The sequence below is a fragment of the Opisthocomus hoazin genome, chromosome 4 (assembly GCF_030867145.1).
Source record: "Opisthocomus hoazin isolate bOpiHoa1 chromosome 4, bOpiHoa1.hap1, whole genome shotgun sequence".
NCBI classification, from domain to species: domain Eukaryota; kingdom Metazoa; phylum Chordata; class Aves; order Opisthocomiformes; family Opisthocomidae; genus Opisthocomus; species Opisthocomus hoazin.
In genome coordinates, this window is record NC_134417.1 from 75,838,528 (window position 1) to 75,910,616 (window position 72,089).

At 42.8% G+C, this 72,089-nt stretch overlaps 2 protein-coding genes across 3 annotated transcripts in view; one reads left to right on the top strand and one right to left on the bottom strand.

Annotated features, from left to right (window-relative positions):
- Positions 1–5,522: 5,522 nt before the first annotated feature.
- On the bottom strand, positions 5,523–27,079 carry LOC142361190 (uncharacterized). The gene is made up of 4 exons (XM_075419561.1): positions 27,033–27,079; positions 17,183–17,721; positions 15,781–15,847; positions 5,523–11,031 (listed from the first exon to the last, which is right to left on the bottom strand). The coding sequence occupies exons 2-4, from the start codon at positions 17,642–17,644 to the stop codon at positions 9,512–9,514; spliced, it is 2,049 nt and encodes a 682-aa protein (XP_075275676.1). The 5' UTR covers positions 17,645–17,721; positions 27,033–27,079; the 3' UTR covers positions 5,523–9,511.
- An 18,846-nt stretch (positions 27,080–45,925) lies between these two features.
- APBB1IP (amyloid beta precursor protein binding family B member 1 interacting protein) overlaps positions 45,926–72,089 on the top strand; it is a 75,085-nt gene continuing 48,921 nt past the window's right edge. For both annotated transcript variants that reach the window (XM_075419562.1, XM_075419563.1), the window contains exons 1-4: positions 45,926–45,999; positions 65,681–65,752; positions 69,020–69,107; positions 70,905–71,191. In XM_075419562.1, coding sequence (XP_075275677.1) covers positions 65,681–65,752; positions 69,020–69,107; positions 70,905–71,191 — 447 coding nt within the window. In that variant the 5' untranslated portion in view covers positions 45,926–45,999. The remainder of the gene's footprint in view (positions 46,000–65,680; positions 65,753–69,019; positions 69,108–70,904; positions 71,192–72,089) is intronic.

The window sequence follows — 72,089 nt, forward strand, 5'->3', positions numbered from 1 at the left end:
CCGTTGTGTCCGTAGGCAAAGCTACAAAAAGTGCTGTAACACTTCGTTGCCTTTTAGCAAACAACAGCGTCGAGCCAACAGAGCAAGGGTCACAGACCAGTCATTGAGCATCACACGCCCCCCACATTTGCCTTCTGTAAATAAAATGCTAGCATTTACAGCTCATGTCCTCCAGATCCTAACCATCAGCCACATTTATTGTGCACCTAAGTATTCCTGCTACTTTTAGGACTAAGACTTATACATTTACATATGCCAATAATTTTTATACAAACAAACTTCTTGCAGCATCAAGGTCTGCCTTTAATATTTTCTTCTTCACATAAAGTTTATTTGAAGGGACTTTGCTAAGGGACATTTCATGTGAAACAACTGTCCAGCTCCTGTTACCAGGTATCAAGGATTGTTCCATCTATTTTGCCCACTGGAACTCTTACTGTTTGTAAATCCAACTCAGACCCTGATAATGTCACCAGATTTAGACCAGATGAGCCGTGTGGAGCAGAGCAGGTCAGTAGTAAAAAAATTTTAATCCAGTTGTGCAAATTCATGGCCCTAAGAGGAACTAGAAAGAAAATGGCTTCTGGCATAACTTCAAAAAAGCCATAAACTGTTCTACATGATGTAGCTGCCATAATCCCAGAGACCCTATCTAAATAAGTGGGGTTGGAAAACAGGCATCGTTATGGTAGTATTTACCAAAATAGCTTTTGGAAAAGGTATTTCTAACCACAAGCTAAAACATCCATTTTCCCCAACCATGTATTGCAAATCTTGAAGAACTTGTATTTCTTATTAGTCAGAATATTAACATTAGTATTAGGACGTTTGGAGTATCAACCATAATTAAACTAGCTGAAGTATTTGGATTACCTGGAAGTTAAACATTATCAGTTCTGAAATAGATTTTATCAGTAGCACTTCAATAGTATTGTAGGTATTTATCAACATCTTATACATAGAATAGGAAACACCTTGCTTTGTGGTTTGGCCTCTGGAAATCGAGTGCCAGGAAAACCAGATATGTTTTCTATATAGAGTCTGGGGACAATTGAAAAGGTAAGAAAAGAGAGGTATTCCCTCTTCTCCCAGGGTACAAGTGAATTCTCAAGTGCGTGTGCACACACACGGACCTGAAGGGACATCAATGTTTCAACATCCTTACCTAGACCAAGGGATGGTACCAAGAGGTGTGAAATGCTGCAAGAGCACTGTTATGGAAACATGTCATCTCTAGGTATGAAAAGCAAAACTATGGGAAACTGCTGGTGAATTTATATAATTCCAGAAGTGGGAACCTCTGCTGAGAACAGGGCCTATGGGCGAACGGTGCACCAAAGTCCACTTTGAATCCTACCCCAAGCTATGGAATAGCAGAGAAATGGCTGCGTGCTTTGTCACGGTAGCAGGCGCATTGTAGGCTCTGACCTTTATGGCTTACTTTACCAAATGTCATTTCCATAAAAGTTACTGCTCTTCGGAGTAGAGTTGTATGATGTTGATGGATAACCTAAAACTGTGCACTTCGTTTTTCCCTATTTCACTTTGGGCTCTGGCTTACTTATTCTGGCTATGAAATGGTTCTTCAAGGCTCACAGCAGGCTGGCAGGATCAGGCTTGTCAAAACGCACTCAAAGCTCGCAGCATGAAGCACAGTGACACTGTGCAAAAGGAAAGCAGGCTGTTTGCTGCCTTGGCTTGAGATATATGAGTAACAGGGAGAAAAGCTGGGCAGAGAAAAATACATATTTGTTCTCAGCATTATAAGAGTTTGTACCTCCTTTTTTAACTAAAGAAAGGAACTCCTGAGGACTGTCAAAACACAGAATATGAAAAACCAAGGGTTTTCATGCTTTAGGTATCTTGTGCTCTTCACAAATCCTGCTGTTATGACTCCCACCATTCCTGCAGAATGCCACTGCCCTGGTCTTCCAAGGGTGTAGGCAGGTCCAAACGGGACAAACCATCTCTGGTTATGCACATGTTTACCCCCTCTCAGGGGTTTGCGGTGCCTAAGTGTATGTGGTGCTTCACAGATGAGTATGAGAGGGAAATCTACAGCCGACAAAATGATGATTCAAACCACAGTGACACACCAAAACATGGGAGAGCAGAAGTACCGGTGCACATCGGTGGTGAAGATGTGGGAACAGTGGATTTTCAGCCTCACAGCTAACCATAAAAGAAGGGTGGAAGGCAGAATGGCTGAAATCAGAGGAAAAAAACCTTCATGGCTGATCCAAAACAAATATTTGCAGCTTCCCTGGGAAGACAGCTGTCACTGCACCCCTCTAGTAATGCCAAAACTTGGGGGAAAGCTTGACCACCTTGGGACAAGGACTTCAGGAGGCTGAAGCAGCTGAGGATAACTGCTGCCTCAGCCAAAATCATGGGGCTCACATCTCTTGGGACACTTGCAGTGTTGGACACTATTTCCCAAGGATTGATCAGATGTGTTCGAAATGTATTATGTTTGTGTGGCATATGGGGGGAAAAATATCCTCAAAGAGGTTTTAGCAAGAATCAAGCCTGTATTAAGTCATTGACATGGCAGTAGTTTGAAGCAAAGGTTTAAACAAATCTAGGTACGTGTTCAAGAAAAAGTACTGAGCATTTTCAGACATAAAGGCATCTTAAGCAATTTGTCTTATCTACTTGGCATAAAGCACACGTTTTCATTCTCCTCTCCTCATAAACCAACAAATGTACTTCTTCACCAAACAGCATATCTTACAGTATATACTAAATCTTTTTACTTTTTTGACCTTCTGAGTAGAGTATGAGGCTTTTATTTGAATTTGATTCAAAGCATCTCCAGCTTTTTACTCAAGACACCTGCATTTAATCTACAAATATTCTCAGAAGTTTTTTACACTCTGCAAGAGAAGGCTGCAGTCATGCAATTCAGATGTGATTACCAGTCTAAATCACTCACCAGGTCACATTGGCTTTGAAAGTCCACATCTATCATAGCCACTCCTGAATTGATTTCAACTTAATGATTTAAAACAACGAAGCAAGTCAGGAAAAACTAATTGTGACAAAACCATTCTGTCAACATCCCACATGTACAGAGGTCCTGAAGACACTTAGTACATGCCTACATTATTGACTGCAATATAATAGAAAAATACCCAAAGGAGACTTAAATGAGCAACATTAGATACCATTAACAGTCAAGTGATGATAACATGGGGCTCAGAGAAGGCTCATTTATCTAATGAGAAGCAGTTCTCAACATAAACATTGTTAAGAGGTAATGACAAAAACTAAGGTTTGCATGCCAAAACCCACAAGTACTTCCAGAGGTTTCCCAATATAAGTTGGCACTTAATTAACCCAATTACCCAACTTAATGTTCCAGCTCAGCAAAATACTTAAGCATATTCAGGATACTCCAATACTACCGAAGCTTACAGAAGTTGGTGGGTGGGAAAGGCTTTGATGAAGAGAGAGAAATAAAGCCAAATGCGATAGACATTATTTTCAGTTGAACTAATTTTCAGTTACAACTGGTTGAAAAAACAAGAATTTATTTCAGAAAGTTCTGAAGAAAAGTAGTATAAATTCCCATACATTAGATTACCTAAACACTGGAGACTGCTTTTTCCTTCTCCCAGTTTTCTCCCCTTCTATCTCCATTCCTCCCACCTTCACTGTCTTATTTTCCTTTCTTTCCTCTACCTTTCCAGTGGAAAAACGACAAAGTGGAAAGTGGGCGAAATTATTTTCATAAAGAAGGTGTAGAAACTTTCGAAAATCCTTTTTCAACAATTCTTCTTCTAGAGAAAATGCTATTTAACCCAAGGACATATATATATTTTAACATGACAGGCTTTTACTTCAGGCTTCTGCTAAAGCCAGGCATTAGCACCCTTCTAGCAATGAAATTACATCGAGCCTTTTAAGGCTACTTTCAAGAGATGCCATTTAACAGGATTGTACTAGACCGTCTGGAGAGAAGTTCGTTTCTCTTCTGAAGAGCCTCTAAATAAAAGACGCAATCCTGCAGGTCTCAACACGCCTGCAGAGCTCCGAGGAAGGACTGAATAAAGCTACACAAACTACAGCTGGCCAAGAAACTCTGTTTTAGCAATGACCACTGAATTATTTAATGCAAATGAGTTTCTTGAATCCCTCTTTTTCAGGCATTTGCCTTTTATACTTTGAGAGCCAGACTGTGAAAGACATGTATCTGTGTGGAGATGCTGAAGTCCAGCATATTGGCAACACAGCTAATCCGAGGCCCGCTCACGGCCTGGTTCTGTCCGGCAGCCCCAGCACAGCTGCACAGGCACTGCCGCTCCCACAGCTGGCGTCTGCTGAGCCTTACCTTAAGGCAAACCCTCCAAGCAGAGGAAGGGGCACCAGGCTTGGTTACACAGCGTGCTTCCGGACACGTATGTATGGATGTTGTACAAGTGAACATCAGACACCTGACAACGTTAGGTGAACCTGAGCGAGCCATTGCACACGGTGGTCAAAGATCAAGGTGGCTTGGGGTGTTATGGAAAGGGAATAAACCATATCAGCTGCTGAAGGCCAGATGAGAAGGGGCAGTTTTGGATCCAGCCTGGAGGAGGATGGGTCTCTTTTCACCAGTATTTCACAAATATTTCTTTTCTCCCTCCTCTGAATTTCATCCTTGGCCAATTTAGGCAATGTTAATGAAATCTGTAATCCCCTTCTTACAGGAATTGTTTATCTGAGCCCTTCAAATCAGTATAAATACAATTGGTGGAAAACACATCATGTAAAAGTTCTCTTTTTTTTGTTCTTAATGGAAAAGGCTGAAATAAATACCAATTTTGTCTCAAATTGGTTTTGAGAGGAATCTGTTTCAAAATTATTTCTAAACGGACATCATTTGACAGCATCTCTCTTTCATTCAGCTCTAATAAATAATAATGTATCCAAAAAGAAGAAAAAGTTGTATAATTCAAAATAATCATAAAGAGTCTCTACTGGGAACACAGGAGCTTTCACTATCACAGACCCCGACAAAAGCATAGCTGTGCTACTGCAAAGGTCTGAGCAGGACCCCCCACAACACTCCCAAAGCTCCCACATCTGACAGCGAGCCCATGAAGCACCAAGGCTTCTTCTTTTAAAAAATGTATTCTCCTTTTTCTTCTCTGTATTATTAGGGTGGTAGCAATGGCCAAGATAAACTGTATTGCTCTTTTGACAAAAGTATTTATTAGTGTAGCAGCATCAGATGCAATTTTCATCTTCTCAGATCTACAGATACGACAGTGGGCACAGAAAAAGGATTAGACTAGCTGATCGCTAAAAATGTGTACTGTTGCTGTTCTTGCTTAACACCACTTCAGCAAACACAGGTAACTAGTTCAGATAACGTCTGTGAAAGCCTGGCCCCAAAAGAGTCAGTGGTAAAAATCGCAACAGCCACAACTAGCCTTCCTCAGAACAGAACATTAACACCAATGAAGACTTATTGTTTTATTTATTTCAGTAAAGTTCTCTTAAAACATATTACAATATAATATTAACAGAGGCAAGTGTCTAAACAGTATTTTTAAAACAAAGTAATATTTCAAAGTAGGAAATTTCATAAAAAAGCATCACTTGAGACTAGTGTAGTTTTCACAGTGTAGTGCCATCTGCAGAGACCACAGAACAGAGGAAGTATCCACAATATTAAAATAGAGTTAACATTCTGCCCAGTTCTGCTTCATAAAAAGCATTAAAAAATTGTATAGGTAATAAAATAGATTCAGGTAAAATTTTTGAATTTGCAAAATGTTTCACAATACAAAACGACACAGGTTTTTTGTAAGCCAGATCCTTTTTCCTCTTGTATGAGCAGCATTATACAACTTTAATTATCTTCCTCATGTAACGATCATGTTTTCTACAACAACCTTGTTGCCCATTATCTGCATAACATAAATTAATAACGACCTGCCTTCCTGGATGTATTAACTTCAACTCTTTCTGTACAGCTAAAGTCTGCCAGCTTCATACCTACTCTGTTACTGTATGAATACCTCCATGGGAAATGCTCTCTGGCAGAAAGGATTGGAGAGACTGTCTCCAGCTGTTGTAACCATATTCATGAAAGCGGCATCAAAAGACACAAAAGAAAAGTTTTTAAATTAATTCCGCACTTCACAGTATTATGTTGTGCTACTAATAGAAAAAAAAAATATGAAAAAATGAATTTTAAAAAGTTCAAAAGTTGCAAATGTGATTAATAAGATATACCGTCAATTAAACATGCAATTTATTACAGCAAATGGGATAAGTGCCACAAAATTAGCATTCGTTGTATATTGTCTGATTCCTCTTGAACTTTATCTTATTTAGGATCATAGTGCACCACTTAATGCTGCATGGTATGAGGCAATATATATCACTTTCATAGATGCAAAGGCTATATACTATGTTGTTAATTAGATTATCATAAATCCACACCGATTCCAACACACTCACTCCAAATTCATGTTACTATAACCAAGGTCAGCGAGTGGCCTGAACTATTGATTCAGGCTTGCTTTTTTTTTCCGAAAGCAAGAGATGCAAAAGAGGCTCAAACGATCAGCCTTTTCTTGCTCAAAATAAGGCTAAGCTTGCTGTAAGTTGCAATTAGTACTATGTATTTAATGAGACTTTTTTTTTTTAATCATGTGAATATGTTATGACAGCTGACATTAGCAAAACAGTATTAGATGTATTATCACCACCAGGTGGGTGCAAAATACTGCATTTCTGCCATTGTGTATCTAAAAATCTACTCTGAATTTAAGGGCAATTATGGGCACTCTCCTCAGAATCCTCAGCGATTTACTACACTGATGAATCCATACTCTGAAATCTCTCTTAACCGTGATAATGCTCACTTGTACCTCCCTGGTAGTTTCTGCATCCTTTAATAATGGCGCATTTAAATGCAAGTACCACCAACATCGGCATAATACAGGATTTGAGCATCACTCGCTTCCATATTCAAGCAATTCCACTGACATCACATTCTCACTCAAATAAAGCATACTCATACAAATCATGCCATTAGATTTGCTATATGCTATATATAAAGTAAATGCTTATTATATTCAATTAACAACTGCACTTTGCTAAAGATGTATCAGATTATGTCTAACATCAGATTCTCGTATGTGCTGCACAGGTTTAAATCGAGAACAGCTCTTAAGTTGTCATTATACTGGGGACTGGCAGCCTTTAACACAACTGCATAGCGCAAAACAGCAAAAAACGGAGGTTTGTCTGTGACAAAGTGACCTTCTTAACTTCCTCTAAAACAAAACCATAAGAATATCAATTCAACACTGCGTTCCCCTGAAGCCTTACCTTAGAAATAGCCAGGTCTGCTCTCTGCAGAACTCCTGCTTCTGCAAGGAAGCAGCCCTTCATCCCTCTCCTCATAAAATCACCTCTTTGTAGAGAGGAGTTAAGTTTGAGAAGATATGATGGCCTTGATATCACCTAGATATCATTTTGCTCATTTGCCTCACTGAACAGAGGGATATGTCAGAAAAGTTGAACTCCTGTGGCATCTCATCTTTGTTCAGTCTCAGTAAACGTCCAGAGTGAAGTACCCAGAAAAAGTGCTCTGCTCCTGCGCAATGCAGCTCTTCTGTATGTAATAGGCATGATTGCTCTCATTCCAAAAGTCTTCCTCTACCACTACAAATATCCTCTGCAACAATAACAGCATTTCGCAAATGTTGAACACCTTTAATACTAGCTTTAGTCTATCCTCCCTTACATCCTTGCGAGAACGAATGAGCCTGGCTACACATAGGCAACGAGACCTCTGTCACAGGCTTCTGGCACACCAGGATGGAACTTACTGCGGTTTGCATACTGAAACTGGCTTCAGCACAACAGCCAGCGAGGTATCTTGCGATGGACTGCTTAAGACTTTGCAGTCGAAAGTAAGAAAACCTCCTGTTCTCTGTTTGGAGCTGGAGAGCAATTTTGAGTATAAACTTCAAGAAAAAAGGATGAGTGAAAGACAACTGCAAGTGTTAAGAACACAGTTATAAAGTTACAAGTAAAAATAGAACCACCAGATAAAAGTCTTGCATGTGGGTTCATGTTTCCACAGAAAATCATAGGAGACTATACAGCAAAAAAGCTGCGTGACAAACTCTAAATCAGGGGAAGAGCACAGGAAAGTGTATCTATTTCAGATATACATACTCAGGCAGGCACCTACATTAAGTTACATCGTGCATAATATTCCTTCCTTCAGTAAAGTAGATGTAAAGCAGCCTGCAAGTACCTTATTAATGTCCCTCTTCTGTAATTACATATGTGACACATACATCTGTTCTTTAGTAGGGATGGTGAAAGAAGGCTGGAAAGAGTTGAGCTATGTGACAGGGCACGCCATTAAGTCCTAACAAAAGGAATGAGAAAGGAGAGCATTTGCAGAGGAGAAAAGAGGAAATGAGAGAAAACACTCTACATAGATTAGAAAAAGAAAGAACAGTCTGATACTAGAGTTAGAAGAAGACAAAAATCACTGTCGCTGAATATATCATTTCTTTTAGAATTAACTGAGGGATTTAACAACAACAACAAAAAAAAACAAAAACAGAAAAAGCAAAACCCACTATTTAAATTAAGTACCTGTTCAGCAAAACAAGTATGTTTGTGCATGGTGTTCCTTTTTGGTGAGAAAAATATTTTCTCATTTATAAGAAACTAAATAAAAATTTGTTTAATTTCCAAAAGTCTCAATTGCAAGACATTCTTTCAATACTCATTTCTTTTCTCCTATATATTACTTTTAGAATAGAACTTCTTCCTTCTCATCCTGCAACTTTTCAGTGGCAAAAACTACAAACAGGAAAAAGCCTTCCCAAATTACTTTAATGCAGATTATTTCCCAATGAAATCAGAACAGTCACGAGTTCTAATGGTTTTGTTGAGAGCAATCATTATATTTTGTAAAACCCATATTCCATTTTTGACCCATGTCCCTTCTATAATATTAAGCATGTATACTCCAGTGTCACCACAGTATAACCTCTAGTTTGAGGCATGTTCTCTCCATTTCTAGAAAGCACAACATTTTATCAGATGTAGACAAATTAGCCTCAAAGTGCATTTAGTCTTTATATTAGCCTGCTGCAGTGAAGAAACTGAGAACAGGTGCCCATTATTTGGCTATGCTGCTATCAGTTGCAGTCCTGAAAGGTATGTATTTACCCTCACCTGCAATTTATTGTGGTTGTTAAGAGATTGCTTTATTAAAAATAAGAGAGTTTGACCTGAATTCAAAGTTCCCCTGCCTGAAGATGTTATAAGAAGTAAAATCTTGGAACACCGAAAGCTCTCTTTCTTTAAATCCTGGTCATTCAATTAAGATTATATTCAAATATTCCTAAAATTGAGAGCATTTTAGTGGGACAATCTGCTCATGTCAACACAGTGTAAGGTGTCAAATACGTACAGCATCAGAGTAGAATGGAAATGCAATTTTAAACCCCAGTTCTGTGCTGCCTTCACTGTACAGAAATTAAGATGAAATCCATAAAATAGATATAGTGGTTCCATGTTCATGAGTGATCTGATTGATCCTTCCACGCACACAGTCAAGAGAAACTGATATCAGTGTTCCGTTACGTACTTCAAAAGATGCACGGAGGGACACACTGGTCCATATGCTTCCCTCTGGCATCTGACCTCCAATCTGCTGAGCAATTGCTGTGGGTTGCATGTGATCCATGGTCAACCGGTTGAGAGTCATTTTGAGCACATTGCATGAGTGAATTAGCTTTAAGTTAAATGCAAGGCTGGCAACTCCCTTTTCAGTAAAAATGAAATACTTCTGAGCAAGCTGTCCAGAAGAAACCAGCTGTATCTGTTTCTCACTGGATGAGACCTGGGTGAAATCCAGTAATTTGTTTCTCACAGCTCCAGTAGGCAGACCTGTAACAGAAACTGTGGCTGATATGGCAGTAGAAACTGCTGAAGGGATCCAGATGAGGCTGAACATACTAATTCCAGAACTATCTCCAAAATACCGAACATTACACTGTGCGGGAGAAAGTATCTCAAAGCTAATCAGATCTCCAGCACCAACTTTTGTGGCCCCAGAAGCAGATACTGATGTGTCTCTGTAATTTACCCCAGATTTAAATACATTCATTAATTCTCTGTTGGTACCATTCCTATTGATATAAGAAATTAAGGAGAAGCCCTCCCGGACACATGTATGACCCATGGAATACAATGCTTGGTGGAACACAAATTTGACAACACCGGTTTCAGTGAACTTTATAGCTCTGCCATCATGAGACAAACTTAGCATGTAGGGGTCAGAAACAGACATTATTTTAAAGGTAGGTCGATAGCTGGTTTGGTAATGCATTGCTGTTGACATCTGTGCACTGAGTGCCACAGCACCCGTGTCATGGGACAACCAAAACAAACTGAGTGGGGTATTAAGATCATAAATATATAAGTCTTTACTTTGATTGCAGAATTGATTGGGGCTCCTCAAATACACAGAAAGAGTTTGGCTGGGCTCCACTTCAGCAGCACTGCTTAAACTAGTGCTCTGGAAATATTTTCCTTCTGGCTGTTCAATGCGAACACCGCTCAGTTCGTAGCCCTCCTCACTGCCATTTAGCTTTAAGGAAAGTTGCAAAAAATTCCTGCAGCTGTGCTTTACTGCAAAATTTAGGTCAGTCCACAACAGACCATGTTGCCTGAATACCAGGCTGTTATCTTCAACGGATAGGATTTCACAGGGAAGCTTTCCCTTTATCTTCAAGTGCAAGCCAGAGTAGACCTGAGAGATGCCAGATTTTACAGAGGGTAGAATGATGCTTGCAGCCCAAGACTCTGAGAACTTGTTTTCACTGGCTGCTGAACAAACCGTATCACTGACAGTGGAACAAGGCATGGCCACCATTCCATCTTCACATTTTAAACACGCCTGGCATTCCTGCATTTCCTTATTAAAGAAATACTCCTCTCCACACAGGCCCAAAGCTGCATCTTTCTCAGCAATTCCAAGGCATCGGAAACCACCTGTTCACAGGAAATGGACAATTTTTATTGATAAATCTAAGAACTCTATAGCTCCACATATCAAGTATTTTTGATAGCACATCTCATCATAACAAAGAAAACACAAGACAACTATGGAGTTCAATCACTATGTGCTATTTAAGGATCCTTGATAGCAAACAGAGGAAATAATAGGGGTAACTCACCTTGTCCAAGTTGAATCCAGTGGTTTAGAGTGGGAAACGAGCAAGATAGGACTGCACTGGGGCAAGTCTAACCAAACCCTGCAGTGGATGAGGTACAATGATATTGCTGGAAGGGCACTCTCTCCCTTACCCTAGGTGAAAAGCGTGGTGACTAACTGGTGCACTGAGCAGCAAACACATTTTCAACTAACGGAGACTCCCCCTGTACAAGGACAAATGTGCGCTGTCTGCCCAGCCGTGTTATGGGGTAGCACTGCCGCAGCTGTGATTGCTAAAGCAGTGCTTTTCAACCCAGGGGACATGGACCCTGAGCATTCTGCGTACAGTTTTAAAAGAACCTGCAAGCAACAAATAGGAAAAACAAAATAGTAAACAGCAGGCTTAAAATCATTATGCTGAAGTGCACACATTCAAAAGGTGGAAAACCACTGCTCTAAGACACAGGACAGCAGCAGTTATGAAAGTCCAAAGTTAAAATAAAACACTGCTGCAAGCAGTAAAGAGGATATCTAGAAGTGCCATTTGAAATTACTTTATTTGACATAAAGCAATTTTGTGCTGTTAAATGGTACACCATGACCTCAGTGGATCAAAGAATGCACACCCAAAGAGCAGGTTTTAAAAGCAGCCTGTAATTTTCTCTGGCAATTTTCCAAAAGCACCAGCAGCTGCCAACGCCTCCAGCTGTCGTGAACGGTGCCCAAAACCTTTGTGCGTGGACCCTTCTGGATCTAAATCAACACACAAGATCTGAGGCACCCTAAAGTATAACCACTTGCAGTTTGTGCCTCAAAGCTTAAACACCAATGCACTCGCTTCTGCTTTTTTACCACCGTAATCAAAATTCAATAATCATCTTTCTTACAGCTATTCTTAAATATCCTTTACTATCTGAATACTGTCTCATACATTTGCTTCATTACTCAGCTGGAAAGTTGCTACACCTGGGTTGGGAACTGCTCTGAGACTGGGACTACAAGCAGTTGACATGGGCCCCAAAAAGCTGTTTTTCTCCATTGCTAACCCCAGGGTGGAGCTGGCTGTGCAGACTGCTGATGCAGGCAGAAAAGCACACCACACGTACTGCAAACTGCAAGACAGAGCAGTATACACGCACCTGGCCCACAAGGGAGGTCAGAATATCGGCTAAAATTCACTTCTGATACTACATTACTCAGCAGAGAACACCAGACACCATGTTCATTTATACAGGCTTCATATAGTCACCCTTTTATCTCTTTGTCTATTTATGTTTCTCCACTTATGATTCTTATGATTCTCCACTAACGCTGATATGTAGTACTACACAATTTATGATGTGAGAACATTCTTTCTGAGACTAGGCATCATTTTCTCAAAAGAGCTCACTGCAGAACAGTAAGATTCTTCCATTTGAATAAAGTCAAGAGAAACTTCACACTGATCCCCCTGGAAGCGTCTGGCTTTTTTTACGAGAAACAAAAGCCAAATAAGTAAGATCCAGACAAACTTTCCTTCTGAAATCAGTTTTAACCATGGTGCAATTGCTCACGTGACACTTCTTAACCAGTTCTACTTCCCCTATCAATGCCTCCCCCATCACTGAGAAATACTGCATGAGCTGCTATTGAGTACACAAATACAGCTGGTTCGCACAGCAGAGAAGATCTGTAGTAGCGCCTAGGAATACTTATTATGCTATTTACTACTTTAAAATATTTTAGTGTATATTTGTTTTTTTACAAATATCCAGTTTTACCAATACATGTGGTGACTACTCTCCACAATTTGCTGTCTAGTCTTTTATGGGTGAAATCTGCAGCAGGAGTTCCCCCATGTGTACTTCAAATAGGTGACTTCAAAGCAGCACACAGGCTGCTTTATACTGTGGACACAGTGGCAAGAGCAGCATCCTAACCTTTGCCCAGAAGAGGTCAAGCAGCAAATGACAGTCAAACATCAGAAAGCCAGCAGGGCGGCATGCTGTGATTGCTTCCTACTTCTCTTTAGTGCCTGACAACCTCTCCCACTTCTTCCTGGCTCCTGCTCTGGGCACTGCTGCATGTAGTTTAACAGGGAGCAGCCCAGCTGTACTCAAGCTGGTTCTGTGAAACTGGGTATCTCTGCAGCACATTCACCAGCTGCTCATGGAGGCCAGGAAATTGCAAGGCAACTAGAGTAAGCCATGCATTATTTTTCTGCTGTTACTACTGATAACTGGATGATGCAAAGGTGACATTCAAGTAGATTTAGTATGGGAATCCACCTCTTTTTAAACCTTCTACGTCAAATTTGGATTATCAGAAATCAACATGGCTAATTACAAATCAGAGCTACATGTCTGGGTTCTCGTTCCACTTCCCCCTACACCCTACAGCAAGTTCTACAGTAAGGCCTCTTTAGCTTGCATGGCATTCTGGGGAGAGTGCCTTTGGTTGACTCCGCTTGGCGGGTTCACACCAAAGACAACAGTCTGACCACTCTCCCGTGATTGTCTGAGAAGGAAATGATGCACTGGACTCTATTTTCACTTATTAGGTACCTCCAACTGTCATTGCTCCTTGATGGCTAGCCTTTAATCAGATAACCTAACCACTGTCATCCCAGATAAAAGCAAGAAAAAGCAGGAGGTGAAAGTATGATGTAGAGGAAGGCGGAAAGGTGAAGAAAGAAAGGCTCCTAGTTGCATGTTTCTTTATTGTTGTTTGCTCTGTCTCCCTTCACACTGCACAGTGAACATGAGTTGCTACAGATGCAACAACCTTTGCGTGCAGCTGAGGAAACCACATACAACATCTGGAACTCATATGTCAGATCACATCCCCATCTCCCCTACACTACCCAAAACAGACATTCAGTTGCAGCCTCCCTTTGGACAAGTTAATTGCACTGGTATAAGACAATGAACTATCACGAACAGACAGGCTGAAAGTAGTAGTCCTCTCTAATAAAAAATAAAAAGAACACGCTCTCTTCCACAACAGATGGGGACGATGTTGACAGGATATTCATTCCTGATCCAGGTGACGGGAAATAGTTTGCTTTCACATCTTTACAAGCCACCGTTAAAACTGGGAGAGAAGGAATCAAGGGAAGAGTCCCTTCCTTTCAAACACATTGCTACCGCATTTCTGTGGTCTGACACACCGCCACCGTCCGTCTGTTTCTTGGCAATATTCTGCTCTCGCTTACTTTCCTCCTGCATCGTATAGACCCACTCTTGGTCTGCGTCCCCACCACCACTAAACCCACTGGATAAATTCCTCACAGCCTTCCCTCTTCCAAGCCACAGGCTAGAGCAACGCCCGACAACTACCACATTGGCTGTTCTCTGTTCCTAGGGCTGGGGCTTTCTAGGCTTCCTTCCACAAAACTACCAACTCATCCAAACCCAGTCTCTTACTAAAGAGACAAAGCCTTATACCTTTCCAATGCTGTCTCAGATTCTGTGCCCTAAGCTGTCTTGCCTGTTAACTGCTCACCACTAAGGCTGTCTAAATGTGTCTTGCCTCTTTTTTGTAAGACTGGTGGTACCTCCTCTACAGCATTTGCCACAGAAGACAACACTAAGGGCTTTCTCCAGCTTCCTGTGGTGTTTGTAGTAATACCACCCAATCCACCACAGTTCCTGCCCAGAGCAAGTAAGGACAATATAAGTGACCCCATGTCCTCTTTTAACCCTTTCCTAGGACCAATTCCATCCCACTTTTTTGTCCACCGGGGTCAGGGCAAAAATAGTACAAAATCACTAATAATCAACTGAAAAAGAGCACTTGACCCTCAGAGAGGCCACACTCTTTTTACAAGTAAGAAGTGTAGAGGAGGAAAACCACAAAAACTAATGAAGCCCTCCCTTGGTTACTTGACTGGGAGCCCTCACGTAGAGGTCACAACTGGTGAAATGCCCTGTTTGATCACAGAGTTCAAGTTTTTTTGGCTGACCAAAAATTAAACAAGTAGAAAGAAACCTAGTGCTGGATACAATCTGCTCAGTATGTCTATTAATTTTGCTCTTCTGTGTCTGACTGCCATAAGAAGTAATGAAGGAGAAGACTGTAGTGCAGAACTCCAGTCAAATCTGTTCTTAAATGTGTGAAAAATTCCCCCAAGCACCTGAAAATGATGGAAAGTGTTGATCATTACTCAGTATTTGACAATATTGTTGCTAAATAAGAGTAAGATTGATGGAGGGAGGCCTTATAAGAACCTTCATTAGATCAAATCAAATACCTGTCCTGGTGCAGCAGAAGGAAAATGACAACTATTTTTCTCCATTAGGAATAATATCTTTGATTTTGACCCCATTTGCACCAGCATAAACAAGAAGAAAGTCAGGTCATAAGTGAAAATTAAAACCAAAGCATATAAAACCCCACAAAAATAAAGTCAAAGGGACCATCCAATGCTCCTAGTGGATATTACATCCTAAAGAGTCCACTGTCCACAACTTACGTCTGTTTTTCAACCTCTTTGATTCCAGCAAGCTGAGCATGTTATTATTCATAAACACACAGGCCTGAGTACTTATCTATCTCTTTGGCCTGTTCCTGAAGTCATTCTTTAGTTATCAGAGAATATAACTTACCCGGAGTATTCAGGCATTTTATTCTCTCACCACAAATGCTTGGAGATTCAGTGCATTCATCTCTGTCCTGTAAATCACAAGAATCATATTGAAACACTTTAACACAACAACTTAAATTTGAAACAGGCACTTCTTCAGGCTCTGTGACACCCATCTGCCAGGAAAAGGCATATGTGGGAATGGAAAGCGGGCTGATCTCATAAGCATGTTGGAGCAACACAACTTGTTTTGGATTTGTCACCTGTTTTAACAAGGTATCCAAAAGGACCGTGTGGCGTCCACAAAAAGCTAGTACTTTGCAGATGATCAGCTATATGGATTGGTTGCACAACCAACGCTTGTTACAATGCATGATCTGTAAGACTGTACCACATCCCCGGGAACAATCCATCACTGATTGGTCTTAAGGACATTGTAACAACTGAGACAGTGTTAGGAAAGGCTCTTAAATGCATTTAGTCTGGGAGGAAGGTGTTAACTGAAAAACACACAATAAAGGTAAATGATAAAGTAGTATTTCCTGTCAACAAGCCCTCCTGTCACCCTACAGCAGGCAGAGGGGAAAGACTAACAGGCTACATTTGCATTTAAACACTAGCAGTAAAGAAAACTGAGACTAGCAGAGAGGGAACAGGACAGGCTCCTCCAGGTTCTCCTCTCAGTACGTTGGGCTTCGGTGACCATAAGCTTAGGCTTATAAATTCAGGCCCATGTTAAGCTAAGAATTAGGGGCAACACTTGGCAAATGAGACACTGCTTTAATATCAAGTTCCTCACGTACCTTAGGACTTCTAAATGAGAGAAAGTGACCAAAGACCCATCTTATTTTAATTACATGCCAGTTTTGTATTGCATAATAAAAATATTTTATAACAAAATGTATTAAATAATAAAAGCATCCATGGTCTATATTTTTATATGTTTGTATGTTATGTTTAAGCTGGAACTGTTTTTTACATTTTTTTTAACTGGCAACTTTTGTCTCCAAATTTAGAAGTATCTGACCTCTAGTTTTGCTTACTAAAGCTTTCCTCTGCTTTTCAGAGATGTCTAGAAGTTCCTGTAGAGTGGACTGGGATTAAATAAACAAATTTAGCATGCATTAGTATACATGTTTTTTCCCATCATGAAAAGAACAGAAGTCCTGCCAGATGTCAGGTTTGGGAAAGCGTCACACCCAACAGGCACAAACTAGTGCCCCATTTAGAGCAGTAAATGGTAAAGAGAAAACCCACAAAAAACTTCAGGCAGACTTTGAAGCGCCACAGACCCATTTGGTAAAGCACATGCTTCAAAGCAGATCTCTCCAGCTATCTAAGTAGTTATTTCCAGAACATTATCCCAGTATGTCCCACACAATACTTCATAAGCAATAACCGAAAGATACAGGACTATATTTCACCTGGCAGATCCGATCAGAGTTTGCAGAACACTCAGCCATTTGGAAAAATCCAGCAGGACACAATGTGCATTTTTCACATTGTGAAGGTGTCTTTTGGAAGTTGCAAAATTCATCACTTTCACAAAGGCCGCAGTCCAGCAAAGACTCCCCAACATTAATCACTTTTGCATCCACTTCCACTTTATGCACAGAGTACGACTTCTGGAGATGATTTCTGACCTGGTTCTGAAGTCCTTGAAGATGACTTTCAAAATAATTTTGAATATCTTCTTGCAAACTCTGAAATGACATTTGTTTCACTGTATCAAAAAGCATGCCATACTGGACTTTGACCAGATCCATTTGTTCATACATTTTCCTTTGCTGTTCAAGAATCTCCTGTTGCTGGCTAACCAATATGTGCTGCTGTTCAGCAAGTTTTTGCTGCAAATCGACAATGGTCTGCTGTTCGCTTTTCAGCATTTCAGTAAATTTCTCATGCCCTTTTGCAAGGTGCAGCTGCAGTATTAGGGCATCTTCAGATGGAACTTCATTTTCTCCTGAAATACAAATGATCGATTATCATGCAAGAAAACTAGTTTGCCAGCTTGCTGTATTATCTCTTCAAGACATTCTAATTTCAATAAGTTAATGACAAGTCTCACTAAATTCAAGCCATGATTATAAGGCCAGTTCCTTTACTATCCTTATAGCCCCTTCATGGGACCACAAGGTCTTCCATTTCATAAGCAACAACTTTTATGGTTGCAGACATTTAAAAAGTCATAATCAAGCCCCATGCTTCAGGGCATAAATTTATCATCACTTGAGTTTAATAACAGATTAATCATTCCTATGTAAGCGTTCAAATTGAGTGAAGAGTAAATGGTCAATTTTCACTATAGAGGTGATAAAATGAGGTGATAAAACTTGCTGAGAATACTAAGCTATAAGGGCAGTAAAAGTAAGGGTCAGTTGTAAAGAGCTGCAAAAGGAGTCTATGATACTGAGTAGCAGCAATAAAATGGCAAAAAAACTCAAAGGAGATAAAGGTGAAATGAAGCACCCACTGAAAATAAAAATCTAAGTCTTTTATATCCAATGTTGTGCTTGTAGATTATTATTACTACTTGGAAATGATCTTGAGCTAATATATCAAGATATAGATGCTGGGCTACAGAGCCATGTAATCATCAGTTCAGTGCCCAACAGAGGTCAAAAAGGCAAATAAAATGCTAGGACTGATTAGAAGAGGAATACATTAACAGAAGAGAACATATCAGTACGGCATTATATTCATCAAGAGTAATTTTAATACAGCACGTGGTCCTGGTTCCCCATCTCAAAAAAGGGCATAGAAGAACTCGAAAAGTTCACAAAAGGCCAGCAAGGAAAATCTAACGTATGATACTGTTACAACATGAGAAAGTAGGTAGGACTTTCCAGGCTTGGAAAAAAAAAGAAACCAAACAACTTTGCTATATGACAGGTGTCCGAAAGCAAGCGGATATGGAAACTTCACTCTTTCTTCCAACACAAGAATTAGGGGACATTAAATGAAGGCAGCAGTTTCAATATATGTTAAAAGTTCAACCAGGTCCAGAAAGTGCTGGGCCAATACACAAAATAAAATTAATCTAGGGCTAAAAGATACACAGACATCAATCGGGTTCAGGAAATCTGAGCAACAAACTGTTAGAACTGGGAAAATGTTCTAGGTAAATACCATGCCATGCTTTCCACAGTATCCGCTGCCGGACACTGCCTGAGAGAGAATCCTGAATCCAATATGGTCACTCATCTGCTCTTATGCAGCACTGAATTTTCTTCTTTTAAGTGCACAACATCAAGGATGAGACAATGAAAAAGACCATAGCTAGTTCCTGCTTACGGTTCGCAAAATATCCGTTACTTGTACCCACAGCATAAGGCATATATTAATTTTTATTTTTCCGTATTCACGTAAATATTAAGGTAGTTTGCAGGGTACTGGATTTGAGAAAGACTAGGATCGGGGAAAGGCCACACTCCCCATCCAAGCTGAAAATTCCAGATTTTGAAATACCTGGTAAATTATAACCCCAGATCTCCTTCTGTCTAACACGAACAAGTAGTTCTGTGAAGAGCAGAACCAATGTGATTTGGTTCTCTGTGGATTTGTGTCTTCCATTTGACTGGCTAAATAAGTAGCACTACCTTCACTACCACTCTTCTTCAGAATACAGAGCAACAACCAAGCTGCTTTTGTCCTACCAGCTGAAAGGATTAACAGCTAGAGGCAAACTTTCAGATGCTCATATTCCACTCTCTCCTCTCTTTAATCAGCCCTTACAAAGTCTGTACAACCTCACCTACTTTTAATACCTCTGCCCATTGTCAAATTTGCCTGAAATCAGCCCATAGACTTGACAGATACTGGGCAGCAAGACAGTTACAAGCACGCTGTGATTGTCTATCAAGATTTTTCATCAACCTGCGTAGGGTCCATTTGTGCTTGGGGCTGGAAAGACATTAACAAATTCCTTTTCGCAGAACTTTTCAAAGAAGTCCGGCTGACAACTGAGAATACAGGCAGAAGAGCACAGGTCTTTGACAAGTATTTTGGCTGTACAAGTGACAACACAGTGCAAAAGGGTTAGCCCACGTATCAGCAAGAGTCTTCAAAGCAGATGGAAAGTCTCTGAGGAAAAGGGCGGCCCTTACCTGGCCAAATAAAGCATATGCACCTAAGAAAAACAGCTGATGAAAGCTGGCATATTGAGGCTTTTGGCTACCATGTTGACTACTGTTACTTAATTGTTTCTTGGCAGAGCTCCCTGTAAGTTTTCTGAGAGGGACTTCATCCTCTTGTCCTGCATTAATATGATTTCTTACAAGCTGAGATCACACGTGAGAACAGGGCTCCATGCTAGTACGGCAATACAGTTATTGATAAAAATAATCTAAATGTAGTAAATAATGAGCATAATATTCTTCTAGTAACACAAAAACAAATTCTAAATGCATTCCCCTAGGAAACTGCTAGACAGTACTAACACCCATTGCATTTACTGTCGCATGAGATGCACACATGTCTGCCGTTATCAATAAGCAATAACTTCAAAAAGAGATGATCTTGTCTTTAAACTTGAAATGTTAACAAATCCAGGTTTGTAAGGAACAAATAGTAATGAAAGTAACAGCATCAAACTCCCCCTTTCTAGGCCTTTTGACTTGCTTTCTCAATGAAAAATTAAAAAAGAAATAATCTTCACAGAAGTGAGGAAAAGTCCAACCGCACCACTTAAAAGTCAGTCCAGGGAACTGCCTCTGGGGAACTGCGAAAGGGAATGAATCTTACAGCCAAGGATATATTACCAAACCATTTTTTTTCAAAACCAGTCTCCCTCCAGTTCTCAGTGTCTGAGATTCAGGGACCAATAACAGTAACATTTTGAACTACTCCAGCCATCACAAATTTCGAAACAGAGAGAATACAAACTCTTCTAAGACAGAGTTATTGGGCTCTTCCTGTCCTGGGAATCTGAGCTTTTCTCATACACATGAGCAAAACTATTAGAGCAAAGAAAGGCTAACTAAAGCCCTGATTCAATGAGACAAAGTAGAGCTTATTTTTAAGCACATACTTACAGAGCATTGTCTTCAATCAGTAACTGTCCGACTTCCTGGCAGTAGTAATAGCTATAATTTTAAGTACTGACTGCAGTGAGGCTTACTCACATGATGGACCACCTTTCTATTATCTCTGCCCTGAACAGCCTTACAGAACAGCTACATTCTAGTCAGTCAGTTTAGCTTTGCTCCTTTTGGCTGCCTAAAGCTCAGTTGTTGAGAATATGAGGCCTAAAAAGTCCATTGTGACTTTTTTTCCTCTCATTTTTATCCATTGTGCAGTACTATGACTAAAGTTTTACTTACCGGTACAAGAGGCCCTTCTCTGCACAGTACAGTTGGTGCTACTGGCAGTTCAAAATGCCAGACCAACAGAGAACATGATAAAGCTCTTGCACAAAAGAAAAGGTTCTACTGAAAATAAACTACATTCAACTATGCAGACGGCATATCTTGTTTTCCAAAAGAATTCTGAAGTCTAAAATAGCTCAGATGCAGAGTGCCCTAAATGTGGCCTTGTTTCTCTTCACTAGCTATATAAAGGTAAGGCACGGTGAACACGTCAGATGGGGATGCCTCTATCACAGACGTCTAAAATTATGAGAACAATTCCACTGCAAGTGATGTTCACACATTAGTAGATGCCAGCAATCTGATTTAGGTACCTTTCCATGCTGCCCAGACAAGCATCAAGCAGGTACACCCACTAGCAACACTCAGCTGCTCCCATGACCACAGATGCAATATTACTTTCCTGGCATATACATGCCACAGACAGTCATGGCAAGGTCTGTTTTGTAGACTTCTGCTCTATGCTTCCAGATCAATCCATGGTGCAAACACAGGATCACATACAAACCTCTGCGACATCTCCCTTGCATGTCTGGAAAGTACACGTAATCCTGAGGGCATGCTGCAGGGACAGGGTAGCCACTGCATGAGCAGCAGCAGCTAAATGCAGGCGGTCATCCTACTGTGAGGAAGGGCAGGTGAGACCTCGACTGGGATCGGAGAGCACCGGGCCATCTGATGGAGCCAGTCACTCCTAGTAACCACAGGAGACAGGAGCAGTGGGCTGCAGGCACTGCTCAGCCCACAGGTGCATGCACAGCATTAGAACCTACAACCTTGTTCACCAGGTTTGGCAAGTATGAGATACGGCAGCTGCACATTATTTTGCCCAAATGCAGATGTGTGCAGCTGCAGAGAAGTCTGCCTGAAAGAAAACAACAGAAAGATGGGTGTGACAGGAAAAAAGAAGGATTTAATGGCAATTAATGAGTAAGGAGAGAAACACAGAGGGATACAAAATGATAAGACAACAAAAGCAGGCCCCGTGCATTCCTTCTTTTGGGATGCCAGTCTTTCAGCGGAAGCAAGGCGTGCTCACGGTGCTGCTGAGAAATGGCAGTGACAATCCTGCAGAGGAATGGGCTCATCTGATTTGAAAAGGGAGTACAAGTCTGCACTCCAGCATCTTCACCTGGACAACAGAAGTGGTGGTTCGGCTGCAGTTGGCAGGACCTTTCTGGATAGTAGCTGTGGTGCTGCTGATACTGGCTGAAAAGACAGTGAAGATGTTTGTGTGGTCCCCACAGAAGGGCTGTGCTGGTTCTGGCAGGCAGCTGGTGGACAGTAACAGTCACCTGCCTCATGCAGATGAGCCTGCAAACACAGACACAGTCCTGGGAATCAGCTCGAGTCCCCAGTACTGGCCTGCATCTTTGAGGGCTGGTATCAGGCATGGTCTTCAGCACACATTAAAGTAGACTGCACCTCACACAAATAGGGCTACACAACAGCTTGAACAAAAGATTATTCTGCTCATCAAAACAGAGTCTTCTCCACCAGGTAAACTGGAGGGGAGGTCTCTCTTCGTGAGTGTAGAATCATTGCATATCTACTCATGCCCTGTCACAGAGCTGGTAGTCATAGGCTGGCATGAGCCACCAACCTGTGGCTCGTGAATTAATACAGGCAGAAAAATGGCCTTAGGGTCAGCTGGGCAGTGTATTCCAGCTCCCCTGCTCTCTGAGGAGAGGGTAATGGCACAGAAACACCTCGTGAGGCTGGCCTTAGAGTGACATGCTGAAATGGTAACCAGACAGAAATGTTCCCCTAAAAACAACGGAAAGACAGGAACAGTCACTGACCTGCTTCTTCTTGAATAGATGACTTTTTCTGTTTTCAGCTACAGCACCTTAGTCGTGAAATTGAAGGGCCAGAAAGCCTTGTCTCCATCTTCCACAAGGAACTAACAGTACCTTTAACCTTGATCTAAAAATGCTAGAAACGCCCAAGACGAATTCTCTGCACATGGATGCCAGAGAAACCTCCTCTTTTGGGGTGATTAACTGAGGAAGAATTAGGAGGATGAGTGAGGATGTAGAGGTGGCAGATAACTTGTCATAAACCTGTGTTCTTTCCAACCATGTGACAAGTTCCTGGAGGCTAAAATAAATGTACGATTGCCTGGGCTGAAGGCATACACCTGCACTGTCTGAAAACCGTACAGACATCACCCTGCAGTCATGCAAAAGATGAACTGTGCACAGGCAAAAAAAAAATACTGCAGTATCTTCTTTACCTGCTCATTTAAGTTACATGCCGAGCACACGGGGCAGCCCCACCTCACAAGACACTGCAAAGAGGACTGGGAGCACACGGCAGCCACTCCGAGTACAGCGGCAACTCTGTGCCCTCTGACTAACCCCAGAGACTCCCAGAGCTCAGCTAAGCCTGTCTCCAGCATATTCACGGCTACACACAAGAGATTCCCAGATTTCCCTCAGAGGGACTCTTGCTGGTCCCCACACGCTACTGACCACCATGGCCAGTTCTCCCTAAATATGGTTTTTCCTCATGAAGTTACACCTGTACTGCACATCTGTAAGACAGACTCCTGCCATACCCGCATAATGAGATTTATCCGCAAAACTTCATGGCAGGAAAGCCACCATCTCCACCATACAGACTGGGCACAGCTCTTGAGTGCGCTCTCAGTCTTCCCCAGCAGGGCTCTTTAGAAGACAAGAACTGCAGCATGCTCTTCATGATCCTTACCTGCATTTGCCCTGTCACGTTCACTGCGTGCTGTTTGAGTAGCAGCTCTCCCCAGACAACTGTAAACGCATTACCCCTAATTAGATGTCTGATTATCACATTTTGTTGTTCTGTTTGTTCTAGTAGACAAGCCATGCTGGAATTACTATACAGAACCACGCTCACTTCCAAGACCCACCACTCCAGCTGCAAACAGGGATTGAACAAGGTATTCTCTGCACTAGTGCAGGAAACCCACGGACCTGTGCTCAAAAGCAGGTCTCAGGCAAATGCAGAGAATGTTGACAGGTTGCAGACAGAGTAGAATACCAAATGCTTGCCTGTACGCTGACTTGAAGGAAACCAAAGACTGCCAACATGGCTTATTTTTTTGTTCCCAATGCCACAAACTTGGAATTTCTGCTAGATGTTGCTGAATCCACTATGGTTTTCATCCACTCCCAGGAGAGAAAGCTGCCTTGTGAAGGCCTGGGTCCAGTCTTTGGAACGGGCAAAACCTGTATATATGTCCTTTGTCCAGCCTGGACAGAAGTATGTCTACAGCAAGTCTCATCCACACCAACTGCAGCCATGATTGCTGCAGTGGGCCTGGACGCGGGCTTGTGCCAACCAGTGTCACTCACTGGCCACAAGGCAAAAGCAGTGAGGAGACAACTTCAGAGGGCGCAGTTGTCCTCATCTGAAAACTTGCCCTCAGACACAGAAGCTCATGTGTTATCACAGGTTTGCTCACTGTGTGCTTCCGCGCTGACAGTGCCTTCCACGAGATTATGCGGTTTAGTGGACGGTGCTGTACACTGCTTTCCCTCCAACAGATAGGATGCTTCTCTCTGTCACGCGAAGGAGGTGAATGCACAAACCCATGACTGCCACTGGCCGTAAGGTATAATCCATTCTTGACGTATTCAAGGACTTTGTTAAGGGAAACTTCTAATCACGCTTCTGTTTCTCCAACATTTCTCCCAGCACCAGGCCTGCAAAGAGCATAAAATTGAAAGAGTACGGTGAACTCTTCATGAAGTCTCCAAAATCCCCAGCATCTTAACTCTCTGACCCTTTTGCCTTCCCATACTCTGTTTTCCTCTGACGCAAGTCAGAGGGGACAGAGGACCTAACTCTAAGGCCTAGGAGATGAGGGGTGCATGTAACTCACCATGTTAGCTGGAAGTGCTGATGGTACTGGAGTCTGGGCAGCACACACTGATCCGGGTCTTCTATAGATAGCCAAAGAATAAGAGGATGTTTGGAGAAAGAGGGCATGCTGAGCTGGATGCTCTTTGTAAGACCTTCACAGAGCTACAGGATGTCTGCTTTCAGCACCATCCAAGACGTATAGGTCTTTTCTGTCCATGCAGAACGGCCTTTTTATTTGCCAGGGCTTGTATTACATAGAGATGATTTTGCTGAGGACAAAGAAAATGCAAATATCCAGGGTCCTCTTGCAAAAGTGAGGCATGGCAGTTACAATGATGGTACAAAGAATATGCACAGATGCAGAGAAAATGGAGGGTAACCATACTGACTTCCCTGTTCTCTGTCCACCTTTGGTCACGGTGTATACAGAGGTGCTGCAAGATATCTGGGAGCAGTAACAGGCAAGATGAAGGTAGACAGTGTCACCGCACTAGGCACTGGGGGGATTAAATCTCGCCACTAAGTGCTGGAGTCTGCTTTGGAGGAGATGTCACTTCGCTAAGCAGACGTCAGTAACGAGGCTTGGCATGCGCTCTGCCGTCTGAGGCAGCCACAGCCCTCAGATTAGCCACACGGGTGTCACAAAGTTTAGATGACCTTCTTCATGCTTTCCATAAGCTTTTAAAATCAATGTGAATAAAATAAATCACCCTTCCTCATATATTTTATATCTTTCAGACAGGGCATCAAACCATAACCCCTACTGCTTTGTGGTCATTAAAGATCTGCTGGTGCTTTTCATGTGGATAAATCTATGTATTCTAGGCAATTACACAGCACCTCCTGCTGGCCTGCAAGTAGAATCATAGAATGGTTTGGGTTGGAAGGGACCTTAAAGATCATCTGGTTCCAACCCCCTGCCATCAGCAGTGACATATTCCACTAGACCAGGCTGCTCAGAGCTTCATCCAACCTGGCCTTGAACACTGCCAGGGAGGGGGCAGCTTCTCTGGGCAACCTGTTCCAGTGTTTCATCACCCTCATGGTGAAGAATTTCTTCCTAATATCTAATCTAAATCTGCCCTCTTTTAGTTTAGAGCTGTTCCCCCTTGTCCTATCACTACACACCCTTGTGAAAAGTCCCTCTCCAGCCTTCCTGTAGGCCCCTTCAGGTACTGGAAGGCTGCTGTAAGGTCTCCCCGCAGCCTTCTCTTCTCCAGGCTGAACAGCCCCAAGTCTCTCAGCCTGTCCTCCTGGTAGAGGTACTCCAGCCCTCTGATCATCTTCGTGGCCCTCCTCTGGACCCGCTCCAACACATCCATGTCCTTCCTATGCTGGGGGCTCCAGAGCTGGACGCAGGACTCCAGGTGGGGTCTCACGAGAGAGGAGTAAAGGGGCAGAATCCCCTCCCCAAGTATGAACCATGGACATACCTGGCTTCCGGCGGGGATACTGAACTGACCACAGACCAGAGCTGTGCTCTCCCCAGCTGACAGACAAGTGCTCTGAATGATGTGCAGTATGAGAGGCTCTGCCACTTCTTGTTTTTTCCCCCATGGCTATTCAGCAAGACAGTTTGTCAGCAGCAGCAGCAAGTTTCTTACCCACGGCACCAGTCCGTTCATCCTGGGTGTGGAACGCACACACACCCCCCTGAAGCCTTGCACAAGGTTTTGACAAATTAAAAACCCCAGAAACACCAGACCGTGAAGAGAGAGACAGCTAGAGGTGTTACACGCGATTAAAAACAGTGCTAAAAAAAGTTTTTCCGTGTTTCATCTGCCGTGGGCCTCAGGCGTGCGCGCGGAGGGGAGATACAGGGGAGCAGAGCGGGGAGCCAGGGCAGCAATCCCCCCACGCGCCACGAACACCAGCGCCGGATTTCCCTCCCAACTCCCCCCAAAGGAGGGGTCCGGCGGGCCCGGGCGGGCGGCCTTGTGGCCGGGCTCCCGGCGGCGCCCGAGCCCCTGGGCCCGGCGGTCTCCCGCCAGGCGCGAGGAGACCCGGCACCCTGCGCCCGCGGCCCGTCCCGCCCTCCCGGCCCCCCCGCGGCGCCCCGCACCTGGCTTGACGTCGCAGGTGAGCTGCACCCCCGGGGCGCCGCCGCCCAGCTCGGGGCCGGCGTAGGCGAAGTCGTCCCCCGCGAACTGGGCGGCTCTGTCGCTGGCGCGCAGTAGGGCGGGCTCGGGGCAGCCCTCGGCGGCGGCGGCGGCGGCGCAGCCCGGGCCGCGGGGCCGCGGGCGCAGGCGGGCCGGCAGCCGGCACCCCAGGCCCTGGCAGTCGCGGCGGGTGCCGTTGGCGGCGCAGCCTCCGCCGGGGCAGGGCTCCGGCGCGCCCCCCCTGGCGGCGGGGTGCGGGGCGGCGGGCGGCGCCCTGCCCTGCGGCGGCCGCAGCGGCGCGGCGGCGTGGAGGAAGGAGCGGGAAGGGCGGGCGGCCCTGCCGCCGCAGCGGGCCCCGCGGCAGGGCGGCGGGGGGACCTCACCGCCGCCGGGCTCGGCGCTGCCGCCCCCCGCGCCCAGCAGCGAGAGGCAGACGCCGAGCCAGCAGCGCGCCCACCACATCCGTCTCCCCGGCATCTCCGGCCGCGCCTGCAAGAGAAGAGAGGCCGCGGCGGGTCAGGGCAGCTGCCCGCTCTCTGCGGGGCGGCCCGACCCGCCGCGCCTTCCTCCCGGCCCGGGGCGCGCAGACCCGCGGACAACCCCCCCCCATCCCTCTCCCCCCCGGTTCTGCAGGTCCCGCCAGAGCATCCCAAATCCGGGAACAACTTTTTACACCGCTCGCCCGCCCACCCACCGCCTCCCGCCGCGTCCCGTCCCTCCCCGGCGTAACCTGAGGGAAGGTGCGGGGCAGCGCCCGGAGCAAGTGCGGCCTCGGGGCTGGGCTCCCGGGAGCGGCTGCCCGCAGCGGGGACTGACCTCCTCCGCCAGCCGGAGGGGAATGGAAATGTGCAACATTCCTGGGGCTTCGTTAGCATCAGATTTCCCAAGCGCCTCCCTTTAACTCCTTCGCTCCTCCGGCCCCTCCCGGGCGGAGGAGGGGGCTGCCCCCGGTCTCTGAGGGGCCGTCGGCCTCTTCGCGCTACGCGTTATCCCCGGGCGCCCGGCAGCGACCTGCACACCTCTTAGAAGGTGGGCTTTCCTCCCGGGGGGGGAGCAGCACACCTTTCGGGGGCTGCCAGGCGGCAGCAGGAGCCACCCCGCCGGTCCGATCCCCGCCGCACGCTGCTGCGGGGAGGCGAGGCCGGGTGCGTGTCCGCCGCAGCGCCGACTGCCCCGCCGCGGGCTGGCTCCGGGAAGCTGGCCAGCACGGATACGACAGCCATGGACAGAAAAACAGCTACAGAAAATACTGTTTACTGAGTCATTACCTTCGGCTTCCTTCCATCCACGGGCTCACACACACGTGAACCCCCTCAGAGTATCTTTGCAATGCTCTCACGCGGTCCCTTTGCTACCACTTGTACAGGAAAGAGGAGAAGCAGCACATTGTCCTTTTTTCTCCCTTGCAAATTCTATTGAAACTCATTGGGAATCTCCATTTTTTCAAACAAGACCGGCTGATCTACCGTTTCCCTTGCTACAGAAAACGCATACCAAACACATCACTGACGACTGGCCAGCCATTTTTTGACTACAAGTTATTTTGTTTGAAAACCCCAGCTTGTCAAAACTGAAACGCCGCGCAGCAGCAGCAGTGGCTCCGCATGCAGAGGGGTGGTATCCCCAGCTGAATTCTGCGGGGCTGCTGACCCGCCAGGTTGCAGGGTTCCTGCACGCGACCGGGAAACCTGGCAGCCCTGCCAGACCGAGTCCTGCATGAAACACCCAACAGTTCGCAGACTCTTTGCCCTGACCTTCGAGTGAAGCAGGACTCCAGGGTCAACTACTCCTGAGAGATCCTAGGTTTTCCTATGGTTTCCAATATCTCTACCACAAAAAGAGGTGGAATAAAGGTGGATAAATCTCCAGGATCTGTCCCTCCAGGGAATCCACAGCCCAGCTGTGGTAGCATGGAGCTCTGCATGAGCTAATTTTTCCTTCTGAATTAACACCTCTGTGTTTTCTCAGGTTCGGTGATAGGTTTTGCAGCCAATACATTGCTACCACAGCTGTATTATTTTGGGGACCCATGCCAGGGCATATAAAGCTACCTAAGATGCAAACTCATCTTTGAGCTGTCCTCAGAAACGACATAGAAAAGCTACAGAGTTGTGGCTGATTCCCAGAATAGCTACACCTGCAGGCTAATAGTTCATGAAATGACATGAGACGTGAGATTCTCGGGCACAGCACAAATTGAGAGCAACTCTGCTGAAATTGAGACGTTTATATACTGCTGGGAAAAATAAGAACAGAATTTAACTTCAAATCTGAATCTTAATAACAGTATTTTTGCAGGGGGGGGGAAGCGCCTTTGGCTAGGCAAACATCGTATCAGTGATGGTGCAAATGAGAGTACTGATCCATACCTTCTGACGTTGGAAGTGCCTACTGTGGAATGCAGCAGTGTGAAATATGTCCATCGGTTTGACAAGCGGCATAAACACGTGTATGCTATCCTTGTACGCTAGCCACGTATCCTATCAATCACAACTGAAAAACTGTGTATCAATTAAATAGAGAGGGGAAAAAAAGAAACAAATAATAATTTCTGCTGATGTCTAGTGTATGGCATATAAACTGTATGACACTGTCTACCGGTGCAGAGGTGCCACCGAGTTACCCAGCAAACCTGCCAAAGGTCCAGACTGAATTCGGCAGCTTGTGCGTCAACACGCATAGAGCGGTACCTAGCCTGCTCTCGCTTCCCTTCTCTGCACGGGCGCTGCTTAAGCCGGCGGAGTCCATACTCCACATGTTGGCAAGATGGTTTGGTGCCAGGCATGTATTTTCTCTTTTTTTTTTTTCAGATTGGCTGTGTTCACTGGCACAACAGGAGCGGCTTGGATCAAAGCAGCAGGAAAGGAGACCCCTACGTCTCAACCACGTGCGGTCTGGGGAGGACTTCAGACTTTGCAGCAGCTGAATTTCATACAGAATTGGTCTGGACCCCACTCGGGCGCTGATACCCATGTGGTGGTTGTCCAGAAAAGTCTCCATGGGTTGGGTTCCTCCAGAAGGGACTCCCTCTGCAAGCACCAAACCCGAATGTGAGAGGTGAGGAAGACTGGGGTGACCGCTCCAAAACCGCCGTGCTGCTCCGAACCAGCACGCCAGCCCAGAAAGAACCCCACATCGGCTTGCTCAGCCCCATCTCCCAGCGGACGCAGCAGCTGCAGCGCGTCCGGCGCGGCGGGAGGTGGGGCTTTGCCCGTCCCCGAATCCGTCTCGCCGAGGCCGAGGAGACCCTTGGCCGAGCTCAGCGTCTGCCCCGGGCCTGCCGGAGCCCGCCGCGGGCTGAGGGCGCCTCAGGGGCCCCGAGCCCTGCCGGGGCGGCAGCCAGCAGAGGGCAGCAGGAGCCCGCGCCTACCCCCCGGCCCGGCCCGGCCGGGCCAGTCCCCAGCGAGGAAATCGCTTCCCCCGGCCTCCGCCGCCCTCCCCCTGCCGAGCTGCTCCCCGTGGCCGCTGGTTCGGGGTCCCTCGCGGCCGTACAGAGAGATGCAGACCCCGGTACCGGGGTCTGAGGGGCCCCACGCCCTCAGAGGCCGTTTGCTGTGTGCAAACCCGAGTGGCACGTTTTTTGTGCTTGCTTCCTTGTTTCCAGTCGGTTGAGGCAGCTGGGTGCTGTAAAATGTTCTTTTTTTGTGTGCTCTCTGCCTGAGACAGTGTTTTGCAAAAGTCCGGACAATCTGCATGAAGTATGTTTGAGGCTGGACGATATTTTACAATATGGAAAACAAAAAACATCCAAAGCAGTCATACATATACACGTAATTGCTCAATATGGTTATTTTTTGTTAAATCTCTAGTTTAACCATGCAGCAGTTTTGGAAAAATTCCATGCCAGGTGCCATCTAAATCCCATTTCGTTTTGCTGCCTTTCGCAATCTTGTACAACAGCAACGCACCACAATTATTTGGTCCTACAGGCTTTATAGACACGCTTAGCTTCGCAATCTGAATTACTATGACGTCCAGCAGGACTGCTTACAGTGCGTACCTTTGAAGAGATGCATTTTTCTTTAATCAAAACCCAAACCAGAACAAAATAAATATTTTTCTCTGGTTGGTTTCAGTTCTTTATTTTTTACAAATCTTTATTTTCCAGGCTAAAATTCTGCATATTACTGTCATTTTTAGTAAATGTTGGTTTCCAAATAAGATCAAAATAAAATAAATAAAGCAAAGAAAAGAAGATAAAGAAATAGTTATGAACCAGATGATAAGCACGGGAATAGTCTTGAGTTCTTCCCATTAAAGCTACTGGGATTTTTGCATGATCATTAATTAAGAAAGAAAAGGAGAATAAGGAGAAACAAATCTTGCTGCAACACACCTAACTCTCTATCAGCCAGCATTTGAAACACCCTAATTTTGCTCAACACCTTGTATCCTTCACTGGTTTTCAAAGCATTACCAAATTTAAATTCCAAGGTGTTTTCAGTATTTTCAGAACAGCTAAGTTTCCGGTTTAGAAATTCTTTTAAATGTCTACTACAGTCTTTATTTCTCAACTAGCTTTCAAGCAATTCATTCTGTACATTGTAAAAGGATTCCTAACCAAAGTATAGATGAGCTGATTAACAGTACATGCTTAGGGATAGACAAGTTTCTTCTAGAAGAACCGCCACTTACAGTTGCTGATACAGAGTGGATAGAGCTCAAACTTTTATTCCTTCTTTCCTTGAATGATTTTATGTCATGCAAAATAGCATGCAATGATAACCATGATGACTAATTTGCCTGTAACTATACCTTAGAGGACTGCACAACAAGACAGAGGAGAGAGCCATGTCACTGAATTAGTACTGCTCTCTGCTATGTCCTCCATAAAAAGCTGACATAAAATCTTACGAGATAGCCACCCTCCCTTAGATGTCTAAACTGTCATCCCTTTACAGGTAACAGTTTACCATCTAGTTGGTATGGGGAAAGAAATGTAAACTCACAACTGTCCAGAGGGAGAAGATCCAGAAAACCCACTGAATAATGACAATAATAAAACAATAGCCCCACAGATATGCCAGGTTTTCATGTAAACAATAAAAAAGGGAAATAACATAGTTCAAAGTATATACTTAACTGTTGCTAAGTGGCACACAGGAAGAAGTCAAGTTACCTTGGCATACAGGTACTGAGAGTCAGAAAGAAGAATAGTTACTCCGTGTGAGAAGATCAATGCCATAGATCTCAGATGACCAACACTGCCAACCCCCACCTGCACAGAAGCAATAACAACAATCCTGCAGCATAGCTACAAACAAAAGAGGAATTTCCTTTTCTAAGTTCAGGAATGACCTGATTATCCAAATAATTTTAAGGAATTACCTAAAATAATTTTTGTGTAAGTTGGAAAAAAAAAGCACATCAAATTAGGTCGGTAGTACAAATTTAGTCTTTGTAAGTTATACTTCTATGGCTAAAATAGTACAAAGACAGGAAATACAAATGTTTTTCTCCAGCTGCTGAGAAAAAACTAGATCCTTTCTACAATGTAGTTCTTAATTGTACTCTATAGCTGAGCAGGAGAATGCACACACCACATCTTGACACGTTACTGATACCATTTCACTGTTTCCACAACACAGTGTAGTTTTTCTGCACAACGGTGTGCTGTATCATATTGGTGTGCTAATTTGCTCCGCACTGGCTCACAGGGCTGCACACAGCTCTGCAGACATGCTCCGTGTTGCAACTGCTGCCTCCAAGTGAGCTGTATCTGCCCTGTGGATAAACCTTCAGGCTCTCAGACTCTGCCGATTCTAGTATTTTACAGCTGGAGCATACTACGAATACTTCGAAGTTGCTCACAGTTAGAACTGGTCACAGCTCAGAATTTAAATTTTCTGAGAAATCTGACCACCTTGAAATCTTAATTTGTCCCAGTTTAGAATGAAAACTGTTAAAACATTTCCTAGGAAATGGACGTTCCAGTAACAACATCATTTGGGAAACAAAGACCCACAGCATTTCCAAAAAGCTGCAATCTTCTCTAGAGCCATGGAGTCCTGAATCCCAGGAGGACCTTGCATTCCCTGGGTCCCTGAGACAAGGAAGAGGCCACCATACAGGAGTAGATCTGACTGAATGGAAAACTGGCAGCTGACCCGCCTAGCAGAGAACTGTCAAAAATTATCTGTATTCCATTATAAGGCTTGCTGAGGTAAGCTTTCATGAAATGTTTCACTCTCAATGAACCAGCAACTTTTGACAGAAAACATTCCAGAAGAATGGCGTTCCCAAAAAGATGCATTCATAGCTGGATGACACAATGATAAAAACATCTCAGTCTTGGCTACGCTAGCTGATCAGCATTAGTTTGGTCCTACAAGTCTCAGCCTCCTCAAGTAACAATCTTTGGGTCACCTTCTGTTCTCCTAATTGCTAATTGCACTGCTTCAGTAATGCCACATGTGAGCACTAGTAGCGCAGCGCAGAATCCTCCTCAATGTATTCATGCTTGGATAGAGAGAATCTCTTGGACAGAGATTTTTGCATTCTACTCTGAAGGCTTATAGTTAAAATACAGATTACCAGGCTGCCCAGAAATTCTGCTGATCGAACTATCTTAACAAGGAGTCTGTCTTTTTCCGCAGGGTCCCTATATCATAGTAGTGGGAACAGCATGCAAGTGATGAGAAAAGATTTCTCTCGAGCAACTCTAGACTTAAGTTTTGGAAGACCCTATTGTTTTCACAAACCTTCATATAAAAGGTCTTCTACAAAGAGAAGAAGGTGTGCTTGAGGTACACCACGCTAACACACATTTGGGCTACCACGAACTGTGGAGCAGGGTCCCCTGCTGGACATAAATAATATTTTTAAATAAATATCATCTAGTGCAAGAGATACCTAACTGTTCCATACTAACTGCTCTATCTCCTGTATATTGTTTCTAATTGTTAAAGGACAACCTCAAATCTAACCTGTTGCCTCTCTTCTTCATTACAGGAGTAGCAGAAACTATCATTTGCTAGCAAAACTGCCTCAGATTTTCCCATTACGAGATCTGGTTTGAGTTTTTTATACTTTTGCCAGTTTTCAACTGTTTGGACTGATACAGACTCTGGTAGATGTTTGCCTCTGGCAGTGGTCTATGGAAAAAAAAATGTAAAGGACACATAAAAAGCTATATACTGTATGCAAAGAATGTGACAGAAATTAATTTACATCAGCAGTCTTAATTCTGGCATTTCCTAAGTCATGAAAGTTTTATTTTGCAGTCTTAATAAAAGCCTTGGGTTTGTATTTGCTTATGTCTTAAATATTTGGTATAAAATAAATCACTGACAGGTTACCACCTATCAAAACTCCGTGTCCCTGCAAAAGTAAACATATGTAAGTATAGTATAGGTTGAATTAAAATGTACCAACTACTCTTGGAACATCAAAGACCCCTGAGGGAAAAGACATGGTGGTTAAAGATAATATTTTTAAAAGCTAGTAAGAGTGAAAAATGAGGAAAAGGTCCTCGATCCACTCATGTCAATGGTAAAGCACCCAGAGATATAAATGGTGTTAGGAATTCAGGCAGAAAACCAAAGCAGAAAAAACCCTCCAAATCTCAGAAAATCTGAAGCTAGCTGGGTGCAAGGCTGGATTCTTATCTTCAAAAGTCTTCAAATCACAAAATAATGCTTTTCCAAAACAAAAAACATATTTGGCTTAGTACAGAATGTATGTGTAGAGGCTTTGGACTTGTGTTATAATACAGAACAGACTAAGAGATCTAACATTCATTTCCAAAACTTCTGAACCAGGACTTGTCAATATAGAAGGAGGACAAGATGGTCTTGTTTATATTTTACTTTAGTTGATGGATTCTGTTAAGATTAGTCTTCTTGGAAAAAACTTAGCGTTTTGAAAAGCTTTTGGCAACACTCCTTCTTATCAAATTATGTCTAACAGTCAGAAACAATTACTATGTCAAGCACTGGCCAACAATGAAGAAAGGAAATCTAGCCAAGGAAAGCATTAGCTGTGAAATCTTCCAGTGAGCACTCCAGACTAGAGACACAGAAGGTATGAATCTGATAATGTTTCTATTTTGTTTTGGACAAGTGTACCATCACTGTTAAAAATGGAGGCTTGAAATGACAAAATCTGGAGTGTTGTCTATATTTCACTAATGCAGAAAAATTATCACCATTCAGTCTTGAGGCTGCCAAAGAGAACAAAAAAGACCGCTAGCTCCCATATAATTTTTCGGCACACAACTTACAGCAGTGCAATTTAAAAAAAGCCAGGCTGCAGAGTTACAAGAAAGATGGGAATGCATCTCGGTGCCTTTTGCTGTGAGGGTGAAAATGGGAAGAAAACTTCAGTTGTAATAATTGATATGGCCACTTTTTTGCTTTCTTTTAATTCATGAGAATGTTTTCCATACTACCAAGGGCAGAAACAGCACAGGCGTGCATGGAGCATTTATAGGTTGCCAGTTCTTTATCTTAGTTCATCCAAGAACAACTGAGGTTTATCATATTCAGGAAAAAGTTTTTCAGACATAACCAAGGAAAGGGCATTGCCACAAATGGCTTCTGCAAAGACAGGCAGCATTGTAGCAGCTGACAATTTAGATCTGTGCATTTCCATATGCAAGCTTAGAATTTTTTTTTTAAAAAAGGGGGTTATTCTCAGAAAGGTGACTAAATTAAGACTGTTTCAGCTACTAAATACTGTGGACTTGATCCTCATTTACCCCGTGTGAAGGAGCTTTACTACAGATGTAGATCAGGTGCTCTGTGTGTTTTCCAACCTGTTATAAAACCCCTTGGAACAAATATCCCAGATTAGCTTATCTTAGTGCCTTTCTATCAGTAAGAAGAATTCAGTTTTCTCCTTAAGAGACAACTACTCTTGCTGTGTAAGAGAAAAGCAAATTAGCTTCCTTGGCTCCTGGTGCAGAATTCTGCACAGTAACTAACAAGGTTCTTCTCAATAATGCTCCAGTGTCTGGTGGTCTCTCAAACACCCTTTGTAAACAGTTTACATTGATCTTTGCTCCAAGCTGTGAGATGTTTATGGATCTTTTTTCAGTATGGCTATTTGCCCACCATCAAGACCCAAGACCTTATTTTGGTAATCCTAAAAATAGGCTAGGATCAATTACAAAGACTTTTCCTCAACAATGTAGTTCTAAAATAAATCTAAAGCCTAAGATTTTGGCAAAAAAATACATTAACAGTCAAACTGGAAATGTTTCAAACACTGATTGATCAAGACCCAGCTGAGTTTATTCTACTCAAGATAGATTTTCATCAGATAGTCCAAGAAGAGTGTTTGTTTTGGCCTCTGTTTCTAGAAATAATATTAACCTGGCAAAAATGTTGTTTCTATAAAGAAAAAGGCTGTTGAGCAGGCTAAATATATGTGTCTTTCTTCTCGTGTACTACACTAGTTTCACTTACATCCTGTGTTTGCTCAGTATTTTCAGGAGCTGTGTTAGAGTTTCTGTGCTATGGTTAAATCATCTATTTAGCTCTCTGAGGTACTTACCTGGCCAGAGTTTCTGAGAAGGTCACAGTCCAATGCAGGTATGTTCAGAACACATCTGAGATCTAAAGAAGTGTTCCCTCCTCATTCTTCACCCATAAGCATATGATTCATAGACAGTTAAGGTGCATTTAGGCACAGTCACATTATTAACTGAACCCAAATATTTTTCACAATCTGAGGTAACATTTAGCTCTTTTGACATTTTTAGGTGGCTTTAAATGCCTTTAGAAACCTGGTTACAAATGTCCAGTGGCGAACTTGTAAAACCAACTCAGGTCTTCCAAACCCTTGTTTAGCTCCTTCAACTCACTCTCCATTGCTTTATTACCAGTCTTCTATGCTTTAACAGAAAGAATAGGCTTCCTTACCCTCTAGAAATGTTTCAGGCAGATACACTGGAGACTGTGAGACCCAGACCTACTAGAGTAGAAGCAGCCCATAAGAAAGATTAAACCTATAGGAATTTTAAATTTTAGTTGAAGAGGATTACACTTTTCATTTCATATGACCTGTATAGAGGAAAAGTGGTATATAGTGTTGTCAAGCAAGACTATCTTCACTTTATAAGATAAGAACATATTCACAAAGTTGTAAATATTTAAGATTTTTTTCTGGAGTATGTTCACATAAATGAGACATTCCTTATGTATCTTTGTATCATAAGGCAAGGAATTCTTTCTGCATAGGAAAGGAAAACTGAATACAGAAAAAATTTATGGTTTAAGATACTGCATTAGTCTCTTAAAGGCCTCTTACTGTTACAACACTTTACCACCAGAGCAAAGTGTAATTTGCTTTTCACAGTCTTCACAAGTAACAAATCAAGTGCATGCCACGTATGTGACATGCCAGTCGCTGAATTTACTTGGAATGCGCATTTATACGTTCCAGGTTCTCTTGCAATGTATGCTTTTCAACTGTTCTCTTTATTCAGCTGTCAACTCAAGCTCAAGTTGAGACAATGAAGAGACTTAAGAAAATATTTGCTTCCACATGCTTTCCTTCCATGGGAAACTGGGCATCATCTTTGACTCAGACATATATCCAGGTCCTCCTACATCAGCTGTGTCTAGAGATCACTGATTATCTCTTTGCAGCACTAAAATAGGTGCCCTCTTTCCATACGTCAAAGCTTGAAGCAAGGCTCTTGTTTCATATCTTATCCTTGGTCTCCAGATGTGGTCTTTCCCTTCTCATTTATTCTTTCTTGCTCTGAAGATTACTTTCTAGGCCCAATGCTTTTATTGTATCGCTTAGTCTCTGCGTTTCTTAACTTGCACTGGCTTCCCACTTCTATCAAACACAAGTTGCTGATCTTCACTCTAAAGTCCCCCTATGGACTCTTCACATTCCACACCACCTCTCTCACTATAGACTCAACATCTCTCCTTTGCCTATTTATTGAAATTTACAAGAGCCTTCACATTTTATTTTTCACACCCGAAACTTCTAAAAAGCCTCTTCAAAAGTTTTTTTGCAATCCAGGGACAGTGTAGTACTACTGCTACCAGTACTTAGAAAGGTCTCTGTCAGCTAGGCATAATCTGAACACTGCTGCAAAATGAGCAAAAATAATACTGAAAAGTGAAACGTGAAGAGTACACAAACAACTTGAACTATGTTCAGGGAAAGCCCAAGAGATGAGAAGTCTTATTGAGGCAAAAAGGGAGCAGAAACAGAAACCTTAACATGAGTAAGAAAGTACAGAGTATAAACACCAAACATGGTGGACTGAACAGGAGTATGGGACAAGCACTTCCTTAATTGCTTTGCTGAAATACAGCCATAAACCAGAACACCCTTTTCCAGAAAATCCTGGACAAAATTGGTTAAGAGCTTGAAGTTATTTGTTAAGTCTATTTGAGAAAATAATCTGCTTACTTTCAGAGAAACAACATCAGCCAAGAGATCTTTCATGCTTATATTTTTAGAGCAGAAGAAACAGTTTTCTCAAAGGCAAGCTACATTATTTGAAATACTTTCTGCAAAAATTTTACCCAAAAACCAAAGCCACATCCTGCCTTAATGTGTCCTGCAAGAAACTCTTGTAATTGCCACTGACATAGCTAGTACATAGGAACCCTCATCCCCAGGAACATGAAAGACTAGTAAAGCACATGATTCTAGCTGGAATACGTAAGTTGTATAATGATTTTAACTGCTGTTTCTGGGTCAAAGTTTGCTTTACCTTCTTCTCATAGAAAGCTCTGTGGTGGTCAGCAGATGGTTGTGTCACTAGGCAAGAATACAAATGTTTGACAATTGGACACTCAAACTATCATATGAGGAAAATATGACAGTATTTAAAATATTATTTATAATCATATTCTAAAAAGAATACAAATTGTACATTGCAACTGGGCAGTGTAGAAACTTGAGTTATTAAATGGAAGAGGAAGTGAGAATTCACTTCCTCCTACTAAAATTAAAAAAAAAAAGCTACCAAAGGAAGCACAATGCTATTGTCAAGTTCCTCTTTTACACATTATTTATTCTATTAAATTCAAATAAAGCTCATATTTGACTTGTGTTTTATAGAAAATATATGGTCAACATCATCTGGAAAACTGTCAGCTTACCACGTCTATCTCAGGAAATCATTCATTGTCTTATGCTCTTGTGAATCATGCGAGATGCTAGTCTTGAGTAAAAGTGATGCAACTGGCCACAGGTGTGGTGATGTCATTTCTTTGCACAGTGGAAGGAGAGTCTCACGTTGACTTTTACTTGACTCACAAACTCTTGCTTGGTGGCTCACAGCACCAACTATAGGACATGGAGAGCTGTAGAAGGAGAGAGAATAGAAAGGTCAAGGTCTCCAAATTCCTAATAGTAACATTAAGAGCTCAGCTGTACATTACCCAAGGAGGGTACGTACTACCCTTCAGACAATCTACAATTTTACGGAGGCAAATTTTTATGGACTCAAGTGAAATAAAAAAGTTCCCTGCCAATTTTATACTTATTTATCAGCAGCCATGTAAACCATCAAGCATGAGCTGAGACCACCACTGCAGTGTTTTAAGCTCCAGCAAGTAGCTTTTCTTTTAGCATTCACCACACAAGATTGTGGTAGGGTAGGGTGGAAAGTGATGAATATTTATTTGCTTAACAATTGTCCCATATCTTATACAAATCTAGCATAATGTTCTGAGGTGGCCAAGACAGGACAAAGCTATCATGGTATGACAAAGCCCTTAGCCTCAGATTTTTGTATTACATGTACCTTTTCTGTAGACTTAACTTGCACTGCTATGACATGTCTTGGTCTAGCTCACTGGGACATACCAGAAAGGATTGCCTGTGTACCCAAATACCATCAGTTAATTTCATATGCACGGGCTAATTTCATACACACCTCACTTCAAGGTGGGGCAAGAAGATGGAAGTCTGTCAGTTTTCCCCATCTGCTTCCATATTTTGTTCAAGGACTTGAGGCAAGTTCAGCTTCCTCCTTTGGCCCCTTATAAGCAGTAAAGGCCACACACCTGAAACCTATTCGGCAGGAATTATGAGGATCCTCTGCTGTAGAAAAAAGTAGATCTGAAGACTATTCCTGAAGGTTTCCATCAGTTCCTTACAGACAGTGCTTACACTGATGGGAACAAGTGATTGTGCAAAACCTCCACTTCTCACTGCTTCACATTAGAAAAGAAAATACAGCTAGCTGACAGTCCTACTTTCCTCATACTATCCCTCGCCTTATACACACAACTCACCAAATGCTATACACTATACATATGCTCTGACAGACATATTTACAGTAAACAGCAGAGAACTTTGCAGCCTCATACGGACATGCAGCTACAGAAAATGAAATGCACGTGCAAAAAGATGCAACCTAGCATTTGGTCTTGAAAACTACCCACTGAGATGGAAAGATGAGTAAATACATACTCATATTTTGGGCATACATTCTGACAAGCGAAAACTACTGCCAGTTATTTCCATAAAGCTTTCTGTAAAACACTGTGAAAATTATGGAGAGTGGGGAGTGAAATTATGGAGAGTGGGGAGTGGGGGGGGGGTGGGGGGTGATACAGGCTTATTTTGAACCCTGAATAACAGAAAAAAAACACCAAATAAAACTATGAAGTTGTTTTCAACTACTATTATATAGTCACAATAAGACCGCTAAGTGTTTCAAAGGCTTTCCATGGGCCTCCAGGCAATGGGATAAATTTTAATATTCTTGTGAATGTCACCAAACAGTCAACAGGGAGCAAGTAAAGGAGAAAGTTTAACACTGGTGTGATCAGAGGACCAAATTCAGAGCTCTCTCTCACATGAGTTAACACGGTTGACCTTTGGATGGAAAAAACTTCAAATGAACATTCTACCTGCATTAATCATTCTTACAACATTTTAACAATCAGGAAAAAAAGCGCATAGGGAAAGAAATCACAGAGGAAAGAAGTAAGGAAAGGGGTGAACAACTTGAAACGAGTAAAATACATCATCAATATATTTCTATTGATTGAGCCAGGTAATTCTGTTTTCTTTTGCCTTCAAATGCTTTTTATATTCACTTCCATGAGAAGCTTCAAAACCTTGCTCACACCATGCTTAGTTTGTCATACATATGAAATCTAACACATGACATTAATAAAATCAGATGTCCAGTTTAAAATGATGCTTCTCATTATGCCGACTTTTGTATACATTGCTCTGAGCAATAGCTAAAAGCCTATCTTGAAAAGCTGAAGAAATAATGTTAATAATAAATGCTGACATTTTCAAATGAAGACCCTTAGGTTACAATTTTCCTGTTAATAGCAAGTAGCATTCTGAATAAGTTAGATGAGATTTCAATATTCCATTTCAAAACATTTACAGGTTTCCTTTCAGGGGTGCAGACAATTTCATTTTATCATAAGATTAATAATGCTAATAGTCAAGATAAGTAGCTAGCCTTATCCTACCTCAGCTACAATTTGTGTTAGATGCTCAACTCTCACAGTGAAGAAGTAGGCTGACTTGAACAGATGTTCTCAAAGAACAGAACGGGATATATATCTGCTATGTATAAACAGTCACAAGAAATATGGATGTACACAGAGTGGTATTCATATGTGAGAGGTGGAAAACTTAGGCTCTGATCTAAAACTCATGGAATCCAGGGAAAAAGGCTCCCTCAGGCATCTCTGGCTTTTAAATCAAGGCCTTTGAAATTTCAACAGTGTAAAGCCTGGACATGTAAATTGTTACCTGAACGTATTCTGTACGTAGAAACGGAAGCCGTTGACTAACCTGAGGCCCTACCATACACAGAGAAAAAAAGTGGAAATCCATCTTCAAATCATCATAGCAGGCAGAACTAAGTTTTTCATGAACTTTTCAGAAGTACTTCTGTTCTAATTTCCTGCAGTTAAAAGTGTGAGTTTGCTAGCTTCACTGCTGACATTTTCAGACAGACTTCGAACCTCTTCTTCAGCTTCTCATCCAGGTTGAAGTTTGGTTTTGCTTTTGGTTTTCCACTGTAGGAACCAATGCAAATAAGCTTTCCTACGAATAGTTATGGATAAAGAATTATATTCTCAGTTCTGAACTGCTGAAAGATGCCATCAAAATGATGGAAGGACAGATGGGCAGAAAGAAATTGATCTGGCCATAAACCTGCTCTTTAGTGTGTTGAGTTTTAGCTTCTCATTTGTCTAATTTTAAAGAATTATACGTGATGTGTTCGTTAATTCAAGAAAAAATCAAGAAGCTTGTGCTTCTGTATTCAATGTAGTTGCACTTAAATTTGGTTTTCTGTGTTTCAAAAGCTATTTTTGGTAATTTCTTCCATATAAACTCTCAAAGGAGAGTTTCCAACTTTCTCATAGGAAGTTTTATATTTTACAGGTCTTCCACAGTATTGCACAATCACCAAGGAGTAAAATAACCCACAGTCTTAAATAGAATTGATTCTTGTTGGAAGAAGGTAAGACCCATAATTGCTACTCACTTATCCCTGCTTTCAGCCTTATTATCGAGGAAGATGCAAACAGAGATAAAAGTTTTTCCAGAATGCCCTGGTATTGCAGTCTGATGCAGTGCTGTGATTCACTTCACACTAATTGCAACCTCTGTAAGGTTTCTGAAAAAAAAAGTGTCTTAGTGAAAGAAATTATCTGATGTACCCCAGAGGATCATCCAGTTACTATACCGAAGATTTTCACAGTGTCTGCAGAGTACTACTTGAAGAGGATACTCCATCCATTAGATATCACTTGCCATAAACTAATACTTCTTTATCCTATTTTGTAGTTTCCATCTATGCCTTTGCCCTCGATGATCAAAACCTTCATTCTTCCATCATTCTGCAAGTTGCTTTGTTTAAATAACGACAAAACAAACAAACCTTTCAAGTGCATTTCATGTGTTTTGCTATGACAAGAGATCTAATTAATACGCTGATTAATATTTATTCTCCTTTTTTTTACTGTTGGCCAGGGGCACAATGGCCTGGCAATATTTTACATACCTGCAGCCTTTCCATTCATAACACTGAGGGCTATGGGCTGATCCTGCATCACCTGGGCAGGTAAGATCCTAGTCAACGCAGTGTCACATTTACGCTGTAGAGAAAATTAAGGTCAGTCTCTAAAGTCATGTCATTATCAGTGTATGAAGTGATGCCAGTGAAACTTCAGGGAGTGCATATATGGTGAAACATTGATTTTTTCCAGTGAAGTGCTGGTTTCTTGACACTGGAAATATTTCTGTTTGTTCTCTTTCAAAAACAGATGTTCTGCTTTAGCTCTAAATTATCCGCTGCTGTATAGAAACTTACATTTCAATTAAATGCAATCCAGAAGACTGTGGAGGTTAATAATGCTCCCTGCCCTCTCCATCCTCCCCCCCCCCCCCCCCAGCTGGGGGTGTATAATGACAGCATATCTACCCAGTGATCTACACTCCCATGATAAGAAAAGGAAAAGAACCATTTGTAAGTGCATGCGTTAGATCTTGAGTCATGCAACTGCTGTGAAACACACAATTGTAACCTGGGTGGGGCATGCATCTCTTCTTTCCGTTAGAAAATGAAAAGCTTTTGCAGAAGAGCAGAGTGGAGGGCTGGAATTCAGGGGAATGATTCTGCTGCACATTCATTTTAGCTGAGAGAGGAGAAAACAAATTAGGAAGCATTACGTATTTCCACCTGCTCTTGCCACAAACTTTGCCTCTCTCTAACATGAGGACACACACTGCTAATCAAGTCCATATCTGTCCCAGCACTTCCCTCATCACATTTCTTCCTGCTGAATACACGATGGCCTCCACCCATCCCACTGGAGCACGATGCTCGTGCTCCTGAATGCAGACCAAAAACTTTTCAGATAGCATTCAAGATTTTCTGGGATTTCTATCATTTTCTCCTTGCTTTCTAGAGATGTGCCATTTTCATCTCCACTGCCCCTCTTGGAGAGAATGCTGCCTGTCTATTACAGCCAGGTACAAGGAGAGCTGAAAAATACTGCCATCCAACCTGCTCAGCCTTATTTCAGCATACTCGGAGAGGACAGGAACAAGTCTAGAAACAGAAAACAAAGGCTTATTTGTACAAGCAGAATAGATATTTCTTACGTTATTATAACTAATACCTTGGTCTTCTATTTCAACAACAGCAAAGTAAGTGTGAAACCAGTAGTGGAATCCGGGTGTGGCCACGTTACTGATAAGTCACATAACACTTTTTGACAACAAAATGAATAATCGAGTATTATTTTTTTAATACATGCAAAGTGTTCACTGCAAAATGCTGATCTGAAAATTGACTTCAGGATAATTTTAAAAAAATTGTTTAATCTTTTGAAATTACCTCTTTCCTTGGCACCATAAAGATCCCAAAAGCCAAAAGGAGCAACTGCAAAGAAAGTTGGCAAAGACAATATGCAGTATCCATGGAATCTCATATTCCCAAGCTGCTGAACTAATAACTGTTTCTTAACTATGTGAATGATTTTTCAAATGCTAAGAAAATTGCCAAATTTAGATGTATTTTCACATGCCTGGCCACAGACACAGTTCTGAATTCAACAGTCTCTGGTAAATTTTAGCCAGCTTCTCAATGAAATACCTTGGGTTTTTTTTTAAATAACATGAGCAAAACAATGCGCTATTCCTTAAGTACGTTCCTAAATATGGCTGAGCTGTCTCAGATGGAATTTTTCAAAGCAATTACCCCTTAAAGCATTGAAACATATTTGCTGTGCAAAACATGGTGGTAATTTAAAACACTGCGATCCTTCTACTATAATTATTTTATCTCCAGCAGTGTTGGAGGAACAAAATGTGTGCTTTCTTGGCTGCTTTGGAGCAAAACCTGGTGTTTTAATATAAATTGCCTGTAAACACAAGGTTAAGCTAAACTACATGACGACTTTTCTAAACTAAAGTAACAGAGGTAGGAGATGGTGGCATCTTCACGTTCGTTCACTGGACTTCACTGTCTGTCAGTGCCTTACACAGCTAAGAAAAATTTAGCTAAAAGCATTGATTTGGTAAAGTTATGGGCAATGAAAATAGGATTGTAAATCAAGAGAGGGGTCTATTTGCATGCAGCCTGCAGCACTTAGAATCTCATCTTTTTAACTTGATGACATTAAGCCCGCTAAGGCCGCACTGAATTTTGTAACTGAAATTTGCCTTTTTAATTTCAGATCAAAACCCCTGAAATTTTATATTTTTTCCCTCTTTATGTAATTTAACATGTTATAAAATTATTTCTACTCAGTGAATAAAATCTAAGCACACTTCAAAGGAGCACTCTGCAACGCTACGAAATGGCACAAAAATGCCAGAAAAGCAATTCGCTGCCTTGCCGCAGCATTATTTAAAAGAGATGTAGAGCCACTAAAAGGAGCGGGGGCAGAAACACGCTTCTGCCCGAAACCCAGGCAGCGCGGCCCAGCCGAAAGCCGCCCGGCCCAGCCGAGGGGACCCAGGAGAGGAGCGGAGGGGCAGGGCTGGACTGCCCAGGCCCGCCTGGGGCTCCCTCGGCGGGGCCGCTGCCTCCGCACCGGCCACAGCCTCTCCACCTGGGCCTCCAGCCTCTCCGCCCTCACAGGTCGAGCCTTAGGCTCCGTTCTGTGGACAGCCCGGGTGCCCCGAAGGCTCCCCACAGCCCTCGGGTCGGCCTCGGGCGGAGTGGAAGCGGTGGCAGGGAGCGGGGCCGGCTCCTCCTGCCCCCCGCAGAGGGGCCCTCACGACTTTGCGGAGAGACCCGTCCGCCCGCCCGGCCGTCCCGGGACCCGAGGCGGAGGGCGGCGCCGCCTGCACCCCGGGGCGGCTCCTGCGGAGGCGGCCGCCCCGGGACGACGCCCGGCAGCCCGCGGGGCGGCCCCACTTCCCCTCACAGCTCCCGCCGTGCAGGGGTGCCGCAGAGCCGCCCCGCCGCCCCCTGCCTCCTGCTCGCAGCGCCTCCGGCAGCCGGCGGCCCCCGCCACGGTAAGCCGCGTAGGGAGGGACTAGCCGGACCCCCAAGGGCTCCCAGCGCCAGCCCCGGGACCCCGATGGGGCAGCCGGGTGGGAGCAGAGGCAGCCCCCGCGGGAAGCGCGAGGCGCCGGGCTGCGGCGTGGCGGGGGGCGCGGGGTGTCCTGGCTCGCTGCGGTGAGGAATCGGGCTGGGGAAGAGCTGCGGCGCCTGGAGGGCGGCAGCCCGGAGTGGGCAGAGTGGGTGCCCGCCGAGGGGGGCCCGCCAGCCCCCGCCCCGCCGCCCGGGCAGCCGCCTCTCAGCCCCAGGCCTGGCCCCACGGGGCAGGGAGCCTTCCGACGGCGGACGCGGCCTCGGTGGGCCGAGGCGGGGTAGCGGGGTTTCGTGCTGCCGCGCCGGGTCCCGGCCTTGGCGGTTGTCTTTGGCGGGGTTAACCCGAGTCAGGCCGTCGCTGCGTCCGTGCCCTGAGGAGGCGAGCGGGAGATCGAGCATTCGCAAGGCGGGGTCGCCAGAGCTTCCCTTGCAGCCGTGTGAGGCAGGTGGGATCCCGGGGGACGGACGGTGCCCACCTTTCGGCGGCTGCCTTGGGAGAGCAAAGGCAGGCGCGAGAAAGTGGGCACAAGCAGCCAAAAAATACACCCTGCGAATGTGCTGATCTCTCGGTCTGAACTTGAGCGTGTGGTTACGGCAAAACAGCCAGCACAGACTGCCGGGGAGCGCAGTTTACACCTGGCTGCTGGTGGTGAATTTGGCCACGTGGTTTAGCGAAGAAATGGATGTGTCTTCTGACTTTGAGCAGGTCCTTCCTGCATGATACTACCATCTGAATGCCACAGAGAAGTAACAAAAATACAGCCTTCACAAGCGTGGGGTGGTTTTTCAATCCCTTGTGCGCCAAAAGAGAAGTTATTAAAGCCCCCCTTTGCCATGCTGGGAAGATGTATCCGGAAGGGTCTTTTAGGCAGGGTATCATCTAGTCTGTCTCAACTGTCCTGGAAAATTTGGATGCAGGAATACAGCCTACAAAAAAAAAAAGCAGGGTGCCACTGAACTGGGACAGACAGCTAGACTTTCTGAGGTCCCTTCCTGCCACAGCTTACTGTGATTCTGAGATTAGTGTGGCTCCAGCTTGATTCTGCCCCTCAGAACTTCTGTTTGTAGGATTTTGTCAGTCATTTTTCCTCTTTGGTTCCAGTTCCCCTTTGTGAATTGCATGGCATGCATGTTTTGTCATCTGTAGAATCATAGAATCATAGGTTGGAAAAGACCTCTAAGATCATCAAGTCCAACCATCCACCCAACACCACCATTCCCACTAAACCATATCCTGAAGTGCCACATCTACACGTTTTTAAACACCTCCAGGAAGGGGGACTCCACCACCTCCTTGGGCAGCCTGTTCCAATGCCTCACCACTCTTTCAGTAAAGAAATTTTTCCTAATATCTAATCTAAACCTCCCCTGACACAACTTGAGGCCATTGCCTCTCATCCTTTCGCTAGTTACCTGGGAAAAGAGACCAACACCTGCCTCACTACAACCTCCTTTCAGGTAGTTCTAAAAAATACTTCATTTTACATACAACTCTGTTGATGTTGCTGTTAATTAACTACCCTGCTGCTGCACAACAGTGATGTAAATGTAGTGTTTCCTAGACTCTAGTACATCTGTGTTACTAGAGACAAATAGGTAAGCCCCAGTACTTCAGAGGGTTGCACTAGATGACCTGTTCCACCTGCGTGTGCTCCTACTCAGTTGTCTTCACTAACTTTACCAAGTTTTTTCTAGAACCTTTTGTAAGGAATGTGGATTTAGGTTAAAACTTTGTTTAAAACAGAATGTTTAACTTTTTGCTGAACCTGTTCAGTTCTGTTTCCCCCTGTGGGCTCTCTAAGGAGACTATTACATTTAATTGTACTTCATGCTTTGTGCAAGCACTGCTTAAAAATGGAGATAATTTGGTTTGAAATATGGATTACAAATGTCTTTGGGAGGTTTAATCAATGGAGCATTACAGATAGCTGAGTGATCCTTGTTTTATATTCTCTGAGAATTCTGATCCACCTGGGAGCACACATAACTGGAAAAATGTACTGTCTTTGAAAGGGTACTTTTAATCATTTCCTGTGTCTTCTCTTTCTTCTTTAAATACCTCCTGTGGGTACTACAGACTTCTGGTGTTTGGAGGCAAATATGGCTGAAGGCTCAAAGTAATTATTGAGTAAATTGTGGTTTAATTGTTCATGCTGGAATTTGTGATTATTTGATGTGCAGTATCTTCAAGCAGGGTATGAAGCCTTGGAAGTGCTGGTTTATTTTGTTATTGAATGTATTTATTCTAGCAAAGTTTGATTTTTACAGTTAAAAAGTCTGATTCTCACTATATTTGAGCAGCGTCTACTAGATCACACACTATAGAATCATAGAATCATTAAGGTTGGAAAAGACCTCCAAGATCGAGTCCAACCATCAACCCAACACCACCATGCCTACTAGACCATGTCCTGAAGTGCCACATCTACACATTTTTTGGACACCTCCAGGGATGGGGACTCAACCACTTCCCTGGGCAGCCTGTTCCAATGCCTGACCACTCTTTCAGTAAAGAATTTTTTCCTAATATCCAATCTAAATGTCCCCTGGTGCAACTTGAGGCTGTTTCCTCTCATCCTATTGCTAGTTACTTGGGAGAAGAGACCAACACCCACCTCACTACAACCTCCTTTAAGGTACTTGTAGAGAGCGATAAGGTCTCCCTTCAGCCTCCTCCAGACTAAACAATCCCAGTTCCCTTAGCCACTCCTTATAAGACTTGTTCTTTAGACCCTTCACCAGCCTCGTAGCTATTCTCTGAACACACTTCTGTACTTCTTGTAGTGAGGGTCCCAAAACTGAACACAGTACTCGAGGTGCGGCCTCATCAGTGCTGAGTACAGGGGCACGATGTGCCTGTTTCTGCTGGCCACACTATTCCTGAGACAAACCAGGATGCCGTTGGCCTTCTTGGCCACCTGGGCACACTGCTGGCTCATGTTCAGCCAGTACCCCCAGGTCCTTTTCCGCCGGGCAGCTTTCCAGCCACTCTTCCCCAGGCCTGCAGCGTTGCATGGGGTAGTTGTGACCCAAGTGTGGGACCCGGCATTGAGCCTTGCTGAACCTCATACAATTGGCCTCAGCCCATCAATCCAGCCTGTCCAGATCGCTCTGTAGAGCCCTCCAACCCTTAAGCAGATTGACGCTCCTGCCCAGCTTGGTGTCATCTGCAAGCTTACTGAGGGAGCACTCAATCCCTTCATCCAGATCACGGATAAAGATATTAAACAAGACTGGCCCCAATACTGAGCCCTCGGGAACATCACTTGTGACTGGCTGCCAGCTGGATTTAACTCCATTCACTACCACTCTCTGGGCTTGGCCATTCAGCCAGTTCTTTATCCAGCGAAGTGTACACCCATCCAAACCATGAGCAGCTAGTTTCTCTAGGAGGATGCTGTGAGGAACGATGTCAAAGGCCTTACTAAAGTCCAGGCAGATGACATCCACAGCCTTTCCCTCATCCACTGGGCAGGTCACCTGGTTGTAGAAGGAGGTCAGATTGGTCAAGCAGGACCTGCCTTTCATCTACCCATGCTGGCTGGGCCTGATCCCCTGGTTGTCCTTCACATGCCCGGTGAGCACACTTAGGATGAATCACTCCATCATCTTCCACAGCACCAAGGTCAGGCTGACAGGCCTGTAGTTCCCTGGATCCTCCTTCCAGCCTTTCTTTTAGATGGACGTCACATTGGCAAGCCGATAATTCATGTGCCTATGAATCAGGCTGTAAACTTCATCTTCTTTTAATTTATAAAGCTTTAGAGACTAACACATTTGGGAGGGTAACAATTTGCACAAGAGGGGCAACAGTATGGACGGAGGGGCCCCCTGGATGTTGTACAGCTTAACTCAGTATTGCGGCCCGAGATTTCTTAGGTAGCAAAGAATTTACCCAACCCACTAAGATTTTGCTTTTGCTGTGTTTCACCTTTCCTGTTAGAAGAAATGTCTTACAGCAATGAGAGGAACAAGAGGCAGAAAGCTTTACTTCTCTTGCTCTGCAGTATGTGGTGAAGGTAGAAGTAAGACTTGGGTAACCTTTGGAGGCATCAGCTATTGCATCGATTTGGCCCTACAAAATGTCTGAGAAAACTACCAGTCTGGAGTACTGCTGGAGCTGAGAGGAGGGGTTGCCTTGTTCAAGACATGACTTGTCTTGTTTGCAGATTCATGAACATCTGTCCTTAGAGAAGAAGATCTGGGAATGTGGATTTTCTTGAAAGAGTGTTTGTATTTCAGAGGTGGCTTTACAGGAAGGTAGCTGAATTTTATTTCCCTGCATATCATTCAGATATCAAGACTCTTATCCTTTGCTGCTCTCTCTGAAAACTAGATGTGTTTTTCTTTCCTACAGACCTTTTTTTTTATCTTTCATTTCAGTATGCCTTGACTTGTTATGCTGTAGGCCCATTTGACCTGTTGTGATGATGTCTTCACGTGGTCACGTGCTAATCTGGGGTGAAAGTGAAAATAAGACCTCTTTTTGCCTGCAGCAATATAGAAGCTTTAGCTTGTTTCTTTTGGAATGTCTCTAGTGACAATGGTAACTTGCATCCATATAGACCTTCCAAATGGCTTCTTGGACTTTGGCAGGATCCTCCACACCCACCTTTAGAAATTATCATTTTAGTTAGTCACCTGAAGTTCTGAGTCACCTTTACAGTCAATGGAGAGAGAAAGATACTGCTAAAACTTGGTTCAGCTGCCCAGTTTTAGATAGTTACCATGAATTGTGCTCTATAAAATTGCCTTTCGTTGCCTTCATTGACCACAAAGAGCTGGGGATGACCAGGTCAGATGCAAATGTCATAGAAACTCTCCAAATGTTTTTCCATGATTAGGAGTGATCCATGATACGGTCAAATTGCTCTTGGAAAAGTCAGCATTTTGGGCAGCTTTCCTTATCACCCAACCTATTGGTTCATGGCTACGCTAGATATTAACAGTATAGCTGCCAGTGTCGAAGATAGTATGTTGCACTGTGAAAGAAAGAAGCTAGGATGTCATGTTCTTAAGTTTCTGTAGGAGACTTTTGAGTATCTACATGAGCATACATGAACGTGTGTTCCCTATCACCCCTCATTGTTAATTTATAGTGTTGTGCCTGGGCTGTGAATGAAAAGGAAACACAAATGATTTTGATCTGACTTACAACTTTAATGTGAGAATTCACAAACTAGTTTGATAATGACTGTTTAAAAATTTTAAGTCTGTGATTAGTTTCAAAGCCTTTCTTCCAGTGAAGTGACCTTTTAGATCTGTGGCTAGCTAATTGCTCTTGTAATTTTTGCTACCAGAAGCTACATCAGCCTGCACACAGTACTGTTTCTTCTTGTTGAGCATTGATCTAGCATGCCATGAGTTTTAGGTCAAGTGAATGAGGACTACAGTTATTAGGAGTATTAGGAGTATTTTGGGGAGTAGATGCATTATGAATCCTAGAAGAAAAAGAAGGTTCAGTATATATGAACCAAATTTTTCAATGATACTCTGTTTAGAAAGGCATACAGAGACATTTCTGATAAAAGTTTTGCACTGGATGCATCTCCTCAGTCCATTTCGATTTTTACGTTGACTCTGTGTTTGCTGATAATCTAAAGCAGTGAATGTAAAAGTGTGAAGTGTAACACTAATATCAAAGGATGAAACTCCCTGTGTATCTGCTATCAGTGATGGGCAGACCTTAAATGGCCAATATCACTAACAACGGAAAGTTCTCAGTTGTCCTCAGACAATCCAATAAAAATTTTGGTGAAAATGTTGTCATTCTACCTACATCTATCAAGGAGAGTGGGGACGTATACGGAGCAAATCTGCTTCTGGCAGCATTGCTAGTCCATCAAGCATAGACAGAAGAGCTAGGAGCCAAAATCATAGAGGCACTCACAGGATGCTTTTGCTGATAAAAATTGCAAATAACCTTCCGAGTCACCAGTTTTAGGCAAGATAATGTGTCTGCCTAGAAGGCAGCTCATGAAGAGAGTGGACAGGCTCTACAGAATTGTCACTTACCTGCTGGCATCAGGTACATATGGGCATTGCTCCTCAGTGGCCTGAGTTGATCCATTTTGGTACTCTCACTGCATCTGCAGGTAGCCCAGACAGCAGACACATGATTACTTTTCTTCTGCTTCAGAGCAAGATTTTGATGTACTTTTGAAGACTTTCTAGTACTTTCTAACAGTACTAAAAGACCCTATATTCTCACTTGCTGTGGGAATTTCATTGAAGCACAGAAATAAGAAGGATGTATCAGCCCAAAAAGTGTTTTGAAAGTTGCTTTTTTTTGGTCTCTGCAAATTTTAAAAAATAGTAGTTTAAATAACAGTCAAGTCTACGTTAATGTTCTCTGTGCTTTTTCATGGAGTCTTAGATTTGGAAAATCTGTTGTACATGTGGCTTGGAGGGCCTAAGTTGCTGAGATAACCCTGAGCAAGTGAGAATACATGCTAAAAACAAGAACACAGATAACATTCCCAAATAGTTGTTGTGGTTACAGCTTAATTTTGTACTTTGGTGACCACATCTTCATGCTGAGGGGAAGCTGGCAAACCTAATGTTGGAGAGAGCAAATACAAATGAGCCAGTCGTTTTGGGTGCCAGTCCTAGGAAGAGATTCAGCATAAACTTAACTGCAGTTTTGTCCTATCAGGGTCATGTTCTTCCATGAAATTTAGCAAAGCCTTTCATATCTGTCACTAGATTGACCTCCTTTGTCTCCCCTGTATCATGACGGTGTTGCTACCTCTAACCAGATCAGTTGTTCCATCCCTTCTCCACTTGGTAAGGAAAAAAGAGAGGGAGACAGTGGCATTTCTTTCGCATGGAAACCCTTACAGAAGTGGAAGAATTACACTGGCAGTGTCACAAGGTTCTTCTCTTGCTGCGTTTTCTTCCTATAACTCTTTCCTTTGTGCGGTTGAGGGCTTGCTGGTCTGTGGCAAAGTAGCCACAGCCATACCAATAGAACATCCCATCTGTGGTGACTCCAGGCTTCCACTTTCCTTACAGATGTTCATCTGAAACCCACTACTTATAGCTGTTTGTGATCACTGTGCATTACATAAACTGAAAGAAGCAGCTTTTCTAGCTGGAAAGTAATAATAATACCTGCTTCAGTCAGTAGTAAAGCTCAGAAAAAGGTTTAGAAAAAAAATCTTCATTTAATTTTTCTACCACTCACTATGGTAATGAGCATTGTGCTTCAGTGAAATACCTCTAAATTTGTATTAAAGCATTACTTATTTGATTTTAATACACGAACTATGTATGGAACGAACAGATGAGTTCAGTAAAATTTTTACAGATTTGTTTTCACCCTTTTGCTTCACTCTTATCTGTTAGAGCATTTTATGCTAGTATATTTTCCTCTTTCAGTCTTCCTTTCCCATACCATGTGTGCGCTCCCTTAAACATTTCTGGCAGTAGTAAGAACATGTGATTATAAGAGGTAAGAAGGTGACTTAGAGCTTTTGCCAATGACTAGGGCCTAGGAATAAGTTATTTGTATGGGTAGACAGTTGTGTCTTCCCTTATAGCATACCTTACACTTACATCAATGGCTCATTGTGGGAGGGAGTGAATGTTGGAGAAGATGAGCCATTGATTATTCAGCATAGCAGCTCCTGCACTGAAGTTTTGTACTGTAGCTTTTCATTCCTTTTTTCCTCTTCATAAGTTTGTGCTATTATTTTCATTATTCCACACTTAACATCTCTTGATTCTGTAGGTAGTTGGGGAGGGGAAGGATTTTCCCCCATCATGGATCCCTGTAGGCCTTCTTCTCTCATCTGTGGGCTTCCTTGTCTACCATTTTTTGCTCATTAGACAATCTGTTCATGTGGGATCAGCCCACCTTATGGATCATGAAGCTAAATATCAAAATCTTCATTTAGTAGAGAGCCACAAGACTCACTTCCCATAGCTCAGTGACCTGAGGATAAGGGAATTCTGGGAATAGTTCAAAAGCAGCAGATGAGAATGAAATGCTTATAGCCCATCTGCTGCTCCATTGCAGGGTGGAGTTAGGCTGAGCATTCTGCTGCACTATAGGTATGTAACATATATATGAAATATAATTGCACTATTCTTGTTTGCTGGCAATTTTTTTAAAGTACAGGACAGTCTCTTGTTTTTGTGTATGTTCTGCACAGCAACGTTGGGTAACTGGAAAAAACAGGAAGGAAAACATTGCACCAACTTCAGCAAACTATTATGGGAAGGAAGGTGGAAATAGAACAAATTTGTGCTACTCAGACTTAAGTTACTCTTTCACTATTTTGCTCTCCCATCAAGGCAGGGAGTGGGAGGAACCTTGAACTAAGATGCATATTTTCTGGTAACTTGTATGTCTGCAGTTATTTATACCTGAGTAGAGCTGAAGCAGACATTTTATCAACACAGGACGGATGAGGCTAGATCAGCTGGTGGTTCATGAGCTGAATTCAGCTCAGAGGACACAGTGTCATCCGCTTTCTGCCTTTCCCAGGAGAAGATAAGTTGGGGGAATGGAGATCTTATTCCTGTGTGCCAGTAATCTGGCACAGCACAGGGTATTGTTTCTTCTACCAATTCATGTGAAGATATAGGTCTTGAAACACGTCTCCTCCTACCATTTCGTTCTACGCAGAGAGTTTGTGCTGCCTGTATGGCTCATTGGGACAAAGTCCCCAAACTGGACCATTCTGCAGTAAATAATTCTGTGACAAAGGAAAAAGAAGATGACTGACTCTGTAGCCGTACAGTATTTCTGTAATGTTCTTAGACCCACAGGCCAGACTAAAGCCCATTGCTGCTGGGAGGTTACTATATAAAGATGAACAGAAGTGGCACTGCTTTCCAGCTCCATAAAAGCAGTTCCCTTTGGGAGGTGACAGGAGGCTACAAAGTGAAGTTCTGGTACCTAGAAATTGCTCCCCAGCTTTCTTCTCCCTAAGTTTGTGCTTTACACTGGGATTTCTTTTTCCCCTTGCATAAGGTGCTTTTAACTTACAGTCCCCACCTGCTTGAGTACATTTGGAATACATTTTCTGGAGCTCAGGATCCAGACTCTGTGTCTGTGCCTGAGAACGATTCTGGAGAGGAGCTTGGTGAAAGAGCCCTTGCACCCAGCCTGCATGCCATATCCTTCTACACTCCTTTTCCGTAGCCATAGCATACACTGCCTGTCACTGGTGAAATGTTCTTCCTGTCCTCTCTCGTCTCAGCAGAGAACCCTTTGCTAACCCCCTCCTCTGGCCTTGAGTAACTTCCTCCTGATGCACTGTGGATAAGCTTTTTGGTAGTCCCTTGTTCCTCTCAGTCTCTCTTAACCGAGTCTCTGGGACCATGAAGTAATCTTGCCATCCCACCTCGCCCTAAGAACAGGACCCACAGCTGGTTATCCCAAACACCATTCGCAGCAAGTGGGATGAAGAAGAGAGTACATGTTTAGGGCAGTGCATGGGAGAGAGGGAGAGGCTGGGGAGAACAGAAGTCATGGATGCTGAGGCAGCATCATCTGAAGGACAGCCTCCAGACCCAGTGTCCTGTGGTGCTTTACAAACATACTAAATCTCTTTCTCTCTCGCCAATGGGGAATGAAGTACTCAAGTATATATCACTGAAAAAGATGGTGGTGTACTTGCACTCAGTTGGTGTACTCATGCAGAGGAGTTCCTGGGGTGTTTAAATTATCATTATCATCTTGGCAAAACAAGGGTAAAATACAACTGCTGTCACCATTGAAGTGCAGCAGTGTAGCTTTCAGGTCTATGTAATCTCTGTCTTTTGGACTAAGAAAACTTCTTCCATATTCAGTCCTAACTGCAGGCTTGTTCCTGTGATACAAGTGAGTTAACTGTGAATTTCCAAAACAGCAAAAAGGGAACAAGCTTTGAAGAGATTTAGTTGTATAAACGGCATCGTTGCCATTTCTGTGAAACAGAAGTAGGATCTATGAGTTTGGGGCACTCTTATTGGAAGATGTTTGTGGCTACATCTGAACGGATGATTCTGGAGTTGGTAACAAGCTTAAATATCAAGCGTGCCTTTAGTCTTGCTAGAGTTGTTATGGGCAGTGTGATACAAGGTAACAAGGCAGCTGGAGTCAAAATCGGTTCCACAGTGCATGTAAAAATGTGTCTGGAGCAATCAGTGGAAAATGCTGTGGAGTGTTTTTTGTGGCATAGTCACCTGAAGATGCTCTAGTGCCCCAGGTTAACATTAGATAAGGACTCTCTCACATTGTTGTATGTGTCTGCCATTTTGGTTTTAACCCAAAGTCAAATGTAACTTAGTTTTAAACTAGGAATGATACTTTGCAACTGTATCAGTCTTCCTGCAGCTCCTGTGTTTTACTGTATCACTGTTATTCCATCATGAGCGGAGTTATGACTTGTCACACTCATCCCTGAGATAAATATGCAATGTAATTTCAGCTCTAGATAAACCTACAGTCATTGGCACACCAAATTTCCCAGAAGAATAGATAGTATGAGTAAGAAACTGCTTTCAGAGTTATCTGTGTGTGCAAGCTTTTTCTTGGAAAATGCCATGCTTATGAATGTTAGGAAAGTGCAGTGCTGGAAGCAGTCTAATTGCTTTTAATCCATTCTTTTAAAAATATGAGTTAGTGTGAAAACAGAAGAGAGTTACCTGATACAGGGTGGTCTTATGTAGGTAGGAAAGAAAAGTCTTTGGAACATGCTAATTGCCAAATAGGATTGTGATTTTGAAAGCTTGGGAGCAGCTGCCATTTCCCCTTTATCACTCCAAAACTTCAGTTTCCTTTCTTAGTACCTACTAGAATTAGTAACTAATTGGATTATTCTTCTAGGCTGAATCTTGCAGAGATAGATCTTCTTTCATATTCTACTTCATAAAAATTGACCTAAATATCTCTTAGCGACTTTTTACTAGACTTGGTGCAATAGGTGGTTAAGGAGCTTCCATCCTGCCTCACTTAGGTAGATAAGAGACATTTGAGTAGTCAGAGTTTTTCTTGACACCTAACTGTAAAATCATTGTAAGAAACCTAGTTAGATCTATTTCAGACCTGCAGGCAGTTTGGCCAGCACGTTGTCTCCAGCAGTGGCTAGCATCACGTGCTTCAGAAGGAGGTACAAGAAATCCTGCGCTGGAACCTGTCTGTCATGAAAGCTTTACTCTGGTTCCAAATTGAAACATGAAGTTCATCATTCTTGGATGAAGCTCTCTGATATACTGACGCTTCTAGCTATAACTGCTTGTAGAGAAAACCAGCTCCTCAGCTTGCTAACTCACCAGTTTTGCTGATAAGTTTCACGATTACACTGTGCACGTTTCCCTGGAACAGTTGTGCAGACTTTTAGTTTCGCTTACTATGCCATTGATTTTGTGTTATAAGCCAGGACAAAATGATGCCTCAGTAACTTTCCTCTAGGTTTTGAAGCACTACTTTCACATCTATTTCCTGTGACAATGAGTTACCCTGTTTCCAGCTTTGCTCTTTATGGTTGGACTTCTGTCACTTTTGGCTCTCTTCCCTAATTCTTCTCTTTTTTTCTGTCTGGTATGGGATGATCTACTTCACATAGTCTGCTGTAGGTAAGGGTGAATCTCAGATTTGAGTGATTTAATCATTGGGCTATTGGTAGGTCCCTTGAAAACATCAAAGATTTCTTCATTCCACTCCAGAAAGCATTTAAGCATAAAGTGTTAGCGGGAGTTACAATGCTGGTAGTGGTCATCTGGATAGTCAAACAGCTTGTGTTCATTTTGGTGGACTTGGTACTCTGACACTTAGATGCTGTAGTGCAGGGACTAGGAGGTGAAGGTGTGCTTTTGTCTTTCTGTGTGACTTGTAAAAGTATACTTTGTGTATTTTTGTCCTTGCTATTGCCATATGTAACAGTTTAAGAATAACAACAATACTTTGAATTTAATGAATGTGTGCAGAAGTGTTCACCAGATCACTAAGTGGACTGGTTCCTAATACTGTTTGTAGCAGGAATCCACTGTATGTCTGTGATACCACGCTGTTCGTCATTCCTTTTTTTTTTGTAGCCCTTAGGTTGATTAAATTGCATCAACTCAACTGAGACTGAGTTGCAGAGATGGTAATCTCATGTGCGATACCGTTGGTGTTTCCTGTTTGGTATTGCACAAGGGCTTTGAGCTTGTTTTCAGATTGCAAGTGCAGAAGCCTTGTTACCATGTGACCAAGACCACTCTTCCTGTTGAAAGGACTGGCTTTCAGTAATTCTCAGAGGTATCATATACTAACAGTTCAAACTCTGCTTAGTATAGTACCATGCCTGGTTTTGTTTTAGCTACACGATATGATTGCCCTGTCAGCTTTCATAGTATTTTTTAATAGTTTCTTTTTAAGTAGGGTGAATTTTGTGCCATTGTTTTCCTACTCGTTCTGTTAGCTTCCTGCCAAGTCATAATGATTCTATCAAACAGTTCCTGCTTCATCTGTCAGTTCATGACACTAAATATCATAGGTGAGGTTCCTAACCAGGTAAGATTGTGTGTGCACCTTGAGACTGAATGCAGGGACTGCTTCTCCACTCTTGCATCTGAGCAAGAAAGTTCTCAGTCAGTATTTTTCTTTGGTGCCCTTGAATACTGGACCAGCCCCATGTTGTTCATGAACAGTGTTGTTCACTGTCAGCAAAGTATATTGCTCATGCAAGAACAACAAGTTGGACCAGGGAGTGTTTCCCATCCGTCTCTGTGGGCTAGCTTTCTTTCTGTGCATCTGCCAAATTTCTCTGGTGTTAGTAGTGAAATAACTGAATTCCAACTTCCTAACCTGTAGCTCAAAAAATGTAGTTATCTACATCTCAATTTCAAAAGAAGGGTATGTATGGAGTAGATATTTAGGAGAGGGAAGAAATTTTGGGGGGGGTCTCTTGCCAAGTTTACAAATACAGTGCACAGGAATTTTGTATTGTCAGCCAGTGCAGCAGGGCTCGTTCTTGTGAAAAGGAAATGGTTGGAGGCCCCTTGGCAGGCGCACCTGAATGGATACAAGTAGGTCTTTGAAAGTGGCAACAAAGCTGTGACAGAGAAAAAGACAGACAACAAAAGGCAGACACTAACAGGTAAGAAGAAGTAGGAACAAATACACAGAAACCATGTTTTTTCATTGGCTGAGCTGAAATACAGAGAAGCTAGAAGTACAAAGAGTACAATAAAATACAAAAGTTTTGTTATTCACGTCAATTTAGATTCGAATTATTTTTACTAGCAAAGAGACTGCTAAATTGGAAATTGAGGAGGTATAAAAGTAACAGGCCTAGCATGTCTGGAGGACTTCTGGTAAATGGTGGGCTGAATAAATGTATTCATGAGTCATAATACAAAGAGTCGATATTTATGTATTATATAAACCTGTGAGAGTCTAACATGCATAAACTAAATAGTGAGACTTGGTGGTTAGAATAGCAAGCTGAAGAGAAAATGCCCCAACTGCTTAGATATACAGTATGAGAAATGTGGGAGTATTTAAGAAAATAAAAGAGGTTTTCATGAGAGCTCAATGAAGGTTTACGAATGTGAAGTTTGGGGGAAATTTAAGACAAGGAATACCTTTGCCTGTATCATAGAATCATAGAATGCTTTGGGACCTTTAGAGGTCATCTAGCCCAACACCTCTGCAGTGAGTAGGGACATCTTCAACTAGACCAGGTTGCTCAGAGCCCTGTCCAACCTGGCCTTGAATGTTTCCAGGGATGGGGCCTCCACTACCTCTCTGGGCAACCTGTTCCAGTGTTTCACCACCCTCATTGTTAAAAATTTCTTCCTTATATCTAGTCTAAATGTACCCTCCCTTAGTTTAAAGCCATTTCTCCTTGTCCTGTTGCAACAAGCCCTACTGAAAATATTTTCCCCACCTTTTCTATGGGCCCGCTTCAGGTACTGGAAGGCTGCTATAAGATCTCCCAGCAGCCTTCTATTCTCCAGGCTGAACAGCCCCAACTCTCTCAGCCTTTCCTCACAGCAGAGGTGTTCCAGCCCTTGGATCATCTTTGTGACCTCCTCTGGACCCGCTCCAAGGGCTCCATGTCCTTTTTGTGCTGGGGACTCCAGAGCTGGACACAGGACTCCAGGTGAGGTCTCACCAGAGCAGAGTAGAGGGGCACAATCACATCCCTTGACCTGCTGGCCACGCTTCTCTTGATGCAGCCCAGGATATGGTTGGCCTTCTGGGCTGCGAGCGCACATTGGTGGCTCATGTCAAGTTTTTCATCCACCAGTACCCTCAAGTCCGTCTCGGCAGGGCTGCTCTCAATCCCTTCATCCCCCAGCCTGTATTGATAGCGAGGGTTGCCCTGACCCATGTGCAGGACCTTGTACTTGGCCTTGTTGAATCTCATGAGGTTCACACAGGCCCATTTCTCAAGCTTGTCCAGGTCCCTCTGGATGGCATTCCATCCTTCTGGTGTGTCAGCTGCACCACTCAGCTTGGTGTCGTCTGCAAACTTGGTGAGGGTGCACTCAATCTCACTAAGTCATTGATGAAAATGTTAAACAGTACCGGTGCCGGTAGGGACCCCTGAGGGACATCACTTGTCACTGGAGTCCATTTGGACATGGAGCTGTTGACCACCACCCTCTGGCTGTCACCTTCCAACCAATTCCTTAGCCACCAAACAGTTCACCCATCAAATCCATATTTCTCCAATTTAGAGAGAGGGATATTGTGAGGGACTGTGTCGAAGGCTTTACAGAAGTCCAGACAGATGACATCCATAGCTCTTCCCTTGTCCACTGATCTATCCACGCCATCATAGAAGGCCACTAGGTTGGTCAGGCAGGACTTGCCCTTGGTGAAGCCATGCTGGCTGTCTTGAATCACCTCCCTGTCCTACATGTGCCTTAGCACAGCTTCTAGGAGGATTTGCTCCATGATCTTTCCAGGCACAGAGGTGAGGCTGACAGGTCAGTAGTTCCCAGGGTCCTGCTTCCTACCATTTTTAAAAATGGGCATAATGTTTCCCTTCTTCCAGTCACCAGGGACTTTGCCTGACTGCCGTGACCTTTCAAATATCATGGAGAGTGGCTTGGCAATGACATCAGCCAATTCCCTCAGGACTCTAGGATGCATCTTCTCAGGTCCCATAGACTTACGTGTGTTCAAGTTCCTCAGGTGGTCCTGAACCTGGTCTTCCCTTACACTGGGAGGGGCTTTGCCCCTCTGGTCCCCATCTTGCAGTCCATCAACTGGGGAGGGGTGAGGAGAGAGGTTGCCAGTGAAGACTGAAGCAAATAAGTTGTTGAGTACCTCGGCCTTCTCCTCATCTGTTGATACGAGCTTGCCATTCTTGTTAATCAGGGAGGGTACACTTTCTTTAACCTTCTTTGGGTATGCTTGGTGTTAACTGCGAAAAGTGGTCTAGAAGACGTCAACTTGAAAATCAGTCACTCTAAAAATAATGAGGTTTCACATGTATGCCTTCCCACAAGCCCCTCCCGAGCATGTTTATTCTTGACAACCGCAATTTCCTCTTTTTATTTTAATTCTGATTTTTTTCTCTGCTTAAAATCTTATGCATAATGTGGGAAACTTACTGTGAAAGTACTGTCTTTGGTTTATTGTAGTTGATAGTGATTTTGAGAGTTACTAGTAGTAGTACTATGTACAGAAAAACCTGGCAGAAAAGTTACTGTTTAGTGGGTATAGAGGAGGACTGAGTATGAAACTCTATATTCTTCTGGGGACTTTGGTGAATCTTTCCCCTTTTTTGTTAATAATAGCTCATACACCTGCAGGTTTCACTTTGAGTTACTGGTTTGGGTAAGTTCAAGGTTATTTATAGAAGTGAAAAGAATTTGCTGGTCCAAAATGCAGCAACATCATCCTTGAATGGGATAGTTCCCAAATCTATATATTGTTTTGTCTGTTTGTTCCTACTGTGGCAATCAAATAAAAGAAATGGAAGTGATTGTGGAGAGGAGTCAAGGAGAAGGAAAGTGGAGGGACACTCTTTTGCAGTTCCATGTTTTGGGGATGCATTTTACTGCCTTTTGCTTTTCTAGCTCGTGACAAAATCCCTGATGAATTTGGAGAGTTCTCTTATCAGTTTAAGAGCTCATTCAGTTTTTTTTTAACATAAAAATATTTTCAGGGTTTTTGGTGATTATGATGTTGATTTTTGTCTTCCTAAATCCAATCAATAAAAACTCAAGAGGAAAAAACCATACCAGTAGGGGCAATGGCTTGGTGACAACATGTCTTTATCAGTCTGGTGATCATGATGGATGTCTGTTCATTGAAAGTGACACTTCAAAGGGACACTGAGGTATTTCCTTCTCAAAATATATGTTCAGGCTTTCTCCCTTCCCCCTTGTGCTTAAGGTCAAAGAAACTCTGGTATTAAATGTCATTTATTTAAATTGATAAAGTCATCAGTGACTAATTCAGCTCCAGTCTACAGTGGAAATTCTTACAGAATTCTTTGCACATTGCTTTTTCATAGGGTTACGTTATTTTCCTTATGAATCGAATCTGTCTGAAGATTCAGAAAATCATATAATTGCAGAGAAAGAAGCTCTAAATTTACTAGAAGCTGTAAAAATCCTGTAATTTGGTGAAAGTGTTGTATAACCCAATATTCATTTCTCTTGCTCCCCCTCCCTTTTTTTTGTTAACTATTGGAAAGGGTTTGGGGTTTTTTTTTTTCCTTTTTACACAGTTCTTAGTCTTTCTCTTGATAAGGTCTCCTGGTTGTAAACCAAGAGTAATTTTTTTGCCATTTTTATATTTCTATTCTGGAAAGATACAGCAAAGCAGAATTTCAGTTTGTCAAAGGAACCAGTATGAAGGCTTGTTCCTGAAAGTAGATCTAGCCGGTGCTTAAAAAAACACAGAAACATACAAATGGCTAGAGCTGATAAGATTTCCCCAGTTCTCCTAAATCGGAAAACAGGAAAACATAAAATTATTCAGTTTTATTTAAGCACTGATGAGATACTTGTCAGTATGAGCTGCAGCTCCATTTTTTGTCACATAACAAATCTGATTTCACTCTGCCTGATCAAATAAGTGCCATACTATGATACATATCGAGAGAGTGAGCCATCCAGTGTGGGTTTGTCAGCTGGAAATGAAGCAGGTAACATGACTTTTAGCACTCCGTTCGCTCAGTCATGTGTGATGAGTGATCCCTGTTACATGGGCATAGCTGTGCTGTCTCCACCGTTGGGCTAGAGTTACCCTCAGTCCTACTGCCCACATCCCGTTTGAATGTCTTTAACAGCATCCAGTTCTCAAATCTTTAAGTCTTTGACTTCTGGGGTCTGAGAGAACTGTGAAAGTTCGAAGTCCAGTTCCTGGTTGCCAGTGCCTTTTTTAGTTTTACCAGCTACAAAAAAACCAGTCTAAAGCAGGTGGAGTATGCCCCAGACCTGACTGATGAAAGCTGTGCATGCCGACTCCTAAGGAGTTCTGGTGTCAGGGATAACACAGGTGGTATGAGGACAAGTGGAAATTAGGCTGGTCTTGCATATGTACATGCCAGACAGACCAAATCCAAAGGAGGCAGAGCAGCTCAGATTGCTCAGGTATTAACTATCATATTAAAGACATGCTGCCAAAAAATTCTCAAACAACAGATACTGACTTCAGTGGTGCAGTGGCCTTCATCATTTAACTGTGGAATAGTTACGTGACTCAAGGCGCTCTATTAAAGGAAAAGCATTAACACTGAAGAACGGGATACTTGCTGCTCTTCTTTTCTTGCCAGGCTTTGTGGTCATTAGAGTTGTTCCTGTCCTCCACTGATTGCTTTCTTGCAGCAGGCTGGTCTTCATCCTGTAAGGTGCTTTGGCCACCAGCTGCCCACCAAGCCACTCTGTCACTCCCTCTCCTCAGCAGAACAAGGGAAGGAAATGCAATGGAAAAACTCATGGGTCGGGATGAGGACAGCGAGATCCTCCTCACACTGTTTCCCTGCTCCAGCATGGGGGCCCTCCAATGGGAGACAGTATTTCACAAAATTCTCCCATGTGGGACCTTCACATGGGCTGCAGTTCTTGAAGAACTGCTCCAGCATGGGTCCTCTCCATGGGGTGCAGTCCTTCAGGAACAGACTGCTCCAGTGTGGGTCCCCTGTGTGGTCACTGGTCCTGCCAGCAAACCTGCTCTGTGTGGGCTCCTCTCTACAGGCTGCAGTTCCTGCCAGGAGCCTGCTCAAGCATGGGCACGTCATGCGCTGCAGCTTCCTTCAGCGCATGTCCATCTGCTCTGGCGTGGGGCCCTCCATGGAGTTCATTGTGGATATCTGCTCCAGCGTGGTCCTCCATCAGCTGCAGGGGAACAACCTGCTTCACCATGGGCTTACACCATGGACTGCAGGGGAATCTCTGTTCCGGCACCTGGAGCACCTCCTACCCCTCCTTTTTCACTGACCTTGGTAACTGCAGGGCTGTTTCTCTCACACTTTCTCACTCCTCTCTTACAGCTTCTGTGCAGCATTTTTTACCCTTTCTTAAATATGTTGTCACAGAGGTCCCACCAGCATCGGTGATGGACTCAGCTTTGGCCAGCACCAAGTCCATCCTGGAGGCAGCTGGAACTACTGTCTCTCTCTGACATGGGGGCAGCTCCTGGTGTCACAGAAGCTGCCCCTGCAGCCCCGCCTCTACCAAAACCTTGCCACATAAACCCAAAATAGGTGCCCACAAACCCGGTGAACCAACAGGACTACTTACATGTTTAAAGTTTGACGGTAGTGTGAACCCTTGTTTTATGTGATCAGGACCAGAGTTCTTAATCCCTTGCAGGCTTGAGCCTCTTAAGAAAATGATGTTTATAGTTCTTGTTTCTGGCCGTGTTCCATGTCAGACACCCTTATACACTACTTCTCTCCCTGCAAAGGAACAAATTTATGAGAAAGAAGATTGTTACAGAAGCTGTATCTCCCCCATATCTCAGCACCATCAGTGTGTGGTGGATGCTGTCCTCACATTCCCCTCTTGCAACAAGAGCCACCATTTACTGTCGTGCAGCATGTGCCCATTTTCCTTGTCTCAGTGCACTCCCACGTATGTCTTGAGGTTAGGTAAGACTGGAGTTCTCTTAGTGCACTAGTATTTGAAAGAAAATAGGGAGAAATATTGAGACAAAAAGTTGGTCATGCACCTAACCATAACCAGGTCCTGCACTAGATTACACTTAATAAACTCTTGTTATTTTAGTCATCTAAGCCAAAGAAAGAAAGCTTTCAAGATTCTTTTCAAGATACTTTCCAAGCATTCAGGAATTTCTCAACCTCAAACTTTCTTTCCCGCTCTATCTCTCCCTAGCTACATTTCTTTGATATTTAAGATACAGCCATGGTTTATTAGCTAGTGACTTCCGATGAATTGTAAATAACACAAGGAGGTTGTTGGAACTCCTAATGAGCATAAAGCCCAAGTATGTGTTTAAGCATATACAGGATTGAGATTCTGATCTGTTAGTGGTTATTTCTAAACTGTGGATGGAGTTTTTTGCAAGTCGTGAACAGTTGTTTTAAAGTTTATTGGGAACACTGTGTGAAAGAACGTTGCATATCCTCTGGTTTTGACCATTTCTGGCTTTGAAATGAACTTGTGATGATTCCTTGTCTATGGATTTTTTTTTTTCAGATGGAGCAAACATGTGATGATATAGATGAAATGTTCAGCAATTTACTTGGGGAGATGGACATGCTGACCCAGGTAAATAGTTCTTTTTTTTCCATCAAGATTTGGAAAATAGCTCTTACGTGTTAGAGAAAAGAGGCAACTTTTCTACGTTTTTCATGTACTTCCACTCTGAATAAATATAGATACATTCTTTTTAAAAACCTTCAACTAAATTTCTCTGCTTGACATTGAAAACAAGCGGCCTGAAGAATAAGGTTGTATCAGTGCAGGCTAGATTGTTAAAGAGAGCTAACTGCTTATGAAAGATACTTTCTCAAAAAAAAACTCCAAATAAGCAGTTTAAATACCTCTGGACTCAGTCCCAAGAAATTGAAAGATTCTGTGAAAACAAGAAGAGTTTCAGTCAGAATTTTCAGGTGTGAATGCTTTGCATACATGGGTAAATCGGATGTAGCCTGAGTGTCAAATGTAAACTTTGGAAATGAAAGCAACATTTTGAATATATGCAGAAGAGTAACCTTTAGATATGACAAAATACTAAGTTACAGCTAGAGTGGCATTCAAGAATCTATAGAGACATTATTGCCGGTGCAGAATATACTCTTGAGAGGAAACTGTAAAACAGCATGATCTTATTTCTAAACCTATAGTCATGGATTACTTCCTGCAGAACCTGATGAAAGGAGAATTTTTATTTCTAAAAGAACATCCACAAAATCAATAAATTTTTTGTGTATTAATAAATGGCATGCTTGAAAACATCTATGCTGTCATCCTGGATTCTGTGTGTGTTTAATTGCTTACAGCCTCTGTTTTGAGGGGTCTTTCCTCTTGGTGAATCCCAGTGCTTGCCAAATTAAACACCAGTAATTCTGAGCCAAAGAATTAGAATTGTGCTTAAACTGTGTAAAAGCCAAGATTTCACATGACATTCTTAACTGTCAAATCACTATATTTTGTCCCTTGGTAGCCTTTCTGCTGTTTAAGGGCTTTTTATAACCATGCTTATTTATTTTTTTATACGTATGTATATAAAGAGGGAGGGGTTTAGGGTAATTTCACTTCATTATTATGCCTTGAAAGTTAACGAAAGACTGCTTGTGATAAATTTTACCTCCTCAGATTGGACACAGCACTGTTATGAGTGCAAGTGATGGAAAGAGAGTAAGAATGATTGAACCATAGAGAGAGTGAGCCTGTCATAAGAGTGAGCCTCTTCTCTCTCTGCTCATCAGTGCAGTACTGGGTGGGACGGGACATATTCCTAAGATGGAGACTGACTCCTCCTCCCTCTATAGTGCTGGCATCACCTCTTACCTCAACATTGTATGGAAGAAGGAGACAGGCATGACTGAAAGCCTGAAGACTTTCAGTTAACAGACTGGCATCCGTTCATTCCTTTAGACTCTTCATTTCCAAAATGAGACTGTAGATAGCTTTTCACCCTTTTTCACTGATCTGTCGCTTCCTAAAGTAAGTATAAATGGTAGAAGCACACAGAGATGCCTTCATATTTCATAACAAAGCTGAAAAATAAATGCAAATGCAGAATTGGGCTTTTCTGCTATTTCTGTGTACTTAAACTTTTTTTTTGACATTTTGATTGTTTTCTCTTTAATTTCCCTTTGCACGTACTTTTGGTTTTTTCTGCACTCTTATGGCAATTATGAGATGTTACAACTTCTTGTTAGAGTAGTAATGAAACTATTTCCTTTATGCTCTTACAGTCTGTTTCATCAATACGTTTTGTGCCCTCCCTTTTTCTCTCTTTTTTTTTTTTCCCCCCTCCGGCACTGTGAAGCTCTCTCATGTGCTTCATTTCTCCCTCTTCCCCTATTTATACCACGTCTATTTTTATGAGTGTATTAACACAGAAACCCTGTTTGAAGTTATCACTGCTTTGGTTTCCAGCTCTGTATACCTTCAGAAGAAACCAACATGTCCTGGGTGGGAAATAGGTAAAAAAAGCTGCCAAGAAAAACATTTGCATTAATTTTCTTGGAAAACCCCTGTCAGTTTCAGGCAACTCTAAAAAAATATAAATGCCTCTGGTTCAAATTGAGTATGACCACCAGTAGACAAACATCTCACGGGGATATTTGAACAAGGGTATAGCTTGTAGGATGTATGAAGTAATCCTTCCATTCTGCACAGCATTGGTAAGACCTCAGAAGCGAAGCCATGTCCAGTGTTAGCACTACATTTTGAGGAGAAGGAGGGTTGACTGGAGAAAATCCAGAGGAAAGCAATGAGAATGATGAGGAGAAGAAACATGACCTATAGGAAAAGATGGCACAGTGTAATTTAGTCTAGAGAATAGGAGACTGATAACAATCTTAAAATACATCAAAGGCAGCATCTGAGCAGAAAGAAGTACTTGGTTCCTCATGTCTATGGAGGGTAGGTCAACAGGGAATGGTCTTCAGCTGCAGCAATGGAAGTTTAGGATGAGCATCACAGGAAAGGTTTGATGGCAGGAGTAGTGATCTCAGCAGTGAAGCAGTGGAAGATTGCCAGAGGTGATGCTGGAATTTATCTAATGGGAAGCTTTTTACATCAGGTTAGGTATACATTTTTTTCAGGTATGACCCGGGTGTAACTGACCTGCCTTAGGACAGGTGCGTGGTCTAGACACACCCTTGGAATTCCTTCCAGTCTTATCCACAGTGTTTGCTTATTAGAGCTATCACCTTCCTCACTGTGGAAGGGAAAAGGTATCTTTTTCTGTCTCCACTGTATGCACTTTTCCTAACTTGTGGAGCACTGGTTCCTTGCCTGCTTCATAAACATCAAGTCACAAACTAGGAATTGTCTATTTAACTGTGTAGATTTGCAGTTTCAGTTGCGAAGAGCAGCGTGTTTTTTTGTTTGTTTGTTGTGTTTGGTGTTTTTCTGCAAACAACATGAGAAAACAACAGCTAGGTTACACTTGTATTAGCAAATAAAGCACTCACCCTGCCCCCCTTCAAAAAAACTGAAAAACCGTCTGGCTTGATCCACTGTCTCTGTTAGAAACAGCCCTAGCCTCAGCTGTTCCCCACACCAAGCCTGGGTGTTGCCTGAGAAGAGTTGCAGTTGGCATGAGTCAAAATTGTGTTGAGAAGCGTGCAAACCATTAAACACTTGGTGTGATTGTGAGACAGTGCTTGAACCCTTGTCCTGGCCCTATTTAGTTTACCAATCTGGGCATAATCCCAGAAACTAATGTGTGTCATTCTGTTCCTTGAAGAAGAATCAATTTCATTAGACAAATTTAGGTAATTGATTTACAAATGTTAATGTCTTTAATAGTAGTTATGTCATCAGATAACTGCTTTTTTTTTTCTTCTACCTTAACAGAGTTTAGGAGTGGAGACTGTACAACCTCCATCCCCCAAAGTGTCCAACAATGAATGTAGCTTTGCAGTTGGTTTTAAAGATTTAAATGGTAAGTAGCTGAATGGACTCTTTCATGCTTTTTCTGCTTATTTAATATACCTCACAGCAATAAATGAGAAGAAAAACTTCAAACGCCCTTGATAAAAAAAACAGACCAAAACAAAACAAAAACTGTTTAGCTGGAGGGTGATGTATATTTGTGTCTCCATTTAGGAAACTTAAAAGGAGACGAATTTTTTTTAAAGGGACATTATTCAGTCTTGTATAGGAGTCAGACTTTTTAAAATATCTGAATGTAGAGGAAGAAACGAAAGTGAGAAGTCCCCCAAATTACTTTCTAAAATGAAACCTTTTAATGTAAAGATTTGACTTAATAGAAGATGGAGTTCCTCAGTCTGAGGTCAGAACTGCATAAGCATTTTTGTCCAGTGGAAGTACTGGCTTCAGCTGCTTCCACTTTACATTGCTTATTCTTATTCTGATTTGCACCGTCACTTTTGCACGTACAGCTGCTTGTTGAGGGTGCATGACAAACTGAATGAGCTAGTTTATCTGAGTGTAAAAAAAGAACCTTCTCTTTGGTTTTGTTTGTGTTTTTTTTCTTTTTACTGGGGGCTGGTTGTTTGCATTTGCATGAGTTGATTTTAACCTGTGTTTTTGTCCCAGAATCAGTTCACTATTAAGCTGTCTAATGCCCCTACCAGCAAAGTAAATAGAGGGGATCATAAGCCAACTTTCCCACTGAAAAGAAAAGCTTATGAAAACACTCTATTAGCGTAACAGATAAAGCAAACTGAGACGGTCTAGTGACATGTTCACACTTAGTCTGATGAATGATCTATTCTTTGTCGGACTCTATTAGCATTTTTGTGTATCTAGTTCAGCACTCTCCATCCCTTTCCAAAAATCCTACTTAAAGCTTTCCCAATTTGTGATATTTTTTTTTTTTAAGTCTAGATTCTTCAAAGAGATTTAAACCACTGAATCTGTTGGTTCTTAAAGAACCCTTCTCTTCTAGAAAGCTAAATCACCCTACAGGATATTATTCCACAGGATCTCTTACACTATGGATAGTTCAAACAACCAAAGAAGAAATTACTTGTGAAGCAGCAGTATAGGATTTTATCTTATTCTCTGACAGAGTAGAAGACAGAAAGCAAAAGTTACAATATTTCTATCTGGTTGATAAGATGCTTTTTGAAAAACAGACTGTCTTGTTTGTTCTTTTGCTTAAAGGATCCTCAAAACCCTGCGTATTACATGAGGTATGTCACAGACATTGATCACACAATTACTAATGTGCTACCAATGATATCACACAATTTCATGTGTCTTAGAACTCTATGATTCTGCTTCATATTAATTTTAGAGATGTAGAATAGTAGTAATATATGAAGATACTCTTGATCTAGGCCTCAGTTACATGGTTTGTTGTATGTTATACCAAAACTGGCTAAGCATTTGTGTATGTACGTAAGTAAATAGCCTAATGGGAGCAAATGGAATTTCTTGCATCCATATCACTAAGCATGTGCCTGGAAACCTTGCTGGATCAGGGCCAGGTTTTGTAACATCATAAGGGCCTGAGACTATCACTGAAAGCAAAGCTTCCTGTCATGTTTAATTTGTATTCCTAGAGTTCCTTGTACTCTGAACTTCAGTATGACCAGGTCAATGGCTATTCCTAAAATGTTGGTTTTCTTGAACCCATTTAAAATGTTGTTTCCCTTCCCATAACCCTTGTATCTTACAGTAACCATGCCTTCTGCAATTTAATCTCCACTGAACTGGAAATGTAGTGTTTTGCATTGCAGTCACTCTGACACTTTTGTGGTTCTCTTTACAGAATCCCTAAGTGCCCTAGAGGACAAAGACCTGGATGCTTTAATGGCTGATCTTGTAGCAGACATAAATGATGTTGAACAGAGAACTTTACAAGCCCAGAAAACAACTTCTGGCAACGAGCAAAGTACTGTCACTCAGCCTTCCACAGGCTTGGATAGTAACATTTATTCTAAATCGAGTCCCTATGTTATGATTACTGGACAGTTTGGGGATGACCTGCCCCCTCCACCTCCAGACCCTGATTTAGACCTTCCACCACCACCACCTCCTCCTGAGCCACTCACCCAGGTAAGCCTGGGTGGAACCTTTTTCTAAGAATTCAATAGTTCCTGTAATTTTGCAAGTGGTGTTTGACATTGGAACAACAGTGGATATCCCAGGCAGAAACACCTTGGGAAGATTCTGCAATGATGAAACATGCATGAAGTGGAGTGAGGATTTTCTGTTATTGTGGGCTCAGCAATTTCTGACTGTTCCTTGACCTATTGCCCATTCCTTTGGCTTTCTAATCATCATTTTGCTAGCCCAGGACAAGCATAAATCACTCTGCTCTTCTTGATCTTGTCTTTGAAGGGAAGTAATGAAGACCATCTGCAGTATGGGACAAATGCTCTTTAGTTAGGAAGTGCAAAAGTTATCAGTAGGTACTATTTATAACAATTGGCTTGCCTGTACACTAAAATGTCAGACTTAACCATAACCTCCTTTGTGTTTGTGTTTCTTGAAGAACTGTTTTAACAACTAAAATCAAATGTGGTATTTCTAGAAGTATTAGGAGTTAGTTTCTTTGTCATGAGGTTGTGGAGAGGGAGATAATGTAATAATTCTGCCCTGTCACAGCCCTGTGGGGAGAGTACGTGCATTAGAAGAGTGACGCAGCCCAGAAACCATGAATGTGAAATCTGAAAATATCTCTTTCAGTATTCATATGCATAATAACTGTGATGGAGAGATGTTTGCATTTATGGAATGGAAAGTTTTTAGGGAATGTGAAAAGTGCTCTGTCAGCCCATGTGGAACTGTACCACTCAGTTTTGCTTAAAACCACAGGCAATTCATTGCAGTTTAAAAGTCCACACAAACTGAATATGAATCACCTCAACATCACTGCTGCCCCTGTGTTTAGCATCATACAGCAGCCGTATTTAGTAAAAGGAACAGAAAATTTGGTAGGAAGAGGACCTTT

Excerpts from the sequence above, each read along its gene's own strand:
- LOC142361190 (XM_075419561.1), bottom strand. The coding sequence starts at position 17,644 with ATGCTGAAAAGCGAACAGCAGACCATTGTCGATTTGCAGCAAAAACTT. Across the intron at positions 15,848-17,182 it reads ACTCTGATCGGATCTGCCAG|GACAGAGATGAATGCACTGA; the intron begins GTGAAATATAGT and ends TGTGATTTACAG. Across the intron at positions 11,032-15,780 it reads AAAATGCCTGAATACTCCGG|GTGGTTTCCGATGCCTTGGA; the intron begins GTAAGTTATATT and ends TCCTGTGAACAG.